General features: G+C 35.3%; 1 protein-coding gene across 4 annotated transcripts; it reads left to right on the top strand.

The window, feature by feature from the left end:
• The first annotated feature begins 22494 nt into the window (after nucleotides 1-22494).
• On the top strand, nucleotides 22495-71857 carry LOC123525088 (mediator of DNA damage checkpoint protein 1-like). Of its 4 annotated transcripts, none has more exons than XM_053538192.1 (30): nucleotides 22495-22619; nucleotides 30023-30123; nucleotides 32387-32450; nucleotides 33100-33152; nucleotides 34114-34206; nucleotides 35059-35151; nucleotides 35479-35646; nucleotides 36059-36122; nucleotides 36723-36770; nucleotides 37228-37320; nucleotides 38823-38918; nucleotides 39353-39428; nucleotides 40802-40886; nucleotides 43034-43156; nucleotides 45024-45104; nucleotides 45560-45709; nucleotides 47409-48125; nucleotides 49597-50947; nucleotides 51171-51316; nucleotides 51691-51828; nucleotides 55157-55229; nucleotides 55995-57607; nucleotides 57952-58035; nucleotides 58605-58751; nucleotides 62547-62615; nucleotides 62960-63059; nucleotides 63439-63594; nucleotides 67464-67492; nucleotides 69090-69253; nucleotides 69867-71857. In XM_053538192.1, the coding sequence occupies exons 2-30, from the start codon at nucleotides 30031-30033 to the stop codon at nucleotides 69949-69951; spliced, it is 6252 nt and encodes a 2083-aa protein (XP_053394167.1). In that variant the 5' UTR covers nucleotides 22495-22619; nucleotides 30023-30030; the 3' UTR covers nucleotides 69952-71857. The 4 variants fall into 4 exon arrangements, with proteins under 4 accessions (XP_053394167.1, XP_053394165.1, XP_045159762.2 ...); XM_053538190.1 differs by having other exon boundaries at nucleotides 55154-55229; XM_045303827.2 differs by having other exon boundaries at nucleotides 22499-22525; nucleotides 55154-55229.
• Nucleotides 71858-72089: the final 232 nt, after the last annotated feature.

Genomic DNA, 72089 nt, shown 5'->3' with positions numbered 1-72089 from the left:
ACCAGTTGGTGTGGTAAGTGGAAACTATTAGATGGTGTGTTCAATTTCATAAATGACCGCTTGCAATCGAATAGTTCCAAGGTGGTCGACTTTATCATCTGTCCGGGTTTATCATCAGTACCAGTAGGGAAATGTTGTACGGAAATTTTGAATCTATCTGTGACCAAATAAAGTTAACAAGAGCTGTCAGAGGACAGCAATGTTCGACTTTTCGACAGCCTTGTCAATTTAATGTATATTAAGTTCAGAAAAGGGGCATAATTTGTAAAATTGCAGAACAGGGTTATGGAACCTGTACAGTGCATATCAGCTCATGACAATGGACAATTGTATGAAGTTTCAATCCATTCCCACAAGTGGGTTGTAAGATACCAGCTTACATAAAAAACAAAATTGCTAAGTCAAAAAAGGAGAGTAATTTTGTAAAAAAAAAAATATGCAAAGTAGAGTTATGGAACATGTGCACCGTATGTCAGACCATGACAGTGAACAATTGTATTAAGTTTCAATCCATTCCCATTAGTGTGTACTGAGAAACAAGCTTACATTCACAAACTTAACTAAAAACCGCAAAATCAAAAAAGGGGCATAATATTGTAAAAAATCAAAGTATAGTTATGGAACATGTGCACTGTATATCATATCATCACAGTCTACAAGTGTGGGAAGTTTCAATCCCATTAGTGGGTACTGAAATACCAGCTTACATATAAAACTTTAACCTAAAAAAATTCTAAGTTAATAAAGTAGGATAATTTTGCAAAAAATCAAAACAGAGTTATGGAACCTGTGCAATGTAAGTCAGTTTATCCCATATGTATAAGCAAATTGGTTAATTCAATAAAACTTTTCATGTTTATAAAAGAAAGACACGCGATTTAGACGTGTGAGCGTGTTTGTATTTGTCTACATTTAGTGTTTGTTTTTTTTTGCATAATTGTTATTTGTAAAATATGTCCTATAATGATAGGTTTATTTGCATCAAACAATAAATACAACAAGAACAATATAATAACTAAAACTAAAACGTATTTTCAATTATATGGCTGTTCAAAATTGAAAAAATGCGTATTATTAAAAGTAATGACAGTTCCAAACGGGTTTGATTTAGTCTGTTGATGAGAGGTAATGACATGAGTAACACCCCTCACGCACCCTTGAACCGGCTAAAGCAGAACTCTGTCATAGGTAGAATGAATGGACTCTATGATCCAAAATGACTTGGTAATATAACGACACTGAGTCCAAGTACGTGGAGGTATTTTACAGCTGCTCACGGCGCTTATTAAAATACTTTCATTCTGATAATAGTCAGCATAATATAAAAGAGTATCTTTTGAAAGCACATTAAGGACTGCTTTGATAAGAAGTGTTCGTTTGTTGACAGTATATACATATGTATATACTCGCTCATACATTACATGAACCCTCTTCACCATGTACAAAATATATTAATTTTCAACAATTCTTACAATTTTTTGTTGAATTTGTTTATCTCAGTTTTTCTAAAGTATAATAATGTTTATATTGTTTTCATCAGATGATTCATTCTATTTGGTTGTCATGTGAGTTACTGCTTCTTTTTCTTCATTTGTAGTTGTATTATATCCTGTATGTCTTTTCAAGACATAAATCCTGGTAAACATATATTAATTTGTTGACTTGAAAATGTTGACCTTTTATACCAATGTATTTTTAAGATCTAAATTTAGAATTATTATTCAAAACTACAGTCCGTGTCTGATAACTTCGGAGTGACGTCACGTTTGTTTATGTTTTCTGGACGTGTAAAACTAACAAAATGGGTAAAGCAGCTTACATAAACAATAATATTGGGTATATTTTATTGCAACACGTCTGTTAGTTCCGGTAGCTCAGTGGTTAGCGTTGATGTTTGAAATGTCGAATTTTGCGGGTCGTAGGTTCGAATTGAGGTAAGTGTTTCTCTCTCTCTCTCTCTCTCTCTCTCTCTTCTTTCAGGGTAACCACCATAATCATTTATTTTTCCTGGAATATATTAATATATTTAGATAGAAGTATTATTAAATCAATTTATGTTTAAAGGTGACCAGCCATCAGCTCTGTGTAAACACATCGTATTAAGAATGCAGAGTCACGAAAACACCCGGAAATTTCGTGCAGGTTAAATTCCTCTCTGGTATATTGCCACTAAAGTCGCGCAATATTTCCGCTGAAGAACTCGTGCATATTTCCCGATACAAAGCTAGTAATAACCTATAAATACTGACGTTTCCGGTACCAGTGTAACTTAACGGGGAATGGAACCGAGTATGTAATAAGTCAAGATATATTGTAAGGAGTAAACTGGACCTTATATTTCACAGATAAGATTTTCCATTGCATGTTAAAGGCTTAAGCCATCGAAATACCAATGTCACCAAAAGCTTATTTTCCGGGAATACTGATCACAGATAAACATCGCAAATCATTTGCTAAGTTTTATCACCGTGATTTTGAGTTAGTTCTTAAATTCAAAAGTAATCTAAAGACTTCTCCGGTAAGTTATATCGAAACCTGATTTTATGGAGATGCAATTTACAAATTTCATGCAATTCTCGGGCATAGCAATTGCCGACTATTATTTATCAAAATGGTCAAACTTTTTATTGGAATAGGATATGACCGTATATTGATCTGAGACACACTGCATGTTTGGTGTTCATCCCCTCTAAAATTGAAGGGCAGCTATGTTGAACCGTAATTTTCACACAAATGAATTCGTCACATGTGTGAAAATTTCGTACGAATTCCTCACACACTGCGTGACAAATACGTACGAATATGTTACAAGTAGGTATTGTGAAATTTTCGAGCCCCATTTTTAACCACCTTTTAGTACCAACGAAATTTTCACAAATATCCCATACATGTATGAGGAATTCGTACGAATTTTTCACACATGTGAAGAATTCGTGAGTGAAAATAACGGGTCAACAGATGGTCTGTGTGAAGTTAGCAGAATAGCAGAATAGCAAAACAACTCCAGCAGAATAGCAGAATATTCTGTTTTGTGTTGGGTTTAACGCCGTTTTTCAACAGTATTTCAGTTATGTAACGGCGGGCAGTTAACCTAACCAGTGTTCCTGGATTCTGTACCGGTACAAACCTGTTCTCCGCAAGTAACTGCCAACTTCCCCACATGAATTATCAGAGGTGGAGGACTAATGATTGCAGACACAATGTCGTTTATCAAATAGTCACGGAGAACATACGCCCCGCCCGAGCAGAACAACTCTAGCTGAATAGCAGAACGACAAATTTCAGGGGCATATTTGAGGGGTAAAGGTCAAAAGTGAACATCTTAGCAAGTTGTTCTGCTATTCTGCTATTCTGCTGGAATTATTCCGCAAAGCACTGAAAGCACTGAAGTTGGCCGATACTGGACGGTGGCTAGATTTTCAAGAGACAAGTTATATTACCACAAAACAATGCAAACTTAAGCTATTGACCAACTGACCAGCAACCATTTTCATATTTTCAGAAGAAAAAAAAAACAATAAAAAAAACTACAAGAAACAATAAAAATCATGAAAAATAGTAAGCCGGTGCCAAGATTTGAACGCCAGACCAACGGTACCATCAATACACTGTACATTTAAGAAAAGTGAGCTTGACCTTAAATGTACATGTACAGTTTTTGAATACGACCAATCGTGATGTTATAGTGAATATTTATGCTTAAGTCATTTTAAAATCCCAAAACAAAGTCACAGGCCGATAACCATACTTACAATGTGAAAATCAACAAAGTGCACTCTGACCTTTTCCGTTGACTACGGACCTGGGTCTTACACGCTACACGTTTTCATTTTAGACCTGCCGCCCACTAGGCCCCGAAGGGTTCCCGAAGGCGGAATTCGCAAAATCGGGATGTTTCGGCATGTATTCGCGATGTTCTGGAACCCTTCTGTGTTCTTCTGGAAACCCTTCTGGCACTTCGGGGCCAAGTCAGTATCGTAAAATCTCCGGGAACCCGTCGCCATTTACTCGACATCTTCGGAAAGCCTTCTGCAAGGCTTCGTAATCTTTTTAGCCGTCCCGAGCGGTATTTCTGGGGTATGGGTTGGTGACTACCTCACAGGTTTTGCTCAAAGGGAGAGCAATTTAAGACAGTGAAGATACAAGGGAATCCGGGCACCAGGCCCTAGCTCTTCTTCGAATAGACTCCCTTGGTTCCTTAACGTGCCGGATGTGTAGCACCGATACACAGGGGCTTTCTTTCCTGGGAAAGACCAGTACTTAGCCCCAATGTGTGAAATCGCCATCCCCGTGCTCTTGACCTTTGTGCTATGGACCTAGGTCTTGCACGCTACACATTGTCATGCTGTGGTCAACACTTGTGCCAAGTTATTTGCAAACCAATCTGTGAATCATGAAGTAATTGACCGGACATGAAATATGACGGACAGAGGTATCATTGTCAAGATATTGAGTGCTGAAGAATATAATATTTTAACCCCTGTGACCTTGGCCTTTGATCCAATGACCCGAAATTCTGCATGGGTCATTTACTCATTATGTTCTGACATCCTGTGAAAAATGAGGCTCTATCAAGCATATGCCCTCTAATCTGTTTAAGTGGAATCTGTGAAAGTTTCGTATGAACAATATTTTGACATATATTTTTCTACCTTTTTTTGACGTGTGAAGTATACGTTTCTGCTTTGAGGGGGGGGGGGGGGGGGGGGGGGTGTATAGGAACAGAACGAATTTTTCAAATGTGTGACATATTCGTACGTATTTGTCACACAATGTGTGACGAATTCGTATGTGTGCAAATTACGGTTCAACGCAGCTATTTATATATTTTCTGTCATGTTAAATTATTGTTATTGTATTATGTGCATAATTGCTCTGCCTTCTCTATTTCCGCGTGGAGTACTGTAAGAATTGTTTGAATGCGGCTTTTGCTGTTTTTTGAATTGTTTCCTTGTTTTTAACAAATTGGATACATAGCACGTTTTGAGTATTTTGTCAGAAGAAAGTGTCTGTCATTGCAGATCAAGTGATGTTAATGTCATAGATGTGCACGTAGAAAGGAAATATAGTACCTTGCGTAATGCGACAAATTCTAGAAGAAAATTCTAAAACATTTTATGTATTCATTATTTTTCAAGCCTATTTGTCTTCATTTATTAAATGCACAATCGATATTTGTAAATGATGACAGTAAAACGAATGGAAAGAAAAAAGCATCCTTTTTCGTGTTAGAAAATTTAAAAGATAAAAATAATGGTGTTAACATGGTTTATACCGTTTTAAATGAGAAAGATGCAATTCATCATGTCATGAAAAACATGCATACAGTGCACTGAATTTTATTTATCTATTTACTTCTTTCCTTACTTTTAATCACATGTTTAATCATAATATTAAGTTTTGTGTGAAACCTTAAATGTTAAATTCATTTTGCTATGACAAATGTCGTTTATAGTTAATGACAATGCATGTCAGTTTTGACAAAAATGCTTCACTTACAAGTGTTTAACAACTAGGCGGTACAAGGTGAAAAAATTGATTTGTCATATGCATTTATGAGGTTTTGAAATTATTCAATATGGTCGTGGGACAATTTCAGAGCTTAACGTCAAAATAATCATGTTTTATCCTTTGTCACATTTCTCGTACGTTACTAACGTTGCTAAGTTTAACCATCAATTTAGAGATAGTACGTAAAATGTTGAATTATGAAAGAAAAAAGTTAAAAAGACCTGACGGTTAGTGTTTAAATATAACATTAAAGTCCGAGTATAATACTTAAGTCTTTATGTGATTATTTTTTAAGCATATTATGTAAGCTTTTCTGAAACATCTTATTTAATTTCCGTGCAGTTCCACTTGCAAATAGTTCTACATATCAAACCATCGATAAAGATGTAATCCCAGTTTCATCTTGATTATTGTGGGAAGAACTCTAACAGTGAACTTGCATCTTATATAGTGGCAGAAAATGTTTAAGTCCAATAACTAAATTCAAATCCACTATTTAAGCTGACATTCAGATAACAGGTGTTTTTTTGTACAATACCACACATCACATGATACATTATATGAAAAGGAAAATTACACATCAAATTTTACCTTGAAAATTGACATTTAAATGAGATGACTTATCGTCAAGTTTTTATTCATACAGTTAGTTCACTGTTCCTTTTGACTGGTGTCATACAAATACATAGTTAAATACAAGATAGGATTATCATTTGAGTCATTGATTTATGTGCTGTAGCTAAATGTGTACAAGCCGCAGTCAAGTATTGCTTTCCATCTATTATGTATACACTTTGAGATATATCTGTCCATAAAAAAGATGCCAGAAATCAAACCATTAATGGTATTTATCTTAAAATAAACTGTTTTGAAAATACTTCCATCTTTTTTCTTTCTTTATTTCAGCAACAAACTGACACAATACTCTTGACGTCCATTCTACAGTGTCCGACTTGGTCTGTGCTATTGTGTGAAGGATGTTGCAATTTTTGGTTACATCGAATAAACAGTCAATTAAACTTAGTCCGCTGTTACAGTCTGTACTTCGATTTCTTCATAATAGACTTAACCGATATTTTGTCGACTGAAAGCAAGTTTAAGAAATTAAATAAAGATTTGTTGTTAATTTCAATAGCAATAGATCATGAATCTTCATTGACGACCTCAACTCATTTCTAACAGGTCACAATAATACAAATACATTATGCTTAGGGAATTTCAATAAAAACAGACTGAATTTATTTTGGGCTTTATACATTAGTATGAAATGTTAGCGAGTACAAGGTTATTTGTTTGCGACACATGTGTTTCTTAAACTGCAATTTGCACAACTTACAAAACAAGAATGAAATAGTTTGCTTTTTTGTGACATTATAATTCACTTAAATGGCGAGTTGGTGAAGGTTGCATGGGACGCTTACAACGTTTTTACTGGTTCGCTGCCCCTTTACATCTTGGAACGAGTATAAAATATAAGGACAAAGATATATATTGTGATTACTAGTATATAAAGTATAGAATATAAAGTAAATCATCTACATAAGCCGGCTATGGGAGTTTGTACCCTCATGAATGCATTTCGTTCTGTTCGCCGTATACAGAGGAGCTAGATTATAGACACCAATGTATTCTCATTTTACTGTATAATGTTTTCAGGTTAGTCCTTCTGCCCTCGTCTTTGTGCCCCCTCTCCCATTTTTTGGGGGGGTGGGGGAGGAGGGGGATTAAAGTCGCCCTTGTCCGTTCGTCCATCTGACTTTGTATCGTTCATATCTCAAAAAGTATTTGACCCATAGTCATCAAACCTCAGGATGTTATTCAGCACGGGAAATTTTAATTCGGATCGCCCACAGCGAGACCAGAGTTATGGTCCTTGACGTAGTAAAAATATTCATAATAGGGCCTAAGATTGTGTCGCAGGTATCTCAAAAAGTATTTATCAGGATTATGAAACATTAAATGAGTATCATTCAGCATAATAAGTTGTGCACCTTAGATTTTGTTAGAGATATCACTCATTCAGATCAGAGTTATGGCCATTGATTTGGTGAAAAATACGCATATACGGGCATAAAAGTTTGTGTCGCACATATCTCTGGTATTTGACCTAGGATCATGAAGCGTCATAGCCGTATCCTTCAGCATGTGAAGTTGTGTACCTGGGATTTTGTTCCAGATTTCTATCAGTCAGATCAGAGTTATGACCATTGATTGTCAAAAATATGAATAAAGGTCATACAAGTTTGTGTCACGTGTATCTCAAAAAGTATTACACTTAAAAATGATAAAACATTGGGGGGGGGGGGGGGGGGGGGGTTATTATATATCATGTGAAGTTGCGCACCTGGTATTCTGTTTGCAATGGGATTTTCCTCAACCAGACCAGAGTTATGGTCCTTGACTTAGTGAAGAAAAATACACATAAAATGCTTAAGGATGTAGGAGCGAGTTTTTTCTAATGTTAAGAATTTTTTCATACTCTGTCAGTTCGAAGAATGTTAGTTTCCAAGATAAACAAGAGAAAAAAACACAGGTCACCGAACTCGTTTTAATTTTATAGGGCATTTTCTTCAACCACTGTTTAAGCATTTCTGAAATTTTGTGAAATTGAAAAAATGGTGGTACTTTATAAAACATATAATATCCCACTTTATATTATAGGGATTGCAGGTCTTACAGGTTAATATGAATACAAGGTGATGTTAGTATTATATAAGCATAAATGTCAATAACAAATCTCTTTCATTTTTACATGTTGACATAATTACCCCACCCACTTTATTTTCAATGGAAAAAACATATTTAGATCTACAAAAAAAGTTCTAACGTTAAGATTTTCAAAATATTTTGCAGTTTTAATGACACACAGAAATGCTTCGAAATGGGAAGAAAAAAAGTAGGGGTCACCGTGCATCTAAGAGATTTATTAAGAAAAAACTGTTAAAAATTGGTGAATTTTGATATTTTTTGGTCTTTTTGTTTTAATTTATATTTTCTAGATAATATAAAGTGCTATCTTGAAAACTTTTATTTCAACTATAGCTTATTATTATATGTATCAGTCAGGAAAATATCAAGACCAAACCTGATCTACTTTAATAGATATTTGAAATTACCTACCCCTACCCCATTGTAAATCTTACGTCAATTTAAGGCAAATTTCAGCCAAAAATAAGGGTGAAAATTTTTTTTCGCAAAAAGTAGAATCTGTTTGCTTGAATGGTACATTATTAACAATATTTTAATTATTTAGCATTAATTTTTGGCAAAACTTTTGTTAGAAAGCAATATTCAAAGAAACATTTTTCAAAATGGCGGATATCCTGAAAAAAAAACGCTTGTACATCCTTAAAAGTTTGTGTTTCATATATCTTAGAAATATTTCATGAAATATCCAACCATTACTAACTAGTAAGTTCTCGTTCAAGACTTATTATGTGATACATCAAAGTGCAGGATCTATTCGTTTTTCCAAAGTACCACAATTCACCATGTTTACACTGATGCATCTGCATTTCCCTACTTAGCCTACTGATATTTATCAGGTTCGATTATAAATCCAATCAAACCGGCTTTAATTAATTCTCTAGGAACTCCATTTATATTTCACCATATGTAGCTGAAACGTGTACTTCTATTGGTCAGGTTGTAATTTGGACAAGGAAGAAGCGATTTATCAAGAATTAAGTGGTATTGATCCAGCAAACATTGCTCTTCTTCATGGCAGGTCCACACTTTAGACATCATTCCTTCACTAATTTTGATCGTAATCTGTATGTGTATGCCTACAGTATTTAATCTAAGTCAGGCATTGTCGAGGTAAGACTATTAACTACTTCATGTGCTCTTGATGTTATTCATCAACTGCCATGTAACTTATTGAGCTTTAAATCCTATATTATAAGACATACATATAGATCTCCCATTTTAATATGTGAATTTATATCTTGATGTTCGAGTGTGAGGTACTTCTATATCTGCGTGGCCTTGACCTTGAACTTCTTTTTTGACATGTCATAATGATATGAACAGACTTGGTAGCGGTATACATGTAGAAGTATGCAAAGAAATTGTTCTATTTCTAGCTCGTGTGGCACATAAGCCCAGGAACGTAACAGTTTTAACAACTTCAGAACAGGACCATCCAAGAAACATTCATTAGCTTCTATAAAATGGTTTAAGAGATGTTGTTTAGAGAAAATGAATGGTGGATGACAGACAGTGACAGATCACAACAGTTCAACCTCAGCTCTTTGTGCTCTGGTTAATGAAAAACTGACAATAGTATTGAGGTAATTTGTTTGTTTGATTGGGTTTAACGCCGTTTCTCAACAGTATTTCAGTCATGTAACGACAGGCAGTTAACCTAACCAGTATTCCTGCCAGTATTCCTGGATTCTGTACCAGTACAAACCTGTTCTCCGCAAGTAACTGCCAACTTCCCCACATGAATCAGAGGTGGAGGAATAATGACTTCAGACACAATGTCGTTTATCAAATAGTCACGGAGAACATACGCCCCGCCCGAGGATCATACTCACGACCCCGCGATCTGTAGACCAACGCTCTACCTACTGAGCTAAGCGGGTGGGCAGTATTGAGGTAAGCTTCTTTGGAATAATAGGACAAGAAATATGATAAGTTTTCAAGATTGTATTTCTGTAATATACTCCAGTCACATGTTGACATAATAAAATAGTTAAACAATACAATACAGCAGCAATACAGCATTCAATAGCTACCATTTTACCAAACATCCTAATAAAGCATTCAAAACGTATTTCTTTAACAAGCAGCCCTAAATATAACATTTAATGGTATTGTTTTACCAAAAACTCCTAATATGGCATTCAATAGGTGTCATTTTACCAAGCAGCCTCAATATGGCATTCAACAGATATCATTTTATTGAAAATCCTCAATCATACAGCATTCAATAGGTACCATTTTACCAAGCAGCCTTAATACGGCATTCAATAGGTGTCATTTTAACGATACCCTTCATACGGAATTCAACAAGCATCATTTTAGCAAGCAGCCTTCATATGGTATTCAATAGGTATGGTTTTACTGAAAACCCTTAATAGGCATTTAATATGTGTCATTTAACCAAAAACCCCTCAGAAGGCATTCAAGAGGTATCATCTTACCAGGCAGACTTAATACAGCATTCAATAAGTGTCATTTTACCAAGCATCCCAAACAGAGGTTTTACATTCTATTTCATCATGTAAACAAAATTTAAGTTACCATGTTAAAAACATTGCTTAACACTGCAAAACAAAAACTATGTAAAAATGCTAACATAATAATATGTTTCCTCCATCTTTAAACATATTATGTTCTTCCTAAACGGAAAAAAAATGTGTTTTGAAATAGCAGAATCTAGATATACTAGAACTGGAAAAAGTGACCAAATCGAAAGATGATATATATTACCCAGCACTCTCACAGGTATCGTCTTGTTAAACACAAGCTTACACTCAATAGATCCTTCTGATTACCAACAGTAAGGATTTTATATCTTTATATGCAGAATTTATATTAATAATTATTATACCTCATTGCAAATCTCCCATGTAACGAATGCAAGATATTTTTAGTACTTCTAACAAACTGTTGTTTATTTTTCTATCTCTAAATTTTTAGCAATAAACACAGATAATGTGTCCACCTGACAGTTTTATACTCTCAAAATGCTAGGAGCTTTCAACAGCTGGCAAACTATTTTAATATAGAGCAGCTCTGTAAAAATATACAGGATTTTTTCCCCACATTTCTAAATTTATGAAATTTATGCTTTAAAATGTCTTCTATTTTCTCAGTATAATTAAAGAAATATCACAATGCTTTTCACTGGACAGTAACATTGTCAACATCTGGAGAAATACTGGTTCCCTCGGCTTAGCCTCGATGGACATTATACTCTCCATTTTGACAATATTTACTGTCTAACTGAAAGTAATGCAATATTTATATACTGTCAGTCAAAATAAAACAATGATCACAATACAAAATTTGTAAATAAATTTATATTTATTTGTATTTTTAGCCTGAATCTAGAGTCCAGCCCAGCTTAATATTAATGCCTAGTCAATTTTTAATACCTAGTATATAAAATTGCATTACAAAATGTGAGTTTTCGTTGATTTCAACAAGTCAAACCACAAAATTAAATCCAAAAGATTATGTTAAATTCCCATTCATTCTTTTCCTAAACAAGAGCTGTCGGAGGACAGCAACGCTCGACTATTCAACAGCCTTGTCAACTGAATGAATACAAAAGTTGAAAAAGTGGCATAATTTTGTAAAATGCAAAGTAGAGGTATTGAACCTCTGTACTGTATGTTATATCATGACAGTGAACAAGTGTGTGAAGTTTCAATCCTTTCCAATTTGTGGATACTGAGATACCAGCTTACATACAAAAACTTTACCAAAAACTGCTAAGTCGAAAAAGGGGCATAATTTTGTAAAAATGCAAAGTAGAGTTATGGGACCTTCACAGTGCATGTTAGATCATGACAGTGAACAAGTGTGTGAAGTTTCAATCCATTCCAATTAGTGGATACTGAGGTATCAGATTACATACAAAAATTTAACCAAAATCGCTAAGTCGAAAAAGGGGCATAATTTTGAGAAACAAGAGCTGTCCGTAAGACAGCCAAGCTCGACTATTCGAAATATTGTCCCAGAAGCAGGAAAATATTACCCAAAAAGGTTAAATATCAAAAGAGTTTTAAGTTCAAAAGGGGGAATAATTTGACCAAAATGCATATCAGTTATGGGACTTGCTGCTATCAACTAGATTTATAACCCCGAAGACACATGTGAAGTTTCAAATCAATATCTGCATTAGTTTTGGAGATAGTAACTTGCATGTAAAACTTTAACCAAAATTTTCTAAGTCTAAAAGGGGGCATAATTTGCTCAAAATACATGTCAGAGTTATGGGTCTTGACCCAATGAGGTTGGTAATTGATCTAGAAAAAGAAAAAATAAGTTTCAAATCTATATGCCTTTTAGAAATAGCTGTATGTACTTGCACGCAAAACTTTAACCAGAATTTTCTAAGTCCAAAAGGGGACATAATTTGGCCAAAATGAAGGTCAGAGTTATGGGACTTGCTGCTATCAACTAGTTTTATAACCCCGAAGACACATGTGAAGTTTCAAATCAATATCTGCATTAGTTTTGGAGATAATAACTTGCATGTAAAACTTTAACCAAAATTTTCTAAGTCTAAAAGGGGGCATAATTTGCTGAAAAAATATGTCAGAGTTATGGGACTTGACCCAATGAGGTCGGTAATTGATCTAGAAAAAGAAAAAATAAGTTTCAAATCTATATGCCTTTTAGAAATAGCTGTATGTACTTGCACGCAAAACTTTAACCAGAATTTTCTAAGTCCAAAAGGGGCATAATTTGGCCAAAATGAAGATCAGAGTTATGGGACTTGCTGCTATCAACTAGTTTATAACCCCGAAGACACATGTGAAGTTTCAAATCAATATCTGCATTAGTTTTGGAGATATAACTTGCATGTAAAACTTTAACCAAAATTTTCTAAGTCTAAAAGGGGGCATAATTTGCTAAAAAATGTCAGAGTTATGGGCTTGACCCAATGAGGTGGTAATTGATCTAGAAAAAGAAAAAATAAGTTTCAAATCTATATGCCTTTTAGAAATAGCTGTATGTACTTGCACGCAAAACTTTAACCAGAATTTTCTAAGTCCAAAAGGGGGCATAATTTGGCCAAAATGAAGTCAGAGTTATGGGACTTGCTGCTATCAACTAGTTTATAACCCGAAGACACATGTGAAGTTTCAAATCAATATCTGCATTAGTTTTGGAGATAGTAACTTGCATGTAAAACTTTAACCAAAATTTTCTAAGTCAAAAGGGGGCATAATTTGCTCAAAATACATGTCAGAGTTATGGGTCTTGACCCAATGAGGTTGGTAATTGACTAGAAAAAGAAAAAATAAGTTTCAAACTATATGCCTTTAAAATGCTGTATGTACTTGCACGCAAAACTTTAACCAGATTTTCTGCCAAAAGGGCAATGGCCAATGAAGTAGAGTATGGACTTTGCTGCATAATAGATAACCGAGCACATAAGTTCTCAAAGTGATTATTGGGGACTTGATACCTAGAAAGGTAGCATATGTCAGAGTTATGACTGACCAAGTTAGAAAAAGAAAAATAAGTTTCAAAGCTATATGCCTTTAATTGATGGCTGTATGTACTTGCATGCAAAAAACTTAACCAAGGTGTGACGCCGACGCGACGCGACGCCAGGGTGAGTAGAATAGCTAGACTATTCTTCGAATAGTCGAGCTAAAAAGAGTAGAGTTATGGACTTGCTAAGTGCATGTCAGTCATGACAGTGAACAGTATGTGAAGTTCCATACATTCCATAGTAAGTACTGAGATACCAGCTTACATACAAATCTTAACCAAAATTTCTAAGTCGAAAAGGGGCATAATTTTGTAAAAAAGCAAAATAGGGTTATGGAACCTGTGCAATGTAGGTCAGTTTATCACAGTGAACAAGTGTGTGAAGTTTCAATCCATTCCCACAAGTGGTTACTGAGATACCAGCTTACATACAAAACCTTAACCAAAAATTTCTAAGTCGAAAAAGGGGCATAATTTTGTAAAAAAGCAAAAAAGAGTTATGGAACCTGTGCAATATATGTCAGTTTATCACAGTGAATAAGTGTGTGAAGTTTCAATCCATTCCCACAAGCGGTTACTGAGATACCAGCTTACATACAAAACCTTAACCAAATCGGGACGCAGAAGCGGACGCATGGGCGAGTCCAATAGCTCTACTATTCTATGAATAGTCGAGCTAAAAATTTAAACTCCCGAATTTCATATCCTAATAAAGTAGCCGTTTCTAATCTTAACCATGAAATTCCATGCCCTAGAAATTGAATGATTCTACAGTTTGATGAAACCTCGCACTAACAAGCATGAAGAAACAATCTCTCAAATGTAAAAAAAAATGAAGAAAATATATATTCTATACACATACTTGCCATTTTTACAGTAAAAATCTAAATTTCACAAAAGGACATGAACAAAATATACAAAGAAATAAAAATTAATATGAATAGTAAATAAAATCATGCAAATTAAAGCAATACATAACAATTAAAATACAGTGGTTAGATTTCAACTCAGATCAAAACCTAGACAAAAGCTTAGTAAAATTTACTTTTTCACCTTTTCTTTCTAAACATATATGCTAAAAATAAATTTATCTATGTAAGTTAATAAAACTTACATAAATAATTTATTCATTTTTATTACAATGCATACTTAAGGAAAAAAAAAACATAATTTTGATTTTTTCCCAGAAAAAAAAAATGGACAAACAATAGCCTTGAAAGTTGTCAACAATTTATATTTTGTCAATGAAAAATATGTTGTTGTAACTTCTAACACAATCTGTTACATTTCTTATATAAACATACAGGCATACAGACACTAAATAGAAAAATGGCGCGAAAAAAAATGGTAGTCGCATAATGGCGGATACAAATAGTCCTCAGTTTTTTTGCTGTGTAGAGCTATTTTCCTTATTTTCTTTGCAATTTTTTTGGTAAAATCACATGACAGATCTATGCTTGACATGTAGATAGCATTTTGATCATAAAATAACAACATGACAAAATTTTTCACGGAAACTTAGATCATACACCACCAGTATAATTTGGGGTCTCGTTTTTTAGCTGATTTTGCAGTTTGTGTGTTTGAATGGAATTATTTTTCTTGCATCAAACATGACCCGCAATTTGCTTTTGATTTTTATTTAGCACCGACATTCTTCAAGAAAATGTAGTTTACAGACATTTAAAATGGGTCCTGATGTGTGCTGCGGCCATTGGAAATAGGTCAATTTTATATAGAATAAAGAACAACAGTGTGTTATAACCTACAGGGAAAAACCCTCTACTTACTCTTCTGAAACAATAAACTTAGCTGTTACATTTTAATGCCTAAGAATGTAACCTAGAGATTCTACTTCTACTCCTTCATAAGTCATTAACTATATGAAATAAAAAATCATCTTTAATTGGTGTTGATCAAGTTTCTGTTATTATAAATCAATTGAAAGAAAAAGAATGATCAAAATTATTTGACTGGATTCCCAGAGTAGAAGAATTAAACGAAACAACTTTGCTCCTCTCAACCATGCAAGGTTCCAGCTTACTTTCATGTGATAAGAACAAAGTACAATCTCATGGCAGTCCAGTAAACCTAGCAGAGTATGACAGTTTTAGAAAACTATTCTTCATAAAGTACTTGTTTGGTACAATATTTTGTTACACTTTATTAAAACTGACTTATTCAGGAATGTCATATTTTACTCATGTAACTGCTACAATTTAATTTCAAATGTGCTGCAAAGTTAGAGAATGTTATAACTCAAGGTGACATCCTCTCAATTACAACAATGTTTACTGTGAAATCACAAAAAGTTACAGTCCTTTAACCTTTACCCTGCTAAATTTCTAAAATAGACTTGTCCATTATTCAATATGGGCAGTACCACTTGTTTATCAAGAGGTGTTCACTGAAAATTAACTGCCTGAATAGCAAACAGTGCTGACCATGTTCAGCATGCCTGGATGTAGAATCACTTGCCTGCAGCTAAAGGTTAAAATACCTCTTGAAAAACTTATTCCTCATCAAAAGATTGTATTCACTCCATTTTAAAAACTCTGTTCCTCCAGACTTCCAATTAGTAGCTGAGCAACCTATCTCATAGATACTTTGGGACAAAACTATTTAGTCGCTCTGTACAAATGTAGCATCTATAGAACACTTAACGAAAACAGTAGTTCTTTGGTGTTTTTTTTCGGACACACTTGTAGGTTGCACCTGAAATTAACTCATCCGACTGCATCATGAATTTATTTACAGGGTCTGAATCTATGAGAAATAGGCATGATGCATGCACATAAATAACCTGAATAACTCTCAAATACTAACAAGTAAAATCTTTTCCTAAAACTTGCCGATAATTCCATGTACATGTACCGGGTACTTTTCTCTTTTACTAAATATTCAGCAAAACTGTAAAGTCTGTGTTGCCATAGTTACCATTCATAATCATGACTGATATGGCCTAGAAAAAAATCACAACCTGTTGTAACAATATTTATCTCATCACTTTCACCCAACAATATTCTTCAAATCAAAAGAGTATACATGTATATTAAAAAAGCATAGCATTCATTTTTACAACAGACCATATGATTTATACATCTTTAAGAACCTCACAAAACAGGTGTAAGGTACAGTGAAACATTAATAGTTAAGGGGGATTAATTTTTGTGGATTTCATGGTTGACTGAATCCAAAAAATTAAATCCAAACAAATCAGTAAAATTCCCATTCATTTTATATTCAAAATTTGAGCAGTGAATTTATTATAAATTCACTGCTCAAATTTTGAATATAAAATGAATGGGAATTTTTATATCCCCAGAAAATAGCCAGTTTGGTCCAAACCATGAAATGTCATGCCTATATATTGAATGAATTCGCAGTACCAAAAATTTTGGGCTGAACAAACAATATCTTAAATTTTAAAATGGTTATTAAAAGACATCTACACTAAACGTTTCATTTACCTATTCCGTACGGAAATTTTGTGAATCTTCCTTTTAAATACATGATGAAAATGTTGGTATCAGAAGTAAACAAGTGTAAGTAAGTTTTCAGAATATCCAATGTGATGTTTCCTTTCAAAGATCTGTTTACATGGAGATATTTCTACAGTATTTTTCAACATTTTTTTTCACACAACTTCTGTAATGTTGTTTTTCAGTTCGTAAGTTTGTCACCCTATTATTTTTATGTTGGATTCTTATAAAATATTTGGGATACACCGGGAAGCATAAAAGATCATAATTGGCCAAAAACAACAATACAGTACCTCAGTTATATTATTCGTTTCATAAACAAATGGTAACAGTTACTAAGTTTCTCAATGTTAAGGTTTGTACAATCAATGATTAAGAATTGCAGGAAATACAAGTAAAAGTATGCAATTTTTGTAGTCAACAAAAATACTGTTATTACATACAAAAGAATAACTGAGGCTGTATTTCTTACTTTGAACACAAATGAAAGATACTAATTTCATACAGTTCTTGAATGTAACTACATAATTTATATACTTATATCGTTAGGTAATACATAAACAAAACGATCTGATAAAATGCACGCTTTATACATTTTTCAAGCAAACAGGTGAGACAGTCAAATATACAACAATAGCTGTCTTTATACCAGTTAATAACTGAAAACTTATACAGTCTAAATGGTTTGCAAAATAATGGCATTTGAAACACACTTGATACAAAGTTTTTTCATATATAAAAAAACTCACTTTTGAATTGTGAAAAAAATGTATGTTACTGTCTACATAATAGTTTTCATTGAAAGCCATACTGAATTCTATTAACTGTGTTAGGTAAAGAATAAACAAATCCGAGATGTAATTTACAGGACTCTTAGGCAAAACTTGCAAAATGATATCTTCTGTTATTTCTGGTTAGTACAGTGTGACATCTGGTTGGTAGTATTATCTGTGGTATTTGATGAATATGAATTATGAATCATCTTTGACACTTGGTTAGTTCAATGCTGTAAAATCATCTGACCAAGCTTTTGATGCTTGGTTGGTACAAATGTGGTTCAATCGCCTGTAATATTTGATAAACTTGAACATTCTACGACACTTTGTCAGTACAAGCGTACTTTGGTATTCTGTGATACTTGAACCACCTGTTACACTTGATCCATTCGAAACTTCTCAAATCATCTGTGGTATTTGATGCATATGAATCATCTTTGACACTTAATTAGCACTGGTTTAAAAGTATTTCATATCATCTGTTTTGACCACTGTTTAGTACAAATGTACTTAAAACATCTGTCACAAAACTTTTTTTTTAAATGGGATACCTTTTCACAAATAAAAACTACAAACTGGTTCACATAACATAAATTAAAACATCACTTGGTTGTTCTTCCAACTTGTCTCAGATCAGTTGTACCTTTGCTAGTTAAGTACATCTGCACTAAAAACTAACATAATACCAATAGTTTTTTCCAGACCTGTTGCAACTCTTGCATTGTAGCAAACACACATTGAAAACTAATATATTGACATCAGTTTATTCAATCTTGTCCTGTGTTTTTGTACCATTTCTGGGTACATTCACTGATGTAAAAAGCACACATCCACTTGATAAGTCTGTGAGCTATGCTAGTTGACACAGAATGTCTAGGTCGCTGATCTGTGATTTCAAAATTTTCAGAATGTATGTTATAAGTTAACATGAAGTTGGTGATGATGATGACTGTTGCTGTTCACTTCGAAGTCTGTTCTAGTCCAAGTAGCTCTATGTCAAATATTAATGTTGCATCAGGTGGTATAGTATAAATTGTTAAAGAAAATACATGTGAACAACATTTCTCTGAAATGACCCTAGTGATCTAAAAATTAAAATCTTTGTGGAAGATACTCAATCCTGTACTAAAGCTAAACACTAGATACATCCCACCTTTAGATAAGTTCAACACTAGATAAGTCCCACCTCTCCATACAGCTCACCTCTAGATGAATATCACCTATTACTCTAGTTAAAAACCCACCTCATGATCTATAAATAAAAAATATTGTTGCAAATATAGTCAATCCAGTACTAAAGCCAATCTCTAGATACATCCAATCTCTACATAAATACCACCTTGAGACAAAACCCATCTCCAGGCAAATAACACCTTGAGATAAAACCCACCTCTAGTTAAATAACACCTTGAGAAGAACCCACCTCTAGATAAATCTCTAGTTAAATACCACCTTGAGACAAAGCCCACCTCTAGTTAAATAACACCTTGAAACAAAGCCCACCTCTAGTTAAATACTACCTTGAGACAAATCCCACCTCTACTTAAAGAGCACCATGAGACAAAGCCCACCTCCAGATAAAAAACACCTTGAAACAAAGTCCACCTCAAAATAAATACCACCTTGAGATAAAACCCCTCTAGATAAACACTACCTTGAGACAAAGCCCACCTCTAGTTAAAATACCACCTTGAGACAAAACCCCTCTAGATAAACACCACCTTGAGACAAAACCCATCTCTACTTAAAGACCACCTTGAGATAAAACCCACCTCTAGTTAAATACCACCTTGAGACAAAAACCCTCTAGACAAATACCACCTTGAGACAAAGCCCACCTCTACTTAAATACCACTAGGAGATAAAACCCACCTCTAGATAAATACTGCCTTGAGACAAAACAAACCTCTAGATAAATACCACCTCGAGACAAAACCCACCTCTAGTTAATATTTTTTAATTGGGTATTACGGTGCACAAACACAGTATAGGTAAATACCATCCTGAGACAAAAAACACCTCTAGATAAATACCATCTTGAGATAAAACCGACCTCTAGTTAAATACCATCTTGAGACAAAAAACACCTCTAGATAAATACCATCTTGAGAAAAAATCGACATCTAGTTAAATACCATCTTGAGACAAAACCCACCTCTAGTTAAATACCATTTTGAGTTCAAAAAACACCTCTAGACAAATACCAACTCTAAAAACCAACTCTGAATAATGAAAATATCTAGATTAAAAATTTGTTTTTGTTGTTAGTAATAAAAACTACAGAAAACATTGTTTCCCTATTTTGACAGCATAGGCAATCATCCTACAACCTTAGATGACTATATGCCAAAGCGTTCACAAGTTATTGAGCAAAGACTGTTTTCAGTCTTAAGGTAGTTGTGACACTGACATTTGACCTACTTCCAATAAAAACTATAGGGGTCCATTTACTGGCCACATGCAATATTCCTATGAAGTTTGATGAATGTACTGGTTGGGAACCAGTATCCCGACAGGACCAGTTTCCGGATACATGTAATAACCTCTTTATTTGGGCGTTATTCATGCAATTGTTTCATTTGGGCCATTTGGATGTATGTTCTTCATGTGTACGACAAACCACTGTTCACAAGGCTGTATAATGTTAGGTTTAATGATGATACTGCATCTGTGTTTACAAAATAACTTTCTATCTTAACGGTGCATGAAGATAGCATTGCACATCCGCAGTAGTTTTAACTTGTCGAGGTATCAAGTGATAAAGATGATAAACTGTATATTGATTTTCTGCTGATAACATGATTGTGTTACTTTTAAATTCACCGTAATAATTACATAAAATGCAAGGCTGTCGATTTTTGCACTAATTTTGTTCTATGTCTAAGTACCAAGAATTTGTGTTAGACAAAATTCGAGTTAGCCTCTTTGCTTTTGTAGTACTAGCTGTTAGACTATGATATATCTTTTTACATTTTTGTGATTGAATGTAGTGAACTGAGCCAGTCTATATCCTATGTCCAATATCATTGTCTGTGAAAATCTCTAAAATAGACTGGCATTGTCTCTATGAAATGGGATTAGACAAAAAAGGGGCAAAATGTAGAAATATATTTATTGTCAGTCTGGTGGCTAGTCTACTTTTGTAGCTACTATTGAAAGTCAAGTTAACTTTCATGTGCATTGTTGGAGAGATCAATGATAAAGAAATCTGAAAAAAAGTTTAATTACATATTTCGATATCAAAATAAATGGGGAAAATAACTTCTTTTTGTGACCCCATTTGAGGCCCCATGGAACTCGTATTTTATGTTACAACATGATGCTGATTACAAAATCAGACTTTGAAGGTGTTACTTTTACATGGGGATTGGTTGGATTTCCTCAATTTTAGTGTACATTTTATCATGCTTGCGGATTTGCCTAAGGATCTTGGGAGTTAACCATGGGAGGTCGCAGCGTGTCTTAGTAGTTTTAGTTGGAATGTGTAGAGAACTAAGTCGATTTAGTTCATCTTGAACAGATTCCAATCTGAGGTGGGGTCAGAGTGGTCAGAATCAGCGAATTTCTTTCCAAACTCTGATAGGTCCCTTTTGAAATCATCCCAATTTGCTTTGTTAAAGCATTTTATTGACCTTTTGGGCTGGAGGGGACGGCCTATCTTTATGTTGATTTCATGGAAAACAATGTCGTGGTCAGATTTACCTAGACAAGGGATTGTTTTAGTACATTGAGTACTTCTTTACGTATAAAGAAGTTATATATAACTTCTTTAATATTTAATCGCCATGATTAAGAGGTTAGTGTATGCTCACTTCTAGGTGTGTCCTTAATTTCTATAGCATAAATTCTTCTTAAAAAGGTAAAAAGGGGTTAAATATGTATGACCTTATTCTAAGATAATCCTCAATTCTTTAGCATATATTTTTAATACTGAGGCTTAATGTATAAAGCTTATGTCCTTAGTCTGAGGTGCATCCTAAAGCTTTTTTGTCCATGTTAGCCAAAGAATAACACAATAATTTCATTGATAAATTCTGTGTATTGGACACATACAACTCTAGACTAGAGGACAGGCTTAGTTTAAATTACCAGGCTGCTGGAATGCAGGCTTTTGTGTCAAGTTAACGATGGCTGGACACTTCCTTAAAAAACTTTCCTTGGGATAGCTATTGACCTGATGGCTGTTTAACTAACAGTGGCAGTAACAAGTGATATATAGATTCACTGCATTAGTCAATCATTGACTCAATATAAATGGTCAACACACAAGTGTCATGAGCTACCTGCAAGGCCAAATTTTATTATTATGAAAGATTACTGATTGATATGTGCATGCATATGTGTTGACATTTATTATTACAAAATAATTACCATCTCCTTCCTTGATTTCCTCATACGTGCAACCCATTTCAACCGAAAATTACAAAATTATTGTCCTGGTTTGCCTTATTTTGATTGATTGGTTCCCAATAAAAACGCTGATGATTTTACACGGAATCGGAAACCAAAACAACTTAGTACGCATGCGTATTTTAAAAATTTGCGCGAAGTTCAAGGACGCCAAAATTTCGCTAAGTAAGGATTTATTTATTTAGCTGCTTCTTAAACATTGAAAATAAACGCATCTTCCATTTTCATGACAAGAAGATAAATGAAATAATTGTATTCTGTAAGTGATGCATTTTCTTTTTTATCAGAGAAGGTAAAGAGACGATAGGCCTTATTGTAATTTGTTTTCGCGACCAAAATATTTCGTGTAGCCCCCAGTCAGTTTTTGGTGCAGTTATTCCAACATGCAAGATTGCTCTTACACTAAGTATAAGGGAAATAGCTTCAAACATTAGAGAGAGATGTTATGAGCTCATTGCACACTGGATTCCTGGACATATGGGTATCAAGGGGAATGAATTGGCTGACAAAATGGCAAAAGAAGCTGCTATTCATAACTTTATCATGACATCACAGTACATTAGGGGTTCTAATTGACCAATCAGAGAGCTGCATTTTCAAGTACCTGCCAGTTTCCACTTGGGTATAACAAAGTATATTTACAATGAACATATAGTGACTTTAAAAATAAATAACACACTATTTTAGAAATCAAATTAAGATTTCACTCTGCACATGCCCCAGATGATGCTGCAAACAACAAAACTTCGAAGTTTCATTGAAATATTATATTGATTTAATATCTTTATTTTAGTTGAAAGTTTGAGATTTTACACAGGGAGTCTATGATAAAGTCCGAGTAAAATGTAATCATTACCCAAGTGAAATAAGTATCATTCCGCAATGTCTTGGACGTGTTAAAATTATGAATAGATACACAGGTGTTGGAGGAAGAAATTGGTGGGCTTATTGACAAGAATGAGGCAATTAACAACATGAAGGAAAGAGCTAAAGATAAATGGCAGAGACAGCATGATATGGATTTAGATACCATCAGAACAAGTGATCTCTTTGAAAGAGTAGGAATGAGGAATTGTACATCATATGTGGACAGACAGACATTCACTGCTTTTAATAGGTTGATCAGTGGTCACTGCAGGCTGAATGCTCACTTGGCTAAATTTGATGAGAAGATATCAGAAGAGTGTGATAATTGTAAATGTAGGGAAGACATTGATCACTACCTGTTCCACTGTAAGCGTTATGACTCGCAAAGAAAGATTATGGAGAAAGTTATTGAAGACTCTCTCAGATCTGAAAGCAACATAGGCGTCATAGATCAAAGTTTATTGCTAGGGGACCGAGAAGTGAGCAAAAGTGTGCAATCAGTAATAACTACAGCAGTTTTAGACTACATAAGAGACACGGGGAGATTTCAGTAGTATGTTATACACGATCCACACCACACAATTGTCTTTAATGAAATATGAGTACAAGTGTTTTAAGTACAGAAGAGTACCGTACAATGACGGAAATTAGTCAATACAGCACAGGAAGTTAATAGGCAGCAGTATAATGCCAATGACGAAACAACAATAACAATTTTACTTGTAATAATTTAGGTACACCAAAGAGAGGCTTAGTTCTGAAAATAGGAGAATATAAGAAACACGCTACGCCGTTAGTATAGCTGATATATATCCTGGCATCTGCCAGTGAAAATTGTCTGTTTACCATACTAATTCTAAGTGATTAGTTCTGGCTACCAGAACTTATCTGATGCTATTTCTATTTTCTGATGGTCGTGTACATTGTTTTGGTGTAAACCCATTTACTTACCACACCAGTAACATCTGCACACTGACCCTTGTGGGAAACTGATGATTTTATGCTTTATAATAGTTCATCACCATTCATAGGGCATGGTCATTTTTATGCCCCCGAAGGGAGGCATATAGTTTTTGACCCGTCTGGCGGTCTGTCCGCAATTTTCGTGTCTGGTCCATATCTTTGTCATCGATGGATGGATTTTCAAATAACTTGGCATGAATGTATACCACAGTAAGACGACATGTTGCGTGCAAGACCCAGGTCCGTAGCTCAAAGGTCAAGGTCACACTTAGACGTTAAAGGATAGTGCATTGATGGGTGTGTCCGGTCCATATCTTTGTCATCGATGGATGGATTTTCAAATAACTTGGTATGAATGTGTACCACAGTAAGACGACATGTCACGCGCAAGACCCAGGTCCGTAGCTCAAAGGTCAAGGTCACACTTAGACATTAAAGGATAGTGCATTGATGGGCGTGTCCGGTCCATATCTTTGTCATCGATGGATGGATTTTCAAATAACTTGGCATGAATGTGTACCACAGTAAGACGACATGTCACGCGCAAGACCCAGGTCCGTAGCTCAAAGGTCAAGGTCACACTTAGACGTTAAAGGATAATGCATTGATGGGCGTGTCCGGTCCATATCTTTGTCATCGATGGATGGATTTTCAAATAACTTGGCATGAATGTGTACCACAGTAAGACGACGTGTCGCGCGCAAGACCCAGGTCCGTAGGTCAAAGGTCCTAAACTCTAACATCGGCCATAACTATTCATTCAAAGTGCCATCGGGGGCATGTGTCATCCTATGGAGACAGCTCTTGTTGAATTCATAATTTTAACATGTCCGAAACATTGCGGAATGATACTAATTTCACTTGGGTAATGATTACATTTTACGCGGACTTTATCATAGACTCCCAGTATAAAATTTCAAACTTTAAACTAAAGTCAAAGTATTAAATCCATATAATATTTCAATGAAACTTCAAAAATTTTTAGTTTGTAGTATTACCAGTGGCATGTGCAGTCAAAATTATTATTTGATTTCTGAAGTAATGTGATACTTATTTCTAAAGTCACTGTATGTTCATTGTAAAAATACTTTGTTTTACCCAAGCGGAAACTGTCAGGTACTTGAAAATGCAGCTCTCTGATTGGTCAGTTAAAACTCCTGATGTCATATGATAAAGTTATGAATACCAAGATCATCTTTTTAGTTTACCCCGTGGAGAGCTCTTTTGATCACTCACTGTCAGTCATTTGTGCGTCCGTTCACACTTGTTTCTAACGACCTCTCCTCTGAAACCGTGAGGTTGAAGTTGATGAAACTTGGCCTGGATTTTCCTTGGATCATTTTCTTCCAAAAATTGTTCAAATGGATCTGCTGGGTTACAGATAGGGGCCGCCAGAGCTAAATATAGAAAACAACATTTTCTCGTAAACTGCTAGTCCTGTTTTAAATTAATTTGAGACAAATGGTCAATCTGCGACCATCTGCCTGCAGGATTGTTTAAAATATTCCAATAAACATGACGGTCATGGGGCGTGGTTATTTTAACCTATATAGTGAAAATGTCTAAAACCTCCTTGTCAGAAACTGCTGTCTGATTTTAAAATATTTACTTGAATGTTTTTGGGTGACTTTTTGCAAATATTATACAGTTACTCATTTTCGTCAAAAACATTGCCGCTAGGGGATGTGGTCACTTTTCCCAGTATGCTTGAATTGGAAACTTAAAAAATTGTCTTGTTTGATATTGTCTCCTAGGATCCTGTGTCATCATTCCCCCAGCCTCTTGTCCTCTCCACCACCACCATCCAAACTTTTATTGAATTGTAAATATTCATTTTTAACAAAGTTCATAAAAACATAACTTAAGTAGAAAGTTTAAATGCACAAAAATGTCAATAAATAACAATTCAGTACCACCTATTAGCTTTGTTTTGTATTGCCAAAGAAAGCAATAATTACCTTTAAGCTATACAGGCACTTAGAGGTCAGGCCTTCCCCATTCCCCACTCCACTTTTCACCCCTGCCCAATGTCAGCCAAAGTTTTAGCCTTTAAAAATAAACTTAGCATTGGTTTCGATTATTGAATATGTTTTGTTACAAATTCAACATCAATGCAATCAAGAAGTAAAGACATCTTATTAGCTGACCTGAGCCAAAGGCTCATGGTGAGCTTTTGTGACCGCTCGATGTCCGTCGTCAGTTGTTGTCATCTGTCCGTCAACAATTTCTTAAAAAATCTTCTTCTTGAAAACCACTGGGCAGAATTACACCAAACTTCACAGGAATGATCCTTGGGTTGCCCCCTTCCAAAATTATTCAAAGAATTGAATTCCATTCAGAACTCTGGTTGCCCTGGCAACCAAAAGGAAAAACTTTAAAAATGTTCTTTTCCAAAACCACAAGGTGTAGAGCCTTGATATTTGGCATGTGACATCATCTAATGTTCCTCTATGAAGATTGTTCAAGTTATGCCCCTAGGATGAAAAGAGGCCCCATCCCGGGGGTCACAAGTTTTACATACATGTAGATTATCTAGGAAAAAACCTTAAAAACCTTCTTATCTAAAACCACAAGACCTAGGCCTTTGATATTTGGTATGTAGCATTGCCTTGTGGTCCTCTACATAAATTGTTCAAATTATGCCCTTGGGGTGAAAAGAGACCTTGCCCTGGGGTCCCAAATTTAACATAGACTTATATAGGGGGAAAAATCTTCTTGTCTGAAAGTTCAAGGCCTAGGCCTTTGATATTTGGTATGTAGCATTGCCTAGTAGATCTCTAACAAGATTGTTCAAATAATGCCCCTGGGGTGAAGAGGCCCCGTCCTGGGGTCACTTGTTATGTAAGTTATATAGAAATAAGACTTCAAAAATTATCAGATAATATTTCCTAGACTGTTTAATTATAATTACATGATGACCCCAAGCGATTAGGGGTCACTTGACTGTGACCTTGACCTACTGACCTACTTTCTTGTTTTTAGCTAAGGTGAGCTTTTGTGATTGCTCGATGTCTGGCGTCAGTCGTCTGTCTGTCGTCTGTCAACATTTAGTTTGTGTATGCGATAGAGGCTGTATTTTTCAACTTATCTTCATGAAATTTTGTCAGAATGATTATCTTGATGAAATCTAGGCTGAGTTCAAAAATGGGTCATCTGGGGACAAAAACTAGGTCACTAGGTCAAATCAAAGAAAAACTTTGTGTATGCAATAGAGGCTGTATTTTTTAATTGATCTTCATGACTTTTGGTCAGAATGATTGCCTTGATGAAATCTAGGCCAAGTTCGAAAATGGGTCATCTGGGGTCAGAAACTAGGTCAAATCAAATAAAAAACCTTGTGTATGCGATAGAGGCTGTATTTTTCACAGGGTTTCAGAAATCTGCAAATTTACTGGTAGCCCATTGGGCTACCAATATTTTTGTCTGGTAGCCCGAACATTTTAGTTTATTCGGCATTGACCATTTTGGATTATTTGCTAAGTGCTTGTATACTACAGTCTACAGTTGAGATGGAATGCTTAAATCATTATAGGGTTTCTTAATTCCAGCTATATGTTGTAGATTTTGTTCTCTAAAATAGCAATTACAAGTGTCATCTGAAACTAAATTTTTACTCATTTTTTTCATTTTAGAAGATAAAATTATTTAAATTGGGAATTCTTCTCCCTCTCATTATTGTAATATGACAATCATAAACAGAAAGTCAGTCAATTTTTATAAACTTGCAAATTCCTTATTATTTTCAATTTATGTTATAAAATCATTTTAAGTCGGCAAATAATTCTATCTGATTCTTAACATCTTTTAAAAGACAGTTTGATAAAAGGACTAAAGCCGAGTAAATTACGTTTCTCTCTTTTCTTGGCACTGTGTAATTACGTATCCGAATTTATGTTTGTCCGAAATCAGGTATAGTTTCTGACATGAAAGCGTTAATTTTTGCTAAATTATTGTCGATTTTTGCATTCTATACAAGTATTTACATTAAAAAGCATAAAGTCGATGTAAGCACTTAATCAAATGTCACTTATTCCTACTCGATAAATACTGAGGTCAGCAAAAACGAAAGTACACTTTTGCAGGTGGCAGTAAGATGACGTAATTTTAAGACTTGTTTGCATATTGTTTTGAACACTACGGATCAGCAACTTGGAAGCTTTTGGATCAGTCTAAAATCTCGTGTGCACAGGTAAACATTTGCCTTCGGGTACGATTAAAAACAGTTAATTGTTTGCCGACTGTGACAATAGGTCGTAAGATTATTAATGCCTCCGGCATTATGTGAAACTGTCAAAGTTATGCATGAAGACTAGGTTATTGATTACTGGGCTACTCGATATAGAGTTTTAAAGAAGCCCGTCGGGCACGCTCTGAAAATATTTAGTAGCCCGATAGAATTTTCTGGTAGCGCCCAGGCTACTGATCTTCATGAAATTTGGTCAGAATGATAACCGTGATATAATCTAGGCCAGGTTCGAAAATGGGTCATCTAGGATCAAAAACTAGATCACTAGGCCAAATCGAAGAAAAACCTTGTGTATGCGGTAGAGGCTGTATTTTTCAACTTATCTTCATGAAATTTGGTCAGAATGATTGCCTTGATGAAATCTAGGTCGAGTTTGAATATGGGTCATCTGAAGTCAAAAACTAGGTCAAATTATAGAAAAATCTTGTGTATATGATAGAGACTGTATTATTAAATTGATTTTCATGAAATTTGGTCAGAATGATTGCCGTGAGAAAATCTAGGTCGATTTTGAATATGGGTCATGTGGGGTCAAAAAGTAGGTCACCAGGTCAAATCGAAGAAAAATGTGTATGCTATAGAGGCTGTATTTTTTAACTGATCTTCATGAAATTTGGTCAGAATGATTGCCTTGGTGGAATCTAGGTCAAGTTTGAATATGGGTCATCTTGGTTCAAAAACTGTGTCACTAGGTCAAATCAACGAAAAACTTGTGTATGCGATAGAAGCTGTATTTTTCAATTGATCTTCATGAAATTTGGTCTGAATGATAACCTTGATAAAATCTAGGTCACTAGGTCAAATCAAAGAAAAACCTTGTGTATGCGATAGAGGCTGTATTTTTCAATTGATCTTCATAAAATTTTGTCAGAATGATTTCCTTGATGAAGTCTATGTCAAGTTTGAATATGGGTCATCTGAGTCAAAAACTAGATCAAATCAAAGAAAAACCTTGTGTATGCGATAGAGACTGTATTTTTCAATTGCCATAATTTGGTCTTCATGAAATTTGGTCAGAATGATTGCTTTGATGAAATCTAGGTCGCCTCTGAATATGGGTCATCTGGGGTCAAAAAGTAGGTCACTAGGTCAAATGAAAGCAAAACCTTGTGCATGTGATAGAGACTGTATTTTTCAATTGGTCTTCATGAAGTTTGAATATGGTGATCTGGGGAAAAAACTATGTCAGTAGGTCATATCTAAGAAAATACTTTTTGGTCCAATCTTAATGAAAATTGGCCAGAATATTTGTTTCCATGATGTCACTAAGTCAAACATGTTTACACTGTTATGGTTTTTCTCAGGTGAGCGACCTAGGGGTGTAAGATGGATTTTTCCAGCACTGGTAAAAATACCGGAAATCCCCGTCTGGTATGCAAGAAAAAGTATATATATACCATCCAACAGTCTGAACTTTATAATATTATGAATGATAAAGTCAATTGATGATGATACTGACAAAAATGTAAAGATACACATATTATTATATATGTATGAATTTCAGAATTGTTCTGCGTAATATATTATATTGTACAATGAAAAAGGTGTTACAACACTAGAGATTACAGTTGATACTTTTATTGTAGGTTGCAGAATGGATGAGAGTGGTATTGAAGCAACACAAGCCCTGGACTTTGGAGACTATGAGGATGACATTACTGATGATGAGCCTGATGAAAGCACCCCTGTAAGTGCCATTGTTATCCTGGAAGTTAATTATATCAGATTAATTTTGATTCCCTTATTTTATAATAAGGAGTGATAAAGAAAAGTTTTATTGTTATAATGTGCCTGTTTGTTATTAGCTATACGAAGTATAAGGAGAGCTATCCTCAGGCCTTTTTTTATGCTGATTTTAGGGCCGAATTTCGGCCCCATTCCCCAATCTAAAAAGTATACTTTTTTCCCCACTTTGGCCAAAAATTCCCCATGCAAAAAAAAAATGAAATTAGTTTTGATTTTCAGTCCTGATTTTAACAACTTTTCAGCAAATATATTCCTCCAAACAATGATTTCGCGACGATAATTTCCCCTCCAAAAGGGACCTGGTACCCTTCCCCAAATTTACAAAAAAAGGGCTGATCCTACTCGACCCGGTGTCGGCGTCGGCGTCTTTCTGCGTCCCCACCTTGTTTAAAGTTTTTTTTACATTTTCTCTTTTTTCAACTTATCTCTGTAATTACGAGATGGATTTGATTCAAACTTGAAACACTTATTCCTAATCATCATCATCCACATCATCTGACATAAGGGCTGTAACTCTGGCACCAATATTTCATGAATTATCCCCCCTTTTCACTTAGATTTTGAGGTTAAAAGTTTTGATGCACTTTCACTCTATCTCTGTTATTACTGAATGGATTTGATTCAAACTTAAAATAGTTGTTCAACATCATCACCCACATCATATGACACAAGGTGCATAACTCTGTGACCAATTTTTCATGAATTATTTCCCCTTTTTACTTAGATTTTGATGCACTTTCACTCTGTCTCTGTTATTACCGAATGGATTTGATTCAAACTTAAAATAGTTGTTCAACATCATCACCCACACCATATGATGCAAGGTGCATAACTCTGTGACCAATTTTTCATTAATTATTCCCCCTTTTTACTTAGAATTTTAGGTAAGTTTTGATGCACTTTCACTCTGTCTCTGTTATTACTGAATGGATTTGGTTCAGACTTAAAATAGTTGTTCAACATCATCACCCACACCATATGACACAAGGTGCATAACTCTGGCACCAATATTTAATGAATTATGCCCCGTTTTGCTTAGGATATACTTATATAGTGTTTTGATACATTTTATCTTTACCTCTCTTATTACTTTATTTATTTATTTATTTATTTATTTATTTATTTTGACATAGACTCAGGCTATTGTGCAATATCTTCATCCACAATTGGAGTCATTAAACACTCCAGTGACAGCTCTGGTTTCCTCAGATGTGCCCAATTTCACTATCCAGCATCGAAACAGTCGAGCGCGCTGTCTCCTGTGACAGCTGTTGTTTTTGATGAACTGCTAACCTTTCAATATTGTGTGACATACTGTACAAAAAAAATTGAAACATCTTAAATTTATTTCTCAGTTTTTGTTGTTTTTAACTTGACTATATGAAGCATATAGAGAGATATCCTACTCGCCTGTGACCGAGTCTACATCCGCATACAAAATCAGCTTTGATACACTCATTTTATCTCTATTATTACATGATGGATTTGATGCAGGGCTTTTCATCAGGAAATTAGGAAGAGGACCTAGCCTTTCAAATTGGGAAATTCATTTAAGCGGTAATTGCTTATTTTGGGAAAAAAGCATTTGATTGAAACAGGGTCTTTTTTTCCTTCAGCAAAAGAGGTATGTAACAGAGGACACAATTTGGCGGTTTCCTACTCATAAATGAGCTCATATTACTTCCTATTTGTGATATATAATTGCCATAAAAACACAAAGTAATTTTTTTTTTACATTTTGGGAAGTACCTCTGCCACAGTTGGGAAAAAATGACCTTATTTTCAATTAGGAAGTGGCTGAATATCGGCCTCTGTTATATAAGGATGAAAAGCCCTGTGATGCAAACTTAGATAGTTTGTTTCCTTATCACTGCTATGTCTTGACACAAGCCCAGTAACCCTTGCACCAATATTTCATGAATTAATGCCCACTTATCTTCGAAATTCAGGTTTAATTTTTAATGCAACTTCATTCAAAATAATATTCTTTCCTCAGATACATATACTGGTATATGCCAATTTTACTATCAAACTTTGGAATAGTTGAGCATGTGTCTCCTTTGAAAACTCTTGTTTTTTTAACATATCTCCGGTATATAAGCCTTGTAGTTTAGAGATCATAATTATGTGGTCACTTGTTTATTCTCTTTGAAACTTATATAACCATGAAAGTTACATTTAAGTAAAAAACTAAAATATTTCAGGTTGCATATTTGAATGTTGCATGTCAGAAAGGCTTCCCTGGAAAAGTCTTCCCAGTATATGAAGGTAGGTTGTACAAAAAAAATCTTTAAAAAGAAAACAAACAAGTAAAGTATGCTTAAGATGATGTATGAGATGAAGTGTGTATGTCTTTATTTTAGAAAAAATGCTACTGTATTTAACATTAGGCATGCAGGTGTCATTGTTACCACTATATGGGTTGTAAGTCAACTAAAGTGTTGAAATATGTATTGAAGTATGAACTGAAATATCATACTACCCAGTATTGCCCACTATTGCCCAGTAAAACCCAGTTTCCCAGTATTACCCACTGGGCTGGGCAGTATGCTTAAAACCCCAGGTTTTTGCCAACCCTGATGCTACAGCATATCTGTGAAATTAAGCAGGAAATATTTTGCTGTTTCAATATATACCAACAGAAATGCAGAGTTTTGAATGATTGCTAGGTTTGTTTGTTGGATTTTAAGAAACAGCTACACAGTCAGGTAGGTCGTACAATGAATTTGCAGCTTTAACGATCAAGAAAAACCTCACAGTGGCAAGGGGTATACCGTAAGACCGTTAAGTGATTTATAAATCATAGCCAGCCTAGCCAAGCACCCTTAACCACTTATAAGGCATACATTATGTATGGTAGAGACAGCTTACTACTATTGCGCATTAATTTACCGGTTTACAATTTGATATTTCGTAGGAGACAATGTGATTGGTCGAGGTGAAGAATGTAAAATTTCTGTACCTATGAAGGTGAGTGATCTAAAATTTAATTTTGAAGGTGAGTGATTTAAAATTTAATTTTCTTGTCTTTATGTGTAATTTAGAAATGTGTCTCCAGAAATTTAACAGTGTTACATTTGTAGTTTTGATACTCTTTGGTCAAATATGAATACATTCAATAAAAACTGATTGGAGTTACTGACTCCAGTTTAAAAGATACCGAGGAAATGGTAAAACAGTTATCATATCTTTTATTGAAAGCATCTTGCTCGCAATTTTAAAAAATGGAAGTCCTCCCACAACTAATTAAAATGTGTATTTTGTAAAACAGCCCTTTCTATAACTGACATGTAAAATTTTGAAATTATCTAGGTAAAGTATGAAAACAGTGATTTAAAAAAAGTAAAACATACAAGTCAGTTTTGTAATGATGAATAAAACAACATTTTTGATGGGTTTTTACAAGTTTTCATTTCCTTGTTACTTCTAGATGTCAAATATACTGTGAAATCATCTAATTTTGTTGCCATGACAACTGTTTCATGGGGATATAAATAGAAGTTTGTTTGTTGAGATTTAATTTTGTGGATTGCCTCAACCACAAAATCCAGGAAAATTAGTTCCTTCGCAACCCAGTATTGATGATTTTACAGTAAATGCATTTTATTTCAAACTGGGAGTAAATGAAGATAATCTTTTTTACACCACTTCTGTGAATGAATAGCTTAAGAGTTGAATACCTTTCTTCATGATAGTTGTGATGTTTTTGTGGTGCTATACAAATAACATAGCTACATGTGCAGCTACATGTTGCATTTGATAGGTGATACTTTATATTAATTATAAATAGTACTGAATAACAGAAAAAAGTCAGTAACTTTCAAATGAGATTTTGATCTGGTATTCTTCACAGTTTTATCACTGATCCAGTTAAACTATTTTTTTTTAATGATTACTTTATTGAATAACTGCAATTTCCTTCAATGTTCAGGCTTTGTCGCGGGAACATGCATGTATTGAGGTGAAAGGAGATTCTCATTTCATCTATGATAAAGGTAGCAGAAATCGGACTAGAAGAAATAAGGTTTGTTATTTTACATGAGTAGTAATATTGATATTGAAAATGTTGTTTCTATGTTAGAAAAATAAAACAAGGCCTGGCTGTCATTGATTTATCACAATTGAGAGTTCGGATATGAGATTTGATTTTCTTGTTTGTTTATAAAACTGGCAAACATACTGAGCTGTGCTTGAACATTTGGTCCAGTCAGTATACACAAAATATCATGGGAGCAAGTTTTGAACATTTCGGTTAGCATATTCTGTAAAGAGAGGACTGGTATCTTCGGATGAAAGTTCAGTGAATGTGACAAATAATACAGGTTTTTGTGGCATTTGTGGGTAAAATGTTATTGAAAAAAATTGTGAAATGCAACAATTTTATTGCAGTCACCACTTTTAGAAATTACCAGTTAGGAAGAAATCACACTGATATTTCCCAAAACTGAATGCTAGGGCATCTTCCTCTCAAGTAAAAAGGCCCTTAACCACCCCTATAGTCTAGTAGTAGAGTGCCCGCTTTGAGTATGAGAGATTGTTGGTTCAATCCAGGTCTGTGTAGTACCAGAAATGTAAAAAGGGATTAGTTCCCTTGCTTGGTGCTCAGCATTAAAAGGGAAACTGGCCTGTCTTCTCTCAAAACTTTGTTGCCATGGATACTAGTAAAAATGATGTGTTGAAAATGATTGATATACAGGTAAGTTGTAGCACTTGTGTCACAGCCAACATTAAATAAATAAGGATGAAGTATAAACTAAATACTATTTGTCTGTCTGATGGCATTATTGGACAGCAGTTAACTGCCTTTCTGTTTTAACTTAGAGTGAAAAAGTGATCTTGCAGATGGCTTTGCAATGCTTGCTTTTTCAATTTTCAGCATTTTTTGGCAGCTTCTGTTAGGTATGAGTTAAAAAACAAGGACAAGCTAATATTTGGAGATGTGGAATCTGAATACCAAATTGGCTCTCAGGTAACTATTAGATAAGTTTTATATTGGGCAGTTAATGGTAAATTGATTGTTATTTTATAAATTTTATATCGGGCAATTAATGGTAAATTGATCAAGTGTTGCTTAAAAACAATGTACAGCAGCTTCATATAAATGATTAAAGGATTTTACTTTGATTTCAGTTTTCAAAAGGTCTGTTTTGAGACAGTCAGTCAGCTGTAGCTGCTGAAGTTACTTGTAATTCTTTTTGAAATGCACAATTTACTGATGTCCATCCCTTAAGTATTTAACATCATTTTGAAGTTAATGGATGGACAGATATCAGATTATTTGATATTTTAATATCAGGCAGCTGATGATGGTGATGAGACTGGTTCAGAATCCATGTTTCAAACTGCTCCAGATGATGAGGAGCTTGATAATTCAGTAGAAACAAATGAAAGGACCGAGGACAAGCCTCCAGATGAGGAGGACTATGCTAGTGATGCAAGCAGTGATATTTTAGAACCAACCCAGGTAAATAAAATAAATATTATATAATAGGCAGATTATAGTTCTTTTGGGGGCCTCTGTGGCTGTGTGGTTAAGGTCACTTGACTTCAAGTCACTTGTCCCTCCTCAAAGTTGCCATATGACCTATAATTGTGTTTGGGTGACATTAAACCCAACAAAATGAATCAATATAATTCTTTTGTATGCAAGATATTTGCAGTTACATTGTAATGATACTGTGTTTTCTAAATTATCAAGAATAACTCTCTGCGATTTAGGTACTTGTCAGTTGCTACAAGCTTTTCTTCAGATTTTATGTCTTTGGAAATTAAACTATTTCGAACTAATTTAGCAGAAATGTTTCATGTTTTGTTCTGTGAAACTGTGGTGAGTGGTATAGAGTCAGCATACATGTAGCCCTCTTGTTTTATTTCAGCCTTTTGCAGGGAACACTCAGTCCATGTTGGGGAATAGAGTGCATAATGGCAACTCCACATTGGGTACGTCTGTAGATACTTTCCATGTTACAGAGTCATATATAGGCTTAAGACTCAAAACAAAACTACATCTATTGAAGTCATAGTTTCTTCTGGAAATTTGAGTGGAGTCATAAATGCTAAGAAAGTTGACACCTTTTAAAGGTGTTCCTTGCAATGATGTCTTGCAGTCACGAGTGATGTTTTGTTATATACATTTGTATATTGATAATATCGATGATTATTAGTTAATGAACTACATAATGTGATAGCATTTTGGAAGACTGGGCAGAAGTTAGTTAGGTTTTATTTAAAACAGATTTGTTAAAGTTATAATTACAAAACTGATAAAGAGTAGTGTGTCATACTATTGGAAATAAAGATTTTAAAGATGGATATGCTGACCATTTACAGTTTCAGAGCATCATAAGACTCATGTTTGAAAGATAAGGAGGAAATATTTTTTTGCTCTATCCAAGTTGCTTAGTGGGATATTCTTCAGAAAGTCATTGGTCAAATATGTTAGTTCTGTATATTGTTGACATGTTTGGTACAGTATTGTAATGCGTACTTTGTATTTACTGAACTGGTCATGGTACAGTGTTGTTTTGATGTACATTTCAGCTCAGAATATAACAGTGAAAGATACACCTGCAGCACATAAAACTAAACGTAAGTACAACTGGCTGAATAGACAAGTGGCAAGAATCAAGGCTGAAATGAAAAGAAAAAGAATATTACAAACTTACTCAGCAGAGGAAAAAAAATTAGCATAATTCAGCTTAACAAAAAAAAAAAAGAAATGTTGAATGTTGAATGTTGTATTGTCTTTGATCTAATATTCAGATATTTTTGTGAAATTAAAATTTGATTTGTAACAATCAAAAACTTAGTATTAAGATAAGCCAAAGCAATATTCCTTTAATATAATATAGCATATTTAGATGATAGCAAAAAAATGCTGTTGCTCGTGCTGTCGTGCATTCCCACTATCTGCTGGGTATATCAAAATTATCATTTGTACTTGTTTAAAAAACTTTACAGGTGTAATTAATTCCACAATTATCATGTGGATAGTATCAGTTTAAATATGTAGATATTGTTTAATATATGTAACATTGTTTTGAAGGCTTTACTGAGGATATAGTGTTACCTGAATCTGACTCCGATACTGATGGTGAAAGATCTACAAAACCACCTGCTACACTTGCTATTGTTGCTGGTTAGTAGATAAGATAGAATATCAGGGCCTGAGTTCGGAGACCAGTTAAAAATGAAATATTTGACTGGTTGTTTCTGAGAACAAATTTGAAATTACCAAATAGTAAGTTTGAAGCCTGATACTGGTCTCCCAGAACAGTTTTATAACATTGTGAGTTGGGTGTATATTCTACTTAATTATACAAAATGCGGTATAGCTGTCTATTTTACAGTGATAACTTAGTCCAGTTTTACTTGATAGCTGCTTCACATGAGAGAAGTCCACATTGCAGTTATTTAACCACGGTTAGTGATACTGTAGTGTGAAAAGGCAATATAATTAAAGGAAATGTAATTCTGCATATAAATGCTTCTAATGTGGATGAAAGAGTACAAATTTCCCATTCCATGTGGTATTAAAAAGATCAACACCAACACGATTAAAATGGAAGTTATTTGAAACTAATACAAACAAAACCCATAAATTCTAATCTTTGAGTTACATTTTCATTTGCTAATGTCTTCACCATTCAGTATAACATTTCTAGCATACAACTGCTGTTATTATCATTTTCAAGGTGTGTTTTCTCAGAAAAGTTAACATGTGTTCCTCAGATCAAAAGTATTTAAAACACCTTTTATACAATCATGTATATACATTCTCCGTGGCAAAAAAAAATGTATTACAGCCATGTGATGCATAATCAAAATAACGTTTAGGGAAATGAACACTTATCACTGATAGAAATAATATTCATTGAAGTTATCTTTTTACACATTTTATGCTAAGCTAGCATGAAAGCATGTCTGTTTTTGTGTTAGAGCATCTGCAGAATTTCAAAGGGAATGTGTTGATGCCTTAACTCTACCTGGTTTGGCCCTTATACCTATGTTATAACAAAAAAAAAAGATGTTGGTTAAATTATAAAGAAAGGAAAGGTTTATTTGTAAGAAATACTTTTTTGACAGACTAATTTTAAGGGATGGGCACTATTTTGATAGACTAATTTTAAGGGATGGGCACTCAGGCCTGGTGGACACATATCTACAGATAGTTTTTACGTCTACTATTCAATACAGGTAGTTTTTACCTCTACTGTACAAAGTAAAATTTTGATGCACTTTCAGTTCTCTCTGTTATTTGTTCAATATGCATCATTATCACCCGCCTTATTTGATACAAAGATTGTGGCTCTCGCATTAATATATCGTGAATCGTGTCCCCCTGTTTACTTAGAATTTCAGATTAGTTTTGATACACTTGTTGCTGTCTCTGTAATAAGTAATTCAGATTGAAATAAATCGTTTTCAATCATCACCTGCATCATGGGACACAACTCGCTTACTTGAATTTACCTTCTCAACTCAGAATCTTCAGACATGAAAACATTTCATTTCTCTGACAAAGCAGTATTGCAAGCGTATTAATCACTCCAGTCTCAGATAAGCCCTATTTCACTATCCAGTATTGAAATAGTCAAGTATGCTGTCTCCCCCCAACAGCTCTTGTTTATATTGTTTCAGACAGTCAAGATGATGAGGATGAGGATGATAATGTCAAGTCAAAAATGATGGGTGCGGCCACTCAAGCTTACGTTTGTGAAAGTGATGTAACTACAGGTTTGTAGCTTTATTCATGTATCTTTGTTCATTCCTGTTACATAATACATGTAGGTCCCACACTAACATATTTAAGAAAGTATTACAAAAAAAATCATGACATTAGTTGTTAGTGCAAAATCATTAATATTCATAGTGGACCAATTATTACGAATTAAGTGCGACAACCAAGGAAATTGACTCAAACAACCAAATTCCTATTCATTTAATCTTCCAAGGTCTGAAATTCATATCCCAATGACATAGTTCTTTTGGGTAACAGACACAAATTTCATGCCAGTCAAATTAAATGATTTACAATATTACATGAAATTAGAAAAGCTGATCATTTTTCTCTGATATTATATATATAAGTATTCAATATTTATGTTTTTGATTATTACTGCCATTTATACCTCTGAGACTATAAAAATATGTGTTTTTTATTGATCTAGATGAGGAAGACAGCATTGTGAGTAAGAAATCCCTTCTATCTGCCCCAACACAAGCTTTTCTTGATGATGATGTAAGGTAGGAATTTGCTTTTGATTGGGACAGCTATGTTCATAGAACTTTTTATGTGAAGGATGACCAGAAATACTTATTCAGGCTTTGGCAATATTTTAGTCAATGTGGTCTTTCCATTAGAAATTTTAAGTGTCCAACACTTTACACTTAGAGGTCAAATTTTGGCCAATCTTCAAACATGTAAGTCTTAGTTTAATCTGTGAAAAGTTTGATACTGGGTTACATTAAGTACAAAAACTAAGTCACTTGGTCAAATTACAGAAAGTCCTTGTTAACACTATAGAGGTCACATTTTTTACCTGATCTGTCTAAAATCTGGTCAGAATAATTGTTGTTACACTGCTTTATATTTTACACTCCTAAGTACAGGAAAACTTGCATTATTTTTCGATGTTAGTTATGCCCGTTCTTCAGAAACACAAACATTCCAAACATTTCCTAAACAACTGATACTTATTTCGGGAAACCAGTTTGACTGCTACTCTTAAGTGATAAATAGTTGTAAAAAGAGCTTCATGCATTTTTAACATGTAAACCAATCTGATACTGTTTGTGGTCACAGATAAACTTAGAATAATAATAATTGAGCCGTGCCATGAGAAAACCAACATAGTGCATTTGCGACCAGCATGGATCCAGACCAACCTACGCATCCATGCAGTCTGGTCAGGGTCCATGCTGTTCGCTAACAGTTTCTCTAATAGGCTTTGGTCGCAAATGCAATATGTTTGTTTTCTCATGGTGTGGCTCTTATGAATGCACTGATGCATGTTGATCCATACTAATTTCTCCCTGTTTTACAGGATCATGATCATCATGATTTTGTTTTTCTTGAAAACATATTCAGTTTCCCTGTTTTCAGCTTTCACTCATGCTTTCAGAAATGAGGGTGATTACTTTTGGGTAAAAAAAATTATCTGGATGACTGTTTTTATAAAATCTTTGTAATGTTTGAAACTGGGTCATTTGGGATCAAACTATGTCAGTCATCGAAAACTATTTTAAAATAAAGGCCAAATTTTCTACCTATCTACATGTACGTAAAACTTTTTCAGATTATTTTAGTGAAATCCAGACTAGCTCCAAACCCTATGTTACTAGATAAAATCATAAAAACATTTTTAACATTAAGAGGCAAGATTTTCTACCTAGTCTTCATGAAGCCTTATTTTATTGAAATCTGTGTAATGTAAAGTTTGAAAATGGATCATCTGGAGACAAAAACATATTTATATACTCTAGGCAGGAGTTTTTCAGTTATGAGTTTGTCTTTTTGAAATCACCTTGGTAGAAAAACTAGGTCACTTGGATTATACATGTATCATAGAAAAAAGGTAGATTTTTTTTTAGAAAGATGCTTTTTTGTAATATTACAGTACCTGTAGTGAAGACTCTCCACAAAAGAGGTCACTTTTGACTGCAGCTACCCAAGCATTTGTTGCTGATAGTGATGATGATAAGGTAAGATAACAGTTTTTTTTAGCTCACATGTCACAAAGTGACAAGGTGAACTTTTGTGATCACGCGGTGTCCGTCGTCTGTCGTCCGTCCGTCCGTGCGTCCGTCCGTAAACTTTTGCTTGTGACCACTCTAGAGGTCACATTTTTCATGATATCTAGGTCAAGTTCGAAACTGGGTCACGTGCCATCAAAAACTAGGTCAGTAGGTCTAAAAAAAGAAAAACCTTGTGACCTCTCTAGAGGCCATAATTTTCAATGGATCTTCATGAAAATTGGTCAGAATGTTCACCTTGATGATATCTAGGTCAGGTTCGAAACTGGGTCACGTGCCTTCAAAAACTAGGTCAGTAGGTCTAAAAATAGATAAACCTTGTGACCTCTCTAGAGGCCATATATTTCACATGATCTTCATGAAAATTGGTCAGAACGTTCACCTTGATGATATCTAGGTCAAGTTCGAAGCTGGGTCACGTGCCATCAAAAACTAGGTCAGTAGGTCAAATAATAGAAAAACCTTGTGACCTCTCTAGAGGCCATATTTTCCATGGGATCTGTATGAAAGTTGGTCTGTATGTTCATCTTCATGATATCTAGATCAAGTTCGAAAGTGGGTCACGTGCCATCAAAAACTAGGTCAGTAGGTCAAATAGTAGAAAAACCTTGTGACCTCTCTAAAGGCCATATTTTTCAATGGATCTTCATGAAAGTTGGTCTGAATGTTCATCTTGATGATATCTAGGTCAAGTTCGAAACAGGGTCATGTGCGGTCAAAAACTAGGTCAGTAGGTATAAAAATAGAAAAACCTTGTGACCTCTCTAGAGGCCATACTTGTGAATGGATCTCCATAAAAATTGGTCAGAATGTTCATCTTGATGATATCTAGGTCAAGTTCGAAACTGGGTCACGGGCCATCAAAAAGTAGGTCAGTAGGTCAAATAATGAAAAAACCTTGTGACCTCTCTAGAGGCCATATTTTTCATTGCATCTATACGAAAATTGGTCTGAATGTTTATCTTGATGATATCTAGGTCAAGTTTGAAACTGGGTCAACTGCGATCAAAAACTAGGTCAGAAGTTCTTGAAATAGAAAAACCTTGTGACCTCTCTAGAGGCCATACCCTTGAATGGATCTTCATGAAAATTGGTCAGAATGTTCACCTTGATGATATCTAGGTCAAGTTTGAAACTGGGTCACATGCCTTAAAAACTAGGTCAGTAGGTCAAATAATAGAAAAACCTTGTGACCTCTCTAGAGACCATATTTTTCAATGGATCTTTATGAAAATTGGTCAGAATTTTTATCTTGATAATATCTAGGTCAAGTTCAAAACTGGGTCACATGAGCTCAAAAACTAGGTCACTATGTCAAAAAATAGAAAATACGACGTCATACTCAAAACTGGATCATGTGGGAAGAGATGAGCGATTCAGGACCATCATGGTCCTCTTGTTTCTTTGAGTCATAGGTCTGTTAGAATTTAAACTGTGAAACCTCTGGTGTGACTTCAGTGGTTAATTTAGGTCAGTGTCCTATTCACGTACAATTCACTGGAGATGCAAAGTAATATGACGAGCATCCCTGAAGGGGAATCCCTGTACTTAAAAGCAAAAATTACAAAATGATAAAATTAATATTGCACACACTTGCTGTCAAAATAACGTATGCGGGATCTGATTTGTTAAAGCCAATAATTTAACCAACAGAAATTGGTATTGTAGCTTAGTTTAGGTTTCAGTTCCCCCAAAGTTGTTTCCTACATTTTCCCACCTATCAGTGTCATTGAAAATACTATGACAACCTGAAACAATGAAGCTGAATTTTAGTCTGGCTAAAAATATGTACCAAATTAACTTGATGTTGACTATTTTCATACAGTATTGTGTGAGGTTTTCCAGTGCTACAGGCAATATTCAGATCAAAAAGAAAAGAAAGTTTGCTATTGTTTCCCAGATTACATTTAAAAATAACCTTTTAAAAAGAAAAGGTACTTAATGCCTTATGCCATTTAATTATATATTGCTTTAATTAAGTTGTGTTATCTGCAATGTTAGAAATATTTACCATTGATTGTGATTATAAAACTGTGCATTCATACTAGACAAACTGGATGAAGAATGAAGGTTTACTAGTGCCACTTTTGTTTCAGACGCCGTCTAAGAAGAGACAAGCAAAGATAGCACCCACAGTTGCCTATGATATGGATGAGGGTATTGAACCAACACAGGGCTATGACATGGATGAAGAAACTGATGATGAAAAGCAAGAAAAAGTAAGTTCACCATTTACTTACTTTTATATAATTGACTGATAAATATTCCTAGTGTACTAATTTTCATGAATTATGTGGCTGTATAACTCCATTTAACTAAAAACATAACAAACAAATGAGATTCACTATTACTACATATCTTTTAAATCTATGAATTTAGATCCTCATATATTTCCTGGAACAGTGTGTTATTTCTTAACACTAACCACAGAATTGAGTGATTTCTCAGTATCTAGTTATTATTATTATTATTATTATACCAGATTTATATAGTTACATAGCATTTAAACTTTGGACTTTCTTTTTTTATGACAATGGCATAAAAAGCACAGCTGTAAAAGGTTTTACTTGACAGTTATATGATTTATGTGGTTTATTATATGGTTATTGACTCTCTTCTTGATTAATTTAAAAAAGAACGAGCAAGGTTGTATACTAATACCTAAACATAGAGAATAGATTGTGATTTTGCTGAAACGGTCAGCCTAGTATGTAGGGGACAGAAATACAAATGTAGAAGTTGTGAGTTTGATCCCCCACCAGGGTGAATGTTTTTATGCCCCCAAAGGGAGGCATATTAGTTTTCAACTGTCCATCCGTTAGTTCGTTAGTTCGTTCGTCACAACGTTAACTTTTTGCATGAAGGCCTTTTACTCGCAAACCACTGCACCCAGGACCTTCAAACTTCACATGCTGATAGTACTTATTGAGTACAGCACCACTACTGACTTTGGGGTCACCAGGTCAAAGGTCAAGGTCACAGGGGCCAACATTAACTTTTTGCATGAAGGCACTTTACTCGCGAACCACTGCACCCAGGACCTTCAAAGTTCACATGCTGATAGTACTTATTGAGAACACCACCCCTACTGACTTTAGGGTCACCAGGTCAAAGGTCAAGGTCACAGGGGCCAATGTTAACTTTTTGCATGAAGGCACTTTACTTGCGAACCACTGCACCCAGGACCTTCAAACTTCACGTGCTGATAGTACTTATTGAGTACACCACCCCTACTGACTTTGGGGTCACCAGGTCAAAGATCAAGGTCACAGGGGCCAACGTTAACTTTTTGCATGAAGGCACTTTACTCGTGAATCACTGCACCCAGGACCGTCAAAGTTCACATACTGATAGTACTTATTGAGTACACCACTCCTACAGACTTCAGGGTCACCAGGTCAAAGGTCAAGGTCACAGGGGCCAACGTTAACTTTTTGCATGAAGGCACTTTACTCGCGAACCACTTCACCCAGGACCTTCAAACTTCACGTGCTGATAGTACTTTATGAGTACACCAACCCTACTGACTTTGGGGTCACCAGTTCAAAGGTCAAGGTCACAGGAGCTAACGTTAACTTTTTGCATGAAGGCACTTTACTTGCGATCCACTTCACCCAGGACCTTCAAACTTCACATGCTGATAGTACTTATTGAGTACACCACCCCTACTGACTTTGGGGTCACCAGGTCAAAGGTCACCAGGTCAATTGTCAAGGTGCTGTGGGGGCATTTGTCACCATTAGTGACAGCTCTTGTTTATAATTGATCCAAAGCAGTATGGCAGATGTAAGTAGTCCTCCAGCTGTTATTCAGAAGGGGAAGTTTTCAGTTACTTGTACAGAAATACTCTTTACTAATAAAAAATTGATACAAAATTCAGGTTAACTAGCTGTCATTACGTAACTTAGATGCAGTTGAAAAGTGGTGTTAAACCTGTATTGGTAACAAAACACTTGATTACCCACGTTCCCCGACTCCCCCTCCCTTTCAAACTGAAAGAATTGTTCTTCAGATTTTGAAATTCAAGTAGAAGTGAAAGAAATTCATCTTGTGGCATGACTTTTAACACAGTACTCAATGTTTCAGGAGGAGGAAGAACAGAAGAGCAGTGGTATCTTGTTTGAACCAACACAGGCTTATTTAGGAAGTAAAGCTCCAGATGATCAGGTAAATGAATGTCTTTTTACAGTCATTGCCAAATTAGCTGATCTGGAAAGATTTAGACTGACAGTCAGAAGGTTTTCCATTTGAATAAAACAAGTGAACTAGCAACATACTTGTTCTTCCCTTGCAAGGAGGCATGTAGTAATCACACGGCCCATTTGTATTTTCAGTTCATCCTTTCATCTGAAACACTTTATGTCACAGCAATTACATTTAAACTGTTCAAGAACTCTAATGAAGTTTGAAGCATGCTGAACAGGTTCATGGCATGCAAGAATTAGGTCTGCTTCCAAAGTCACACAAAAGTGCAGTCCACTTCTGGGGCATTTTTCTGTCGCCAGTAGTGACATATCTTGTTGAAACAGCTACTGCCTGCTTGACAAGTATGTACCTAAACATGTGAATGTTGATTAAACTTACAAGATGTCACAAATGTTTGTGTTGTACTTGAATTTCAGGATAATGTTGATGATGCCAAGTCTGATACATCAGAAGAGTTTGTGCTGGAAGGTGATACTGATGCTGAAGACAGTAACGATGATGGAGAAATACTTGCTGCACCTACACTAGCTTGTGATGTTCCTGACGAAGAGGAAGGTGAAACACAGGTTAGATCTGAATGTAATATTTTGACAACTTTTTGTTTCTCCAAAGTTTGTTTTGCTTTATTGTCAGGTGTGCCACATAGAAATTGCCATTATATACATGCAGCTCTATATTTGGAGAAGTGTGTTTATATGTAACTTGAGCCTCCTTGGTCAGGGTGAAAAAGTGTTCTTTTGACAGTGAAATTGACCATGTTTACCTCTTTTGCAATAACTGAATCTGTTAAAATGATGTGTTTTTTGGTAGAAATGGCTATTTCATGAAGCATGAGTTTGTTAATCCCCCGCCGTGGCGGAGGGATTATAGGAATGGTCTGCGTCCGTCTGTCCTTCCGTCCGTCTGTCCGTCCTTCCGTCTGTCCTTCCGTCCGTCTTTCCGTCCGTCTTTCCGTCCTTCCGTCCGTAACAAAATCGTGTCCGGTCCATATCTCCTAAACCCCTTGAAGGATTTTCATGAAACTTGGGTCAAATGATCACCTCATCAAGACGATGCGCAGAACCCATGAGTCAGCCTTGTCGGTTCAAGGTCAAGTTCACAACTCAAGGTCAAAGGTTTGAGCCTGCCATTTACTGTCCGCTCTATATCTCCTAAACCCCTTGAAGGAATTTTATAAAACTTGGGCAAATGATCACCTTATCAAGACAATGTGCAGAACCCATGAGTCAGCCATGCCGGCTCAAGGTCAAGGTCACAAAGCAAGATCAAAGGTTTGAGCCTTCAATTTTGTGTCCGCTCTATATCTCTTAAACCCCTTGAAGGAATTTTATAAAATTTGGGTCAAGTGATCACCTCCTCAAGACGATGTGCAGAACCATGAGTCAGTCATGCCGGCTCAAGGTCAAGGTCACAACTTAGGGTCAAAAGTTTGAACCTTCCATTTTGTGCCCGCTCTATATCTCCTAAACCCCTTGAAGGATTTTCATCAAACTTGGGTCAAATGATCACCTCATCAAGGCGATGTGCAGAACTTATGAGTCAGCCATGTCTGCACAAGGTCAAGGTCACAACTGAAGGTCGAAAGGTTTGAGCCTTCCATTTCGTGTCCGCTCTATATCTCCTAAACCCCTTGAAGGAATTTTATAAAACTTGGGTCAAATGATTACCTCATCAGAACGAGGTGCAGAAATTATGCGTCAACCATGCCAGCTCAAGGTCACGGTCACAACTAAGGGTCGAAGGTTTGAGCCTTCCATTTCGTGTCCACTCTGTATCTCCTTAACCCCTTGAAGGATTTTCATCAAACTTTGGTCAAATGATCACCTCATCAAGAACTCATGAGTCAGCCATGTCAACTCAAGGTCAAGGTCACAACTGAAGGTCAAAGGTTTCAGCTCTGTATCTCCTAAACCCCTTGAAGGATTTTCATGAAACTTTGGTCAAATGATCACCTCATCAAGACGTTGTGCAGAATTCATGAGTCAGCCATGTCAGTTCAAGGTCAAGGTCACAGCTAAAATCAAAGGTTTTACCCTTTCACTATCCATAGCAGTGGCGGGGGATTTAGCTGTCTTTCAGACTGCCTTATTGAGTTTGAATACTGCAGTGCAAAAAGGTACAGTAACTAAGTGTTTCATTTTTATGTTGAGATTAATTTCTATTCAGAGTCACATGTAGACTCGTCCACAAATTTGTTGTCTGATTATTTATGATTTCATGGTATATGAGTGACATTATAATTATAAAGCCAAAACCTCAATTCAGGTTGTATCTACGGAAGAGCCGACTCAAGTTATTGGTGGAAAAGCTGAAGATGATGCAACAGTTGCTGTTGGTGAAGAGGCTACTCAAGTGTTTGATGAACCAGAGACAAAGAAAGCAGGAAGGAATAGAAAAGTTAAGGCTGATGAAACAGTACCTGTTTGTGAGGCAGAAACACAAGTCTTTCAGGGAAATGAAGACAGCGACATTAAACCACATGTTTCAAATGATGATGCCACACAAGTATTTGATGAAGATACAAAGGGCAGAAAAGAGCAGAGAAAATCTGCTGAATCAAATGTTGCAGAGACACAGGTGTTTGATGAAAATGCTACTCAAGTTTTTGACAATGACCATGACACTAAATCTGTGCAAAAAAATAAAATGAAGAATGAGCAGACTGCAGAAACTCAAGTTTTTAATGTTGATGCTACACAGTGTTTTGATGATAGAAATGATGAGAACATTAAAGATACCAATGAAGTAGAGACCCAAGTATTTGATGAACCACTTAAAATTAAAACTGGTAAAAAGGCAGATACTTCAGAATGTGAAGAAATGGCCACACAAGTATTTGATAAAGATGATGGTGTTAGTGATGGTGAAGGGCAAACATTTGATATAACTGCAGCATCAACACTTGCCTTTAATGAGGAAGCGGCTGAAGAGTCAGAGACGGAGGAAGTTGATGCTGTTGCTGGAGGAGATGATGCAACACAAGTAAGCCCAGTGTTTCGACATCTTGGTAGATTTTTGTGCCCCCACCACTCAGTTGAGGGGGCATATAAAATTGGTCTTGTCCATGTGTCCGTCCGTCCGAAAAAAGTTTGTAACGCGCCAAGCTCAAAAAGTATTTGATATAAATTGATGAAACCTTGCATGAGTCTTTACCATGATATAAACTTGCGCACCTCCTATTTTTCATTTGGCTCCGAAGCTCAAAAAGTATTTCATATAAATTGATGAAACCTAGCATGAGTATCATGACATAAACTTGCGCAGTTCCTATTTTTCGTCTGGCTCCGCTCCCTATTTCCATAGTTATGGCCCCTGAAATAGTCAAAAATGCACATTTTCACCTTGTGACATGCCTAGCTCAAAAAGTATTTCATATAAATTGATAAAACCTTGCATGAGTCTTTACCATGATATGAACTTGCACACCTATTTTCCATCTGGCTCTGTCCCTTATTTCCAGAGTTATGGCCCCTGAAATAGTCCAAATGCACATTTTCAGCTTGTGATGGGCCTAGCTCAAAATGTATTTCATATAAATTGATGAAACCTTGCATGAGTCTTTATCAAGATGTGACCTTGTGCACTTGGCATTCTTCTTGAGTTTTTAGTGCTAATTACAGAGTTACCGCCCTTGAAACAGTCAAAATAGTGGATGTTTTGTTTGTGATGCTCGTAGCTCAAAAAGTGTATGGCCTAGAATAATGAATCCCTTATATAAAATGTTTGTTGAGGCTATTCTCCCTAAAGATTGCAAACATTTGAATTATTTCCCCTTATTTGTGACAAATGTACCAGTGGGGGCACACCCCATGTCCTACAGACACATTCTAGTTTAACCCTTATCATGCTGGACACGATAAATTCTGCCTTTGCGACCAGTGCAGATCAAGATCAGCCTGCGCATCCGTGTAGTCTGATCATGAACTACACTGTTCGCCATTCAGTCAGTATCTTTTTGGTAAGCACTCCTTTTAACAGTTAATGGTACTGTCCAAACTGAAAGATGGACAAGTTCATTATAGAAATTTAGTGGGCTATTAAATAAAGAATGATTCATTTGCAGGGCTGATTAAAAGCACTTACTGCAGCATATCTGAAAATTATTTGAATATGTCTTGTTAATATGTTCTGTTTTGTTTTATTTTTGTTAATTTAAAAAGACACAAAACATTTGTGTTTGCTTCCCACTTATTATGGTTAAGGAGGAGTCCAGGTATTCCACTCAGTATCCTCTTATGTACAGAATTACACAGACCTGTATAAGCAACCTGGATGGCATTCTTACTTGTTAGGATTTGATCCTGGTTTCACTGGAATGGTAGTGGGAAAGAGGTATAAAGTCTTTATCTCTTATGGCTAAAATGGCCTCTTTCATTGCCTTAATTATGAAAACTGATGCAACGTGAACTGTTCTTTGATGAATTCGGAGCTTATCTTAAAGTATGAATTTCAGGTCTTTGATGGAGCAGATTCAACGGTTGCTGTCAGTGATGACCAAACTTTTCCAGTGGAATCAGAAACTACACAAAACAAATCTAGAAGAGGAAGAGCAAAGCAATGTAAGGTTGATGAAACAGTTGCAGTTACTGATGATGCTACACAAGTATTTGAAGATAAACCTGTCCAGACCAAGGCTGTTAAAGGGAGAAAAAAGCAGGGAGCAACAACTAATGATACAATTGCAGTTTCTGATGATGCAACACAAGTGTTTGATGAGACAGTCGCTGTCGAAGAAGTTGAAAGTAAGTCAAAGTCTGGTAGCAGGAAGAGGGGGAAGAAAAAAGAACATACTGCTAAAGAGGAAAACAATGATGATGCTACACAAGTGTTTGATGAGACAGTTGCTATAGGTGGTGATGATCAAACAGTTGCTGTAGAAGATATTGAAAGTAAAACTAAGTTGGGCAGTAAAAGGCAGGGTAAGAAAAAAGAACATGTTGTTAAACAGGACAACAATGAAGATGCTACACAAGTTTTTGATGAAACAGTAGCAGTTGAAGAAATTGACAAGCATCAGGGTAAAGGAAAATCACATACTGGGAAAACTTTTGAACATGATGATGCTACTCAGGTATTTGAAGAAAATTCTGATACAAGTGAAAGCGGGAAGCAGAAAAGAAAGTCAGTTAAAGGTAAATCTACACATGGAAATGAAACAGAACAGGCTACTCAAATCTTTGAAGAAACTTTACAAGTGGCCAAAAGCAAGGAGTCTGAAAAGAAAATTTTAAAGAATAAAGCAAATGTTAGGACCAGAAAGAAAGTACAAGAAGAACCTACACAAATTATTGATGATACAGTGCCAGTTTCAGAAGAAATGGAAATAAATTTTGAAGACACAGAAAATGAAAATGCAGAATGTTGTAAAACTGAGGAAGCAACACAGGTTTTTGAAAAGGGCACTGATACCGAAAGTGAAGAAAAGGAAGTACCAGTTGAAACTAAAGGTAAAAGAACAAGAGGTAATAGACAGGCAAACAATAAGAATGTGAAAGAAAATGTAGCAAAGACAAATGTGAACAAACAATCAGAAATTTTAGAATCTTGTGAAAAGGCTAATGATGTTGCTTCCACAAATGTTAGAAAAAGTAGCAGGACTAGAGGCAAAGCAACTTTTACTAAAAAAGATGAAGTAGTGACAGAAAAGTCTAGTAAAACAGTCAGGACAAAAAGTAAAAAAGGAGAACTTGCTGAGGAAAGTAAAGGATCTGATCAGGATGAGGGTAAAGGAAGGAAAGCAGGCAAGGGAAAGAGAAAAGAAGAGCCTGAATTTGAACCAGCTACACAAATATATGCAGACAGTGGTAAATTTGACAATTCATGAACTTGTCTTTTAGTGATAATTATATTGTTTTTCATTCCTCTACGATTATTTAGTATTTTCAGCCAAATTTTGATTCATAGTTTCAGATTACATTGGGACATTTGTTTAGTAAAATTTTTTTTTAAATAATACAGAACAAAAAGTGTAAAATTCTGTGTTAATGATTTTAAGTGGATGTTTCTGAAAGATTATAATGTTTTCAGAGTCCTCTGATGGGATAGCTACACAGAGGTATGGAGAGGCAGAGGATGAGGTAGCTACACAGAGATATGGAGAGGTAGGGGATGAGGTAGCCACACAGAGGTATGGAGAGGTAGAAGATGATGATCTCACTCCTGATATTAATGAGGTACTATTAATTCTGAATTGACTGTATTCTTCTCTTGTATATTTATAAAGTTTATGAAGAAGAGGGATAATATTGTTTTGCTTTTGTTAGTCTGTCCATTCATTAGTTGGTTGACACTTTGGGTTCCAATCAATAACTGGAGAACACTGTGACCCAGAGTAATTTAACTTCACTGGATGTTATTAGATGGAATGTCATGGTCACAGTTTACTTGAGATTGAAAATTACACACTATATTTTCATTGAGAGTCTGTTGGGTCATATGTGTTAAGACAAACAGCACTAGTTATGTGATTTTATGGTAAGGAAATGTTTTTGTGACATATGTGAATAATGAATACATTACAATGAAATACATTGTCTTTTGTATGTAGATTGAGGATGAGAAGATTGATGAAGTCCCAGTTGTTAAAGTTGATCCATCACGTGGAAGATCTCCCCTTAAATCCGCTATAGCAAGTCCCAAAAAGAAGAAAAGTCCCTCCCCAAAGAAAGTCCAGTTTGTGTCCCAGGTAAGACAATGTGATTAAAAATTCTACTTTAGTTAGTGGTTTAAGCGGATGTTGCTGTTTCAAGGGCTATAAATGTAAGGACTTCAAATGGTAAAGATATTGTAAATGGGAATTTTATTTGTTCTTTGGGATATATTGTTGTGGATATACTTCAGGTATGAAATCCCTAAAAGTTGGTCCCTCACCTAAACTTTTGACTTTTTATGCCCCCCTTCGAAGGAGGGGTATATTGTTTTGCAGATGTCTGTCAGTCGGTCTGTCTGTCGGTAGGTCGGTCGGTCTGTATGTAGACCAATCTGTTTCCGGGATGAAAATCAAAACGTTTGGGGCCTAGGATCATGAATTTGATAGGAAGTTGGTCATCACTGCGTGCCCTATTGATTTTGACTTAGTCAAAGGTAAAGGGTCACAGTGACTCGACATTTAAAAAGGTTTCCCGGATGATAAATAAAGAACGTTTGGGGCCCGGGATCAAAAAGTTGATGGGAGGTTGGTCTTGTCACAGTGCCCCCCTATTGATTTTGAGGTCGTATGTAAAATTTCAAGGTCACGTGACCCGACAGTTAAAAGGGTTTCCGGATGATAATCAAGATTGTTTGGGGCCTGGATCGGAAAGATGATAGGAGGGTTTTGGTCATGACTAGCAATGCCCCCTTTTTTTTTAAGGTCAGAAAGTCAAAGGTAAAGGGTCACAGTGAAGGAACATGAAAGGGTTTCCCGGGTGATAACCAAATTGCTTCGCCTGGATCGGGAAAAATTGATAGGGAGATTGATCATGCCCAGCAGATGCCCCCTTTTGATTTGAGGTCATTGGTAAAAGTTCAAGATCAGTTTGGCCAGGAACAGTTAAACGGTTTCTGGACAGTAATTTGAGAACATTGGGCGAGGTCATAAAAGAGATAGAGAGTTCATCTGACCAGCGATGCCCCCATTTGTTTTTTAAGGTCAGTGGTAAAAGGGTCAAGGTTCAGTGCCCCGGAACATTTAACCGCCCAGAAAAAAAACTTGAAACGTTTGGGGCCTAGGATCATGAATTTGATTGGGGGGTTGGTCAGACCTTAGAGCCCCCTTAGATTTGGGTCTGTAGGCTAAAAGGGTAAAGGTCACTTGCCCCGGGAACTTTTGGCCCCTTTTCCCGGGGATATCCCTTAAAGGCTTGGGCCTGGGGATCACTAAACTTAAAGGGGGTTATCATGACCCAGTGCCCCCCGTTGTTTTTGAGGTCATGGTCAAAGGGTCAATTCACATTGCCGGGGGGGGCTTTTGGGTGTTCGACACCTTTTGTTACGAAAAATTTGACAATGATATGTTGCAGACACTGAAAATATTTTGAAAAAAACTAAAAAGCTCTTCCCAGTGATTTCTGAAATATTTTTTTAAAGGCTGGGCCCATGGTTTCCTTTTGCCAGTTTAGGCATTTTCGAAAACTTCATTTAACATTCAGATATCCCCTGCAGAAAAGTGGGTATGTTGTTATGTTTATAGATGCCCCGATCATTTGCCCAAAGGCATTTAAGTAATCACTGTCTTGACCAAAAAATGTTCTTTTATCAATATAGAAAAAATGAAAGGGCCATCAGTTTTGTGACTTTGTCTTTGGCAATGTATGACCGGCATATATTTTGGGTCAGGAGTTCAAGGTCAGAATGACCTAAAAACTAAAAGTGGTTTAGGGGTCTACAATCAAAAAACTTGGACTCAGCCATCAAATTTTTCTGTCATCTGTAGTCTGAGATTAAATATACGTCTTGGTTTAAAATTTTACATTGAAAATTACACTAATATTTCCTCCAATGGACTTTTTCAAAGGGGGGGTGGCTTTAGTTTTAAAAAAGCTTTTGTTTGGAAAAGTTTTCTATTTTTTGTGCAAAGACTATAGCAGTAAAGGAAAAAAAGATTTTTGTTTTTAATGAGCCTCAGTTCTCGCAAAATCATTTAAAATGCCTTTATATTTTTTTTTAGCCACCCGGCCAAAGTGTCATTGTGAGCTTTTGATCACGCTGGCGTTGTCCGCCCTCTACTGTCGTCAACATTTGGTTTGATTTTTATGAAAAATTTTGGGCCCGGATGTTCCTTGGGGGGGGTTTTCTAACAAAAATTTTTGAAAAGTTTTTTGCTTGGTTGCACTTGGGGCCGCGAGCAAAAAACAGAAAAATATTCAAATTGACATTCCTCCCAAACTGATAGTCCCATTTTAAATTAATTTTTTACAAAAATGGCCCTTTTGTCCCCCCTACCAAAGGTTTTTTAAATTTTACGATTTGTCAAAAAAAAATGGCCGCTATGGGGGGCGTGGCACTTTTTCCTTATGTATTAGTGGAAATTTAAAAAAATCTTGTGTGAAATGCTGGGGCCCATTTTAAAATAATTTTCGCAAAAGGTCCTTGCGGCCCTATACCAAGATTGTTCAAATTATTTTGATTCATCAAAAAAACAGGCCCCAGTGGGCGTGGGAAATTTTCTCTATATGCTTTTGGGAAACATTTAAAAACTTCTTGTGTGAAAAGCTTACCCGAAATTTTAAAATAATTTTCAAAATTCCTTTACCCAAACCCCCAAATTGTTCAAAATTATTCCGATTCGTCAAAAAACATGGCTTTTCCCAGAATTTTAAAAAAATCTTTTTGTATAAAACGTTAGGCCCTTTTAAAAAAAATATCACCAAATTTTCCTTGTGTAAATTCTACAAATAGTGTACAAATTTTTTTTGATTTTTTCAAAAAAAACATGGCCACCAGAGGTGTGGTCACTTTTCATCAAAAATTTTTTTAAACAAATTCCTCCAAAAACCCCTGAAAAGATTTTTATGAAACTTTACCAAAAAATTTTTTGGGGAGGGGCCCTTTCAAAGTTGTTTTAAATGGTTCTGGGTTTATTGAACTTTTGGGGCTTTTTAGTTAAAAATGGGTTTTCAGCTATCAGACTTTTAAAAATCTTTTTTGGAGCTTTGAAAATTGGCATGTGATTTAAGGATTTTACCCTTTCCATTTTTCCAAATTATTGCCCTAAGGTCAAAAAGCCCTTTCCCCTGTGGTTACAGTACTTTTATAGGCTTTTTTATAAGAAAATTGGAAAAAATTTTTTTCTGAATCAAAAGCTAGACCTTTGATATTTGGCGGTATATCAGAGTTGTACGTCTACTTTAAAAAAATTTAAATTATTGCCTAGGTTCAAAAATGTTGGACTGTATATAATTAGGCAACATAGAAAAAACCTAAATCTGCACTTGTACCGTTACGTATCAAACACCTTGAAGCCTTGTACCTGTGTTAGGGTCAAAGACCCCCTTGCTTATCTTTTTAAACCTTTTTTTATGAAATTTGAGCAGAATTCAGAATCCAGTTCAGAGTCAGGAGAGACATCAAGGAGATCTAGGAGAGGAAAAGGAGTTGGAAAGTTAGGTAACAAGTATTTTATGTGTACTCTGCTATTTCTTTTTTGACTGTGCTGAATTCTATTTTAACATTGTTAGCTTGTATGATTTTTGAAAATTGGCATTTTTGACAATAAAATATGTTTATAGGAAGATATTCTGTTTTGCAGACTTTATGTAAGTACTTAATGTTGGAAAACTCAATTAAATAACTGTCAACATTGACTCTGTCAAGAAAGTTGTATATGCTTCCCTCAAAATAAGAATTATTAAAGCAAGATACACTTTTAATGTCTATAGCTACAGCATTGAAGTTAAAGAGGATATTTTTCTGTAAATGTTTGATAAAAACAGTAGTGATAGATGATTGGTATAAATGTATGCAGGTAAAAATAAGATGAGTATGTGTAAATATGCTCGTAAACCATTCTTTATGCTAAAAAACACATGTGGATAAAATTTTATATGCCAAAGATCACTTCTTGATAGAGCTCTATATCATATGCTAAAGATCACGTGTGGATAGAACACTGTATGCTAAAGATCGATTGTGGATAGAACACCATATGCTAAAGCTCACTTGTGGATAGAGACCACAGTGCTCTCAAAACTGCCAGTATAATTTTCAGTTTAAAGTTTTACAGTGTATTTTTACCATCAGATTAAAATCATCTTTTTGATCTTTGAGATCTCAAAGCATTTGGATCTATGTACATATGGGAATACTTACATGTACACCATATATACTTGTAAAGTTAAACTGTAAAGTTTTACTTACTTTTGAATCTTCTAGAACTAGAAACAGATCCTGTTTCAGAGGAAGGCAAAGAACAGGGAAGAAAAGGTATAAAAACAGCTGCAGTGCCACAAACTAAGAGACTTACCAGACAAAAACATGTGAACACTGAGGAAAATATTGAAACTGAAAATAATGACCTCACTTCAGAGAAATTAGAGGAAAATCAGATGACAGATGATAATGTTGAGCATAGAACTGTTCTAAATAAAAGACAGACAAGGGGAAAGAAAGTAAACACTGAAAAGAATTCAGAAAACGAAAGTGATTCTAAAGTTAAGAATGAGTCAGTTGAAAGTGATTCTAAGAGTAAGGATGAGGTGATTGTAAAGTCAAACAGAAGAGGGAGAAAATCTGTTGATACAGCAGTAAATGTTGAAAGAGAAAATATTACCAGGAAAACGAGGACTAGTCTTCCTGCTGTTTTGGAAGAAAGTAAACCAGAAACTAGTCAAAAATCAGGTGAGACAAAAGATGGTCAAAGTGTTGATGAAAAACACAGTGTAATTAAAAGTAAGGGAAAGGGTAGAAAAAATATGAAAGGAAAAAGTAAAACTGGGGGACAAGAAGAAATTGAAAATAAGCAAATAGATGATTCTGAACATGATTTAAAACATATGAGTAAGCAAGTAGAGAGTGATTTGAGCAATGCTAATGAAGGTATCACAAATGATAATTTAAGAGACAATAAAGATTCAAAACAAACTTCAGAAACTGAACCTTCTGATGTGCTTGAGCATGAAGAGAATAGGACTAATAGGCAAACTAGGACAAATGTGCAAGTTAAGAAAACTAGAAATTTGAAAGAAACAAAAAGTGATACCACAAACAATGATACAGAGGCTAGTGAAGGGCACAGTACTAGATCTAATAGAACTAGCAGAAAGAAAGAGACAATTGATGCAGATGATAAAGAAGTTGATCATTTGAAAAAAAAGAGAAATCTTGATCATGTTAAAGCAGATGGTGATAAGAGTGAACCTAGTCCTCAGACATTATCTAGAACAAGAACTAGAAAAACTGGATCTGTCGGTAATGATCCAAGTGAAACAAAACATGATTTGGAGACAGAGGATGTGGTGAAAAATAAGACTAAAGGAAAAGTTGGAAAAGGTAATAAGTCTGAAAGTAATAAAAGTGAAACTACTGATAATAATTCTAGTGAAACTAAGCAGGATATAGTGCTTGAGGAAGCTGTAAAGACGGACAATAAATGTAAGGTTAAAAGTAAAGTAGGCAAAGGTAGTAAGGGAAAAGATGAAAAAGATAAAACTGTTACAAGCAATTCAATGAAAAGTAAACATGATGAAGAGGAAGAGGAATCGGAACAAACAGATATTGCACATAAAGGTGTAACAGGAAAGGGTGGTAAGGGAAAAGGTAAAAAAGTTGAACCTGAAACAGTTGAACAGAAAGTTAAATTAGAACAGATTAAAGAGGATGTGAATGATGAAAGTAAGGGACCGACCAGGAGTAAAAGGGGTAGGGCTAATAAGGCTGTACCAAAGGAAGAAAAAGAAGAGGAAACTTCCATTGAAAATAATAACACAAGCAGATCACAAAGATTAAAGAGAAAAGAGTCTGCAAGCAGTCCAAATGATTCCCAAGAGGTGAGTTATGTTTAGAAAGTGAAAAATGGAAGAATGCGAAAAAAAATGAAATGTAAATGTATCTTTTGTTACAGAAATATTACTGAGGATGAATTCCATTTAGTTTAGGTGTGCCTAGATATGTAATACACTTATTAACATTTTTGCAAATTTGAAAATAATTGTAGCTTAATGACATATTTTTGTTCTGAAATTTCAAATTGAAATGTCTAAACTAAACAACTTTGGTTTTTGTGGCAAAGTAATTGAACATTTAAAATTGTAATTCCCATTGCAAGAAAACTAGCCATTCACAGTTGGTTTTAATATCAATAAGTATATTTAACTGTTCTGTTTTGTTGTAGAGTGATCTAGGAGAAACTCCAGCTAAAAGACAAAAGAAGAAGACCGACAATCATGGTACCACTCCTAAACCTACAGGAAAACAGGTAGTGACTAAGTATACATGATGCTTATATTGAAGAAAATGCAGAACATCAGTTACATGAAAGATATAATTATCCATTATTTTATGTAAAATGGGATTTTATATGTAAATCATTAGAAGAATGTTCTGGTGTTGTAGGAGTGGTTAGTGTGACAAATAGAAAATGACAGATAGGAAAAACATGCCTTATACCGGTAATTGCATAAGTCAGTACATATGACAGTACTATGTTTTGATTTTTATGCCTCCGGCAACTACTGATGCAGGAGGCATATAATGATTGTCCTGTCAGTCTGTTCGTTCGTCCGTCCGTACGAGGTTAACCAAATTGGACACGTTTCGTCTGTCATCAATACCCCTAACTAGAATGACTTGATACTAATGCAGATGTATCCTGTGACCATTCCTCATCTTCAGACATCACCTGACCTCAGTTTGACCTTGACCTTGAACTTGACCTCGTTTTGGACTTAGGCTGCTTTGTATCGACAAGGATGCCACCGGGGGCATCAAGCGTTTATTGAACGCAGCTCCTTGTTATATATCTGCATTTGTATTTGTTTTTTGTAGGCTTCCGCTGTAAGTACACCCAGGGGTGCATCAACCAAGCAGTTGGAGACCAGTGTTACTCATTCACCAACATTGAGGAAGACAACAGTTGAGGGGAGCAAGCCGAAGGTTATGTTTACTGGAGTAGTAGATGAACAAGGAGAAAAGGTAATTCTACTCACTTTGGTGATGCATCAAAGGTACAGAATCTACCATAATGTGCACCCCTTAATTAATTTCAAGAGGATGACATATTAAGTCCCTTTAATCAGTCAGTTTGTCATATCTTGATGTGACCAAATCAAGTTAACACATCTGTTTTCCAAAAACCCATGGTGGTGCTCTTGTGATGAAATATGGCTCTATTTATACTGAAACATGTTTTTCAACAGTCATTATTTTGTTTAAATATGTGTGAAATTGCATATAGCTGAGAATGTTTTGTGTGTGACTATTAACTTTTATGAAGTCGTATACAATTGAGAATGTATAGTGTGTAACTATAAACATGTAACTGTGCAGTCATATACACTTACATTGTTTGATGTGTAACTATAAATATTTATGCAATTATACAAATAATTGAGATTGTTTCATGTGTAACTATAAACATGTATGTAGTCATATACAATTGAGATTGTTTCATGTGTAACTATAGACATGTATGCAGTCATATACAATTGAGATTGTTTCATGTGTAACTATAAACATGTATGCAGTCATATACAGTTGAGATTGTTTCATGTGTAACTATAGACATGTATGCAGTCATATACAGTTGAGATTGTTTCATGTGTAACTATAAACATGAATGCAGTCATATACAGTTGAGATTGTTTCGTGTGTAACTATAAACATGTATGTAGTCATATACAATTGAGATTGCTTCATGTGTAACTATAAACATGAATGTAGTCATATACAATTGAGATTGCTTCATGTGTAACTATAAACATGTATGTAGTCATATACAATTGAGATTGTTTCATGTGTAACTATAAACATGTATGCAGTCATATACAATTGAGATTGTTTCATGTGTAACTATAAACATGTATGCAGTCATATACAGTTGAGATTGTTTCATGTGTAACTATTAACATGTATGTAGTCATATACACTGAAATTGTTTCATGTGTATACAGTTGACCAGTCGCCAAACGTCTGATCACTCCGCCTCTTAGATCACGTGGTCTGGAAATGCGAAAGCCTTAGACAAACAAGCTTCAAAATGACGGATACGATAATGCTAAAAGTGATGTCCCTTACGATGTTGGCTAATATTTCTTTCCTTACAAAAGATCATTATGGCTAAAAAGTTTGCTAATTAGTCAGAAATCAATTCAATGGAATGTTTTTCGGGACGGAAATAACACTATTAAGGTTTAAGAGGCTGCGGGTATTTGGCATTCGAAAGTCAAATGTTTAGCTAAGGCTCCGCGTTGAGTTGTATTTTTCTTCACTCTCAGATGTTTCTCAAATTCTAAAAAGTATATTGTATTTTCGTATATTTCTCAAATTCTAATCTCAAATTCTATCCTGTATTTTCGTATGTCCTCAAATTCTATACTTCATTTAAACTGTATAACCGTTAACGTTTCCAGATTTAACCCGCTCAAAGAAAATACTATAAAAGTGTTGCATATTTAATGCAATATAAATGTATTGAACAAATTTATGCCTGGATTAATATACTTCCGTCACTTTATTCACATTTTTTTAATTCTTTTAAAGTCTTGATATCATTTATTCATTCATTTTAAATTTACTTATGTTAATTCATTTCGTATACAAATGGCTTCTTTTTTGTGGCTATTAAACTGAAATTTAAGACTTGCAACTTAAATCCTTTTAAATGAACTTGCTAAGTTCTACTTATAGCGGCTAGGTATGGGTACCCGAGCAGTCACTGGTATTTCAGCGGGATTCACATGAGTCCTGTGCCCGGTTTGTGGATTCTTTGCGATTTTTCAAATGTCTAAAAGCTTAAATCTTCATTATTTCTTCTATAGGTAGAGCAGTACTTTAAGATTTTTCAAGAAAAGAAAAATAAAACACTTAATTTCTGACAAAAAAGGTTCCCGAACTGATCAACTCTTTTTATTTGGGTATATGACGCTACTGATTGAACAATTCTTGTTCTTTCGCAAAATCAGTACCTTAGTTTATTTGTAATTCAATGATTATATGTTTCAGCTAAATGTTTATTTATTTATTAGATGTATTTTGTAAATATTCGCCAAATAGCGGTTATTCGAGTGCAGAATTCACTTTTTATACGCCCATTCGAAAAACGGGACGTATTATGGGAACACCCCTGGCGGGCTGGCGGGCGGCGTCCACAGACTTTGTCCGGAGCATATCTTCTACATGCATGAAGGGATTTTGATGAAACTTAGCACAGTTGTTCACCATCATGAGACGGAGTGTCATGCGCAAAAACCAGGTCCCTAGGTCTAAGGTCAAGGTCACACTTAGAGGTCAAAGGTCAAATTCAAGAATGACTTTGTCCGGAGCATATCTTCTTCATGCATGGAGGGATTTTGATGAAAGTTTGCACAATTGTTCATCATCATGAGACAGAGTGTCATGCACAAGAACCAGGTCCCTAGGTCTAAGGTCAAGGTCACACTTAGAGGTCAAAGGATACAAGAAAGAAAACATTGTCCGGAGCATATCTTCTTCATGCATGGAGGGATTTTGATCTAACTTGGCACAAATGTTCACCACCACGAGGCGGAGTGTCATGCGCAAGAACCAGGTCCCTAGGTCTAAGGTCAAGGTCACACTTAGAGGCCAAAGGTCAGATACAAGAATGACTTTGTCCGAAGCATTTCTTCTTCATGCATGGAGGGATTTTGATGTAACTTGGCACAATTATACACCGTCATGAGACGAAGTGTCATGCGCAGTTCCCTTATTTAGAATTACTTCCCTTTGTTGTTACTATAAATAGCTTATATTGTAACTTTTTCATTACTAGTCGTAGGGAAAAATTGAGACCACTTTTCTGTAGTACAACATGCATGCTACATCCAATTATGAGGTGTATTTTGAACAATCTCTACCTGGTAAAGATTTTTGTGTGGACTTACAATTTTTTTTTGGATTTTTTTTTTTTTTTTTTTTTAAGATTATCTTCCCTTAGTTGTTACTATAAATAACTTATATTGTAACTTTTTTATAATCGACCATAGAGAAAAAACAAGACAACTTTTCTGTGGTACAACATAGATGTTACGTTCAAATTTTAGGTGTATTTTAAGGTATCTCTACCTGGTAAGGAGTTTTTTTTGGACTTAGAAAAACAAATGACTTACAATGATTACTAAACAACCACAAAATTAAAATTCCATTTGCAAATACAGGTGCTAGAGTAAAGAAATTTGCTGTGACGGGCGTATATTGTGACATTCTGGCACTCTAGTTATTATGTAATATGGTATACATACATTGAATATGGTGCTACATTTTAATAACTTTTGAAGTAAGTTTTAAGGTCTCGAGTTTATTCATATCCAGCCGACATAGGTGCTTATTATTGTAAAAAGGCCAAAGTTTGCATGTCTCTCGAGGCTTGCTTTTGGTTAAGGGAAAGGAATAACTTGCCCAACTCTAACTTCACTTCAACAGTTTAGCAATAAAAATAAATTTTAACTAGATTTTAAAGACAAATACTTATCTATTAACCTCGACAATTAGCTTGTCAAAGGAAAATGGCGGCAATATGTGGTACACACGTGTGTGTTAAATATCGTTATCTGATTGGATCATAGATAAGTTTGATTGACAGGCGGCGACTGGTCAGTTGAGATTGTTTCATATGTAACTATAAACATGTATGTAGTCGTATTTAAATGAGAATATTTTGTGTGTAACTATAAACATGTATACAGTCATACTTACTGAGAATATTTTTTTATAACTCTAAACATGTATACAATTAGAGGCTTTGTTTTACAGATTGTAAAGGAGTTAGGAGGAGAATTAGTGAGTTCTGTTACTGATTGTACTCACCTGGTTACAGATCAGGTAAGTTAGTTACATACAAACTCTTTATTATGATTGAGGAAATCATTAATTGTGAACCACTTTCTAGTTTTTGTTGAACTGGTGTTTCAGTGGGTTGAGGGGAATGGAATTTTCAGTTTGTATTCATGTTCCTTTTAAGCTGTGTATACCCTCCCATCATCTGGGTTAACTTGTTCACAAATGCCATTGCAGTATTCTTCAAAGTTTTATTTTGATGCTGTCAGATGCTCATGATTGACATGGAAAACTGGTGTCATGTAGGTCATACATGTGTATATGTATAATAAGGTAGCAGTACATTATATTTTCTCAGTTGTGTACATGCATATTAACTAATATTTCAGGTGAGAAGAACTGTGAAGTTTCTGTGTTGCTTGTCCAGAGGAGGACCTATAGTATCCCCACAATGGCTTATGTCCAGCAAAGCAAGTGGCTTTTTTCTTGGTGAGTTTGGATTTCTGTTTTCAAAAAATATAAGTTTCTTTCAGAGACTGTAATACAATGTATATATGTACTAGAAATGTGTACAGAAAGACAGGTTAAATTGACAAGAATATAAACAAAGTACTGTTGAAAAACTGGTGGATTTTAAGCCAACAAAAGGAAGTATTTATTGTTCATTTATTGGTCACATAAAATGCTATTAATTTGAGTTATGAAAAACTCAAACAGCCAGTTTACAGTTAGGCTTATTAATAGACCTCGAAAGAATTGACTCATTTGTTAGCTTATCTTCAGTACTTTTGAATCATTTTATTTAAGCTATAAGTTCATTGCAATAAGAAAGTTCATTTTTAACTGTAAAAATTATTTTTGTGAATAGATCCAGCCCCATTTCTGGTGAAAGATGATGCTTCAGAAAGAAAATACAAGTTTTGTCTGGCTCAGTCTATAGAGAAGGCACAGAAAGATCGCTTGTTCAGGGGATACACCTTCAAAATTACCCAGTCTGTTAAACCTGAACCACAACATATGAAAGGTGAGAATGTAAATGTAATAACCAAGACCTTCATGTGGTTTATCATCCGATTTACCATGGTTCAGAGTTTAAATGCGAAAGAATTGGATCACAAGGGCCAATCATTCAAAATGTGTTTAGAGTATTGACTACCCACAGATTAGATACAAACTTGATAATGGTCATAAACTTAAGAATGCACTATGATTACATGTTGCCCCAAAACAGTTTACTGTTCATGAGGTAATCAAGACTTTTATATGGTTTATCATCTGATTTACCATGTTTCATTTTTCAGATGAGCAGAAATTGAACTGTGAGGCCAGTTTTTAGAGATTTTAAAGTATTGGCTGCCAGATGATTTAATGCTAACCTGATAATGGCATTTTCATGGGACTTTGAAATTACAGTATGTTCATTGTCAAGAAATGGGAACCGTACTAAATACATAATTAACACAAGTCTGCTGTTTTTTCCCAACAGCTGGATTTTAAATACAAATGACTATTATTATACAGCAGTGAGATTTACATTACTTTCTGATTGGTAGTTATTTTTCAATTAGCTCACATGAACCAAAGGTTTATGGTGAGCTTTTAGTATATGTGGATGATCCAGCTTCCATCATTCGGTGTTCGTTATTGGCAATTTTATATAAATAATCTTCTCTTTTGAAATTACCGGTCAGAATTACATCAGACTTGGTCTGTAGCATCTTGGCCAGGTCCTCTCTCAGAACTAGTCAAAACTGTTCAGCATGAATAATTTTGAGGGATGCTAGAGCTAACAACGCGTTATGAATGGCTTGATGGATTATCACCAAACTTGGTATGTACAGCATCAATGTAAGGTCGTCGGCTATATCTGTCAACATTTAGCTTCTGTATGAGATAGAGGCTGTATTTTTCAACTGATCTTCATGAAATTTTGTCAGAATGATAACCTTGATAAAATCTAGGCCAAGTTCAAAAATGGGTCATCTGGGGTCAGAAACTAGGTCACTAGGTCAAATCAAAGAAAAATCTTGTGTATGCGATAGAGGCTGTATTTTTCAAACGATCTTCATGATTTTTGGTCAGAATGATTACCTTGATGAAATCTAGGCCAGATTCGAAAATGGGTCATCTGGAGTCAAAAACTAGGTCACTAGGTCAAATCAAAGAAAAACCTTGTGTATGCGAGAGAGGCTGTATTTTTCAATTGATCTTCATGAAATTTTGTCAGAATGATTACCTTGACGAAATCTAGGCCTAGTTTGAAAATAGTTCATATGGGTTCAAAAACTAGGTCACTAGGTCAAATCAAAGAAAAACCTTGTGTATGCGATAGAGGCTGTATTTTTCAATTGATCTTCATGATTTTTGGTCAGAATGATTGCCTTGACGAAATCTAGGCCCAATAGTAATATGGGTCTTTCCGAGGTCAAAGAATAGGTGACTAGGTCAAATTAAAGAAAAACCTTGTGATTGCAATAGGGGCTGCATTTTACACCGGATATTCATAAATTTAGTCAGAATGATTGCCTTGATGCAATCTAGGTCAGGTTAGAATATGAGTCATCTGTGGTCAAAAACTAGGTCACTAGGTGAAATCAAAGAAAAACCTTGTGAATGCAATAGGGGCTGCATTTTACACCAGATATTCATAAAATTTAGTCAGAATGATTGCCTTGATGCAATCTAGGTCAAGATAGAATATGGGTCATCTGTGGTCAAAAACTAGGTCACTAGGTCAAATCAAAGAAAAACCTTGTGTATGCAATAGAGACTGTATTTTTCAATTGATCTTCATGAAATTTGGTCAGAATGATAGCCTTAATGAAATTAAGGTCAAGAATGAATATGGGTCATCCGGGGTCAAAACTAGGTTGCTAGGACAAATAAAAGAAAAACGTTTTGCATGTGATAGAGGCTGTATTTTTCAATTGAGGTTCATGGAATTTGGTCAGAATGATTGCCTTGATCAAATCTAGGTTAAGTTTTAATGTAGGTCATCTTGGCTCAAAAACTAGGTCACTAGGTCAAATTGAAGAAAACACTTGCTTATACTTGAGACCATATTTTTGGTTCAATCTTAATGTAAATTGGTCAGAATATTTGTTTCCATGAAATCACTAGGTCAGACATGTTTACACTGTTATGGTGTGTATCTCAGGTGAGTGACCTAGGGCCATCTTGGCCCTATTGTTTTCATGAACTGCTTGATGGATCATTACCAAACTTAATCTATAGCTTGCTTTAAGTTCCTCTCACAATTTTTTCCAGACAGTTTTACTAGTCTGATTTGAGGGGCCTCCATGGCTAAATACACTTCTGAATGATTTCTCATGAACTGCTTGATGGATCATTACCAAACTTGGCCTGTAGCATTCCTGAAAGGTCCTCTCTCAAATTCTCCAAATAGTTCTGCTTGACTGACTTTAGATGCCGCCAGAGCTAAAAAATAGAAAACCTTTAAACAACTTTTTCTCATGAACTGCTTGATGGATAGTCACGTAACTAGGTCTGTAGCATCCTTGCATGAAGCTCTCTAGCATTTGTTCAAATGGTTCTACTTGGCAACTTTTAGGTGCTGCCACAGTAAAAATTAGTGAAGAGAACCCTTCAAATACCGTATAGAGGGTTATTTCTGCGGTCAAAATATTCTGCGTTTTGGCCCCAAAAAATATGAAACAAATTTCTGCGTGTTTAATTTCTGCGTTTTCACTTTAAAGGAAGAGAAATTTCTGCGTTTTCGATGCCAAGGAGGAAGTAATTCCTCGCAATATCGGACGTTGTGAAATTGATAGCGTATGAAAACAATAAACAAAATTACTGGTAGATGCTGTAATGTAACTTTGCATTTAATGAATACATTGTAGGATATAATAACTTGCGAAATGAAAAAATATAAGTCCAACAACAATAGATTATTGCACAAACAACAACTGCAAACTACGGTATATATGTAACAGTCTCAGGAAAATTGTGCAGCCTCGACCGGGATTCGAACCTCGGACCTTCGGCTTACCGTGCCAACGCTCTACCAATTGAGCTACTGAGTCCACCCGATACGAGAACCGCTACACACCTTCCCTCTTATTGCGAGACATTGGCACTCCTGGCCAATGTCTGCCGCAGACTGTTAACCGAATTCAGATGCACACCGCAGCCAAACTGCTTCGCCCCGCATGAGCTCCAAGGGTGAGCATCCCGGACGAGACCCCAAATGTGACAGTCTCAGGAAAATTGTGCAGCCTCGACGGGGATTCGAACCTCGGACCACCGGCTTACCGTGCCAACGCTCTACCAATTGAGCTACCGAGCCCATCTGATATGAGAACCGCTACATATATATAACGGTTACACTTACATAAAGTTTACTAAAGTATACATAGTTTGGAAGATCGCAACAAGGATTAATCAGAATAACGCATGTGAAATTCACTCAGTTTATTTCATTCACAAAAGAAAAACGTTTTCTGAGGGATTAACAGTTGGGACCTTGATTGACCATCAAACCTAATTATCATAATTATACCACTATCGGTAATTGTTAGATGGCGGCGGTAATTCTCAATAAATAGACCAGGCCATTGTGAACTTCGGATTACCTCGGGTAACATAGCGTGAAACAACGTTGGTGAAAAAAATGTAAATTTTTCGCGTTTTAAATTTTTGCTGGATGAATAATCTGCTGGAAATATTTTTGCGATTCTACCGAGAGACCGCAGAAACGCAGAAATATTCCCTCTGCAGAAATAACCCGCTATACGGTAACTTTTAATGAGCTGTGTAATGAATGTTCATCAAACTTGATCATAAGCAAGGTCAAAAGGTAAACATCCTCATCAGGTGAGCCAATTAGGCCCAAGTTGACCTCTTGTGATTTGTTTTGTGTATTTATTTCAGATATTTTGAAGTGTGCTGGAGCAACAAAGGTAAGGGCTATTTCATTCAAAATATCCCCCTTGAAGGGTTTCTCTTACCCTACTTTGAAATACTCATCAACCATTGGACAAAATATTATCCTAGATTGGTTTCCCATACCTTTATCTGAAATACTCATCAAATCTTGGACAAAATATTATCCTAGAATGGTTTCCCATGCCTTAATTCGAAATGCTCATCAAATCTTGGACAGAATGTTGGTTTCCCATACCTTTATCTGAAATACTCATCAAATCTTAGCCCGCCCGCTTAGCTCAATAGGGAGAGCACAGATCTACCAATCTTGGGGTCGTGAGTTCGAGCTCTGAGCGAGGCGTATGTTCTACATGACGATTTGATAAAAGACATTGTGTTTGAAATCATTCGTCCTCCACCTCTGATTCATTGTGGGGAAGTTGGCAGTTACTCGCGGAGAACAGGTTTGTACTGGTACAGAATCCAGGAACACTGGTTAGGTTAAATGCCTGCCGATAGATAACTGAAATACTGTTGAAAAATGGTGTTAAACCCAAAACAAACAAGTCATCAAATCTTGGACAAAATATTATCCTAGATTGGTTTCCCATACCTTTATCTGAAATACTCAGCAAATCTTGGACAAAAGATCCTAGACTGGTTTCCCATACTTTTATCTGAAATACTGGTACTCATCAAACCTTGGACAAAATATTATCCTTGAAGGGTTTTGTTTACCTTAACTGAAATACTCATCAAATCTAAGACAAAATATCCTTGAAGGGTTTCATATGCCTTAACAAGTTTTTGACAAATTATCCTTGAAAGGGTTCACTTACCTAATTCTGAAAAACACATGAAAGGTGTCTTATACCTTAATCTGAAGTACTTAATAAATCTTCAAAATATCCTTGAGGGGCTTCTTATAGCTTAAATCTGAAATATATATAAATCTAAGACAAATTATCATCCTTGGACAGAATATCAACTTTGAAGGGTTTCTCATACCTTAATCTGAAACACTTGTCAAATCTTAAGACAAAAAGCCATTTGGTTTTCAAAGAAATATGAATTTTTGAGTTGGCTAATGCTGAAAGGCTTAGTGAAAGCTGACCATGTGTCTAACCCTGCTGAATTTGTCTATATGGAGAAGTTATGCAGCTGGCTAGAAGGTCTTTGGTTCTACCCAGGCCCAAGCTTCAGTTCTTGCTCAATTGGGAATTCTGAAATATTCCTTCACTATTTAGACTGTAAAGTTGCTGTATGGTCTGAAGTGCGTGGACAAGTGGTTAATGTCACTGACTAAGAATAACTTGCATATCTCCATCAGGGGTTGGAAACTTCACCTTTTGTGTTGAATCTTTTTACGTGAGGAAGCCGTCAAGCTGGCTTATGGATGGTTGGTGGTTAAACTGAGGTGCAAGTCTGTACCTGAAATAGTGCTCAGAGAGGCACCTGGGGGTCTGTCTCTATTACTAGTATGCAAAGCTAGAAAGTCGCCATTATAACATGTAATTGTGTCAGTGTCAAAAACAAAATGACACAAAGTGAGTTGTTGTGATTTAGAAATGATACAAATATAGATACAGGTAATTTTATATTAAACTCTTTATTGACTGATGTATTTTACAGTTTGTAGACAAGATGCCAGACAAGCCTTATCCACCTTTGACTGTAGTTATCTCATGTCCGGATGACCAAGCTCAGTGTGAACCAGCCTATAAAGTTGGCATACCAGTCATGACAGCAGAATTTGTCCTTACAGGAATACTGAGACAGGAAGTGGATTTGCGATTGTATCCTTTAAATAAAATCTGTGAAAAAGATCCCTTGGAAGCATAGAATACAATTAAGCCTTAATGTCAATGAGTCTGTTCATAATAGGTAATAAAATGTGCAATACCCCTCACACCTCCCAGCACTGGCTGAGTGGAATTCTATTAGAGTAACATAGAATATTCACCATGACCTCAATGGACAAGAAAATATAACAACACTTAGTATAAGTATGGGGAGATTTTTTACAGCCAGCACACAGCACTTGAAGCCTGTTTTGATAGTCAATAAAATTGGTGTAAAGATCCTTTGGAAGCCTAGAATGCAACCATGCAGCAAAATAACGGACTGGGTTTGATTTGATTGTTACTTCACAATTACCATACTGCTGTTTTAGTAGAAACTTATGTATGGCTTGTTGTCCAGATTTTTTATGACAGTTGATTTATATAAGCGAGCTATGTATAGTTATGAAAATAAGGGGAGCTTCTTATCAATATAGATGTTGTGTTTTCTTTTTGATGTAAAGATACTGGATGCTTGGCAGTTTCACAGATTTACAGATGTTAGTCATTTATCTACTTCTTTTGAATAAACTGTTGTGTCATTTTGTTTCCTTGATAGATAATATAGATTCCAACTTGAAAAGAAAGAAAATGGAAACAAAAGACAGGCAAATACCTTAAGCCAAGAGACAACAAAGAAGAGGAAGAGATGAATAACAGATTCGACTTGGTGCAATTAGATTTTCAGACAGGGACCATATTTGAAATACAGACTAAACTATGACTAAATTTTTATTACACAGCTTGTGCAGAGTGATTATAGTTACAAATGTCTGTTAGAACACATTCTGTGACAAAATGGATCATGTACATGTTTATGTTTATGCTGGGATCACACTGTGCCTAATGGTTTAACCTGCACTAGTAGTCTAAATTTATTACTTCATTCATTCATAAAAGCGCCTTGTGACATTAATTTTTTTCGTTTATCGTTACTTATAAAGTTATTTATTTATACATACAGACAGAAGCTTACAGGAAATAATTTTTTCATATTTTAAGGCATTCAATATCTAGCATGTGACCAGTTTTATCATACCATTGATCTGGTTGCTGAAGATTTTAGGAGAAACAAGGATTAACAGAACCGTCATATTTAGCTATACTCTTTGTTTTATTACTGATTGGACATTAACTTTACTTTGATTTGTTCTCTTGATATTTTAGCAGTATTCTTACTGAATCACAACATTAATTCATTACAAAGTTCTTTCAGATTGATGGAGTTCATGCTTTTGGTTAAAAGCACTTTAGGTTTAAAAGGGAAATATCCTTTCTTGGTGGCCTGCATGTTATGACAGAGCTTGTCTTCAAGATAATATCAGAAATGTTTCCTAAATTTTGTGGATACAGAAGCCTTAATGTCATTATATTTCCAATTTCTTTTTATGGAGAACTAATACATGGATATAAATTTCTCTCGGCAACTCAAAGCAGCTGGGCTAGTAACTTCCAAAGTTTAGTAGCCGAACCTGAAACTTAGGCCCCAACTATATGACAAACAACATTACACTATTCCTAATGTATACTTTATTTTTGAATGATGCAAAAATGTTCTGTAATCAATAGAATTATATTACAATTATTCTAAAATGACCCTTTTATATCATCAAACAAATTATTTTTGCCATTATGCTTAATAAATATCAATTTTTGGGAAAATTTACTGTTTGGGATATCAGTATTGAAATAGGTCCACATAATTACTGTATGCCTAGAACAGAGGCTGTATTATCAGGAAGCCTGTTACAGTAAGTGCAGCCATGCATTAACATGGACCACATAATTATGAAAATGTTCTATTTTTCCAGGAAAGCCTTCCATTGCAACTTTGATTTTACATGATATTGTTGTTCATCAGAGTGATCAGACTTTGATACTTTGCATTCAATTCACACCTTTGGAAATGATACACGCCAGAACCTTTACATAGGCACAGCCACTAGATGTTGAGTAAATTATGTGCCAAGTATACCGATTGGTTGCATAGTATACCAGATGTATCAGTAATTTTTATTGGCCGACCAGGTCACACATAAAAGATAAAGTTTAAAAATAGAGTAATAGGAAATTCCAATATATTACAGTTGGCTGGCTGGGCGATTTTTTCGAAGATTGACTCGTTCAGCTCAAAACACTATTGCAGTGGGAAACTGGGCAAGTGTTAATTTATATCCCTGTAATAGTTGCAATTTATTGAGTTGTCACAAGTTCATCTTCCCTATCTTCATTAAAGTCAGTTGTGAACACCCATCTACTTGGTCATCTATCTATCCGTCCGTCCATGCATTAGGCCAGTTAACCATCTGGCTAACCATCTGTTAACATTTAATGTCCATATATGTCAACTATTCACACAAGTTTTCGGTTAAACAGTCATCTGTCTGTCCACATTTTAACTTGTGGAATTTTTAGTCGAAACAGCATGAACCAGAAATGCATTTTATTTCTAGGCTTTTTAATTCCTATTTTAGCATTTGGTTAATATTTTTGTTTTACTGTTGTATTTTTATTGGTCACATTTCATGTAGACATTTTTTAATAAAATGCCTGATCTTAGAGGGAATCTTGTTTATTCAAGTAAACAACTGTAGAGACTACTGTATATTTGAGAGTATTAGCAATGGTTTTATTATCACTACTATTTATGGATATTTATCTGCATTTGACCGAAAACACAAACACTCGGGTTTATAGCTAACCCTTACCATGCTAAATTTCTATAATGAACTTGTCCATCTTTCAATTTGGACAGTACCATTAACTGTTAAAAGGGATGCATAACAAAAAA

Source organism: Mercenaria mercenaria, chromosome 3 (assembly GCF_021730395.1).
Source record: "Mercenaria mercenaria strain notata chromosome 3, MADL_Memer_1, whole genome shotgun sequence".
Taxonomy (NCBI): Eukaryota; Metazoa; Mollusca; class Bivalvia; order Venerida; family Veneridae; genus Mercenaria; species Mercenaria mercenaria.
This window is presented reverse-complemented; position numbering and strand designations above follow the sequence as displayed.

Bases quoted from the DNA above. Each gene is read 5' to 3' on its own strand.
- LOC123525088 (XM_053538190.1), top strand. From the start codon at position 30,031: ATGGATGAGAGTGGTATTGAAGCAACACAAGCCCTGGACTTTGGAGAC. The intron at 35,647-36,058 runs GTAAATAAAATA...GTTTTATTTCAG, and splicing joins ATATTTTAGAACCAACCCAG to CCTTTTGCAGGGAACACTCA. The intron at 48,126-49,596 runs GTAAGCCCAGTG...TATGAATTTCAG, and splicing joins GAGGAGATGATGCAACACAA to GTCTTTGATGGAGCAGATTC.